The following is a 70,760-nucleotide window of genomic DNA, read 5'->3' on the forward strand; positions in this document are numbered from 1 at the left end:
GCGCTCTGTTAGTGATTCCCCACTCCCTCACAGAGCGCTCTGTCAGTGAATACCCACTCCCTCACAGAGCGCACTGTCAGTGATTACCTGCTCCCTCACAGAGCGCTCTGTCAGTGAATACCCGCTCCCTCACAGTGCGCACTGTCAGTGAATACCTGCTCCCTCAGAGAGCGGTCTGTCAGTGAATACCTGCTCCCTCAGAGAGCGGTCTGTCAGTGAATACCTGCTCCCTCACAGAGCGCTCTGTCAGTGAATACCTGCTCCCTCACAGAGCGCTCTGTCAGTGAATACCTGCTCCCTCACAGAGCGCTCTGTCAGTGAATACCTGCTCCCTCACAGAGCGCTCTGTCAGTGAATACCTGCTCCCTCACAGAGCGCTCTGTCAGTGAATACCTGCTCCCTCACAGAGCGCTCTGTCAGTGAATACCTGCTCCCTCACAGAGCGCTCTGTCAGTGAATACCTGCTCCCTCACAGAGCGCTCTGTCAGTGAATACCTGCTCCCTCACAGAGCGCTCTGTCAGTGAATACCTGCTCCCTCACAGAGCGCTCTGTCAGTGAATACCTGCTCCCTCACAGAGCGCTCTGTCAGTGAATACCTGCTCCCTCACAGAGCGCTCTGTCAGTGAATACCTGCTCCCTCACAGAGCGCTCTGTCAGTGAATACCTGCTCCCTCACAGAGCGCTCTGTCAGTGAATACCTGCTCCCTCACAGAGCGCTCTGTCAGTGAATACCCGCTCCCTCACAGAGCGCTCTGTCAGTGATTCCCCACTCCCTCACAGTGCGCGCTATCAGTGATTCCCCGCTCCCTCACAGAGCGCTCTGTCAGTGAATACCTGCTCCCTCACAGAGCGCTCTGTCAGTGAATACCTGCTCCCTCACAGAGCGCTCTGTCAGTGAATACCCCGCTCCCTCACAGCGCGCTCTGTCAGTGAATACCTGCTCCCTCACAGAGCGCTCTGTCAGTGATTCCCCACTCCCTCACAGAGCGCTCTGTCAGTGAATACCTGCTCCCTCACAGAGCGCTCTGTCAGTGAATACCCGCTCCCTCACAGCGCGCTCTGTCAGTGATTCCCATCTCCCTCACAGAGCGCTCTGTCAGTGATTCCCCACTCCCTCACAGAGCGCTCTGTCAGTGAATACCTGCTCCCTCACAGAGCGCTCTGTCAGTGATTCCCCACTCCCTCACAGAGCGCTCTGTCAGTGAATACCTGCTCCCTCACATAGCGCTCTGTCAGTGATTCCCCACTCCCTCACAGAGCGCTCTGTCAGTGAATACCTGCTCCCTCACAGAGCGCACTGTCAGTGAATACCCACTCCCTCACAGAGCGCTCTGTCAGTGAATACCTGCTCCCTCACAGAGCGCACTGTCAGTGATTCCCCGCTCCCTCACAGAGCGCTCTGTCAGTGAATACCTGCTCCCTCACAGAGCGCTCTGTCAGTGATTCCCCACTCCCTCACAGAGCGCACTGTCAGTGATTCCCCACTCCCTCACAGAGCGCTCTGTCAGTGAATACCCACTCCCTCACAGAGCGCTCTGTCAGTGAATACCTGCTCCCTCACAGAGCGCTCTGTCAGTGATTCCCCACTCCCTCACAGAGCGCACTGTCAGTGATTCCCCACTCCCTCACAGAGCGCTCTGTCAGTGAATACCCACTCCCTCACAGAGCGCTCTGTCAGTGAATACCTGCTCCCTCACAGAGCGCACTGTCAGTGATTCCCCGCTCCCTCACAGAGCGCTCTGTCAGTGAATACCTGCTCCCTCACAGAGCGCTCTGTCAGTGATTCCCCACTCCCTCACAGAGCGCACTGTCAGTGATTCCCCGCTCCCTCACAGAGCGCACTGTCAGTGATTCCCCACTCCCTCACAGAGCGCTCTGTCAGTGAATACCTGCTCCCTCACAGAGCACTCTGTCAGTGATTCCCCGCTCCCTCACAGAGCGCACTGTCAGTGAATACCTGCTCCCTCACAGAGCGCTCTGTCAGTGAATACCTGCTCCCTCACAGAGCGCTCTGTCAGTGAATACCTGCTCCCTCACAGAGCGCTCTGTCAGTGAATACCTGCTCCCTCACAGAGCGCTCTGTCAGTGATTCCCCGCTCCCTCACAGAGCGCTCTGTCAGTGAATACCTGCTCCCTCACAGAGCGCTCTGTCAGTGAATACCTGCTCCCTCACAGAGCGCTCTGTCAGTGAATACCCGCTCCCTCACAGAGCGCTCTGTCAGTGAATACCCTGCTCCCTCACAGAGCGCTCTGTCAGTGAATACCTGCTCCCTCACAGAGCGCTCTGTCAGTGAATACCTGCTCCCTCACAGAGCGCTCTGTCAGTGAATACCTGCTCCCTCACAGAGCGCTCTGTCAGTGAATACCTGCTCCCTCACAGAGCGCTCTGTCAGTGATTCCCAGCTCCCTCACAGAGCGCTCTGTCAGTGATTCCCAGCTCCCTCACAGAGCGCTCTGTCAGTGATTCCCCACTCCCTCACAGAGCGCACTGTCAGTGATTCCCCACTCCCTCACAGAGCGCTCTGTCAGTGATTCCCACTCCCTCACAGAGCGCACTGTCAGTGATTTCCCGCTCCCTCACAGAGCGCTCTGTCAGTGATTCCCCAGCTCCCTCACAGAGCGCACTGTCAGTGATTCCCCTGCTCCCTCACAGAGCGCTCTGTCAGTGATTCCCCGCTCCCTCACAGAGCGCTCTGTCAGTGAATACCCGCTCCCTCACAGAGCGCTCTGTCAGTGATACCCCGCTCCCTCACAGAGCGCACTGTCAGTGAATACCTGCTCCCTCACAGAGCGCTCTGTCAGTGAATACCTGCTCCCTCACAGAGCGCACTGGCAGTGATTCCCTGCTCCCTCACAGAGCGCTCTGTCAGTGAATACCTGCTCCCTCACAGAGCGCTCTGTCAGTGAATACCCGCTCCCTCACAGAGCGCTCTGTCAGTGATTCCCCACTCCCTCACAGAGCGCTCTGTCAGTGATTCCCCGCTCCCTCACAGAGCGCTCTGTCAGTGATTCCCCACTCCCTCACAGAGCGCTCTGTCAGTGATTCCCCACTCCCTCGCAGAGCGCACTGTCAGTGATTCCCCACTCCCTCACAGAGCGCTCTGTCAGTGATTCCCCGCTCCCTCACAGAGCGCACTGTCAGTGATTCCCCGCTCCCTCACAGAGCGCTCTGTCAGTGATACCCCGCTCCCTCACAGAGCGCACTGTCAGTGAATACCTGCTCCCTCACAGAGCGCTCTGTCAGTGAATACCTGCTCCCTCACAGAGCGCACTGTCAGTGATTCCCTGCTCCCTCACAGAGCGCTCTGTCAGTGAATACCTGCTCCCTCACAGAGCGCTCTGTCAGTGAATACCCGCTCCCTCACAGAGCGCTCTGTCAGTGAATACCAGCTCCCTCACAGAGCGCTCTGGCATTGAATACCCGCTCCCTCACAGAGCGCTCTGTCAGTGAATACCTGCTCCCTCACAGTGCGCACTGTCAGTGATTCCCCACTCCCTCACAGAGCGCTCTGTCAGTGAATACCCGCTCCCTCACAGAGCGCTCTGTCAGTGAATACCTGCTCCCTCACAGAGCGCTCTGTCAGTGAATACCTGCTCCCTCACAGAGCGCTCTGTCAGTGAATACCTGCTCCCTCACAGAGCGCTCTGTCAGTGAATACCTGCTCCCTCACAGAGCGCACTGTCAGTGATTCCCCGCTCCCTCACAGAGCGCACTGTCAGTGATTCCCCACTCCCTCACAGAGCGCACTGTCAGTGATTCCCCACTCCCTCACAGAGCGCACGGTCAGTGATTTCCCCGCTGCCTCACGGAGCGCACGGTCAGTGATTCCCCGCTCCCTCACAGAGCGCTCTGTCAGTGAATACCTGCTCCCTCACAGAGCGCTCTGTCAGTGAATACCTGCTCCCTCACAGAGCGCTCTGTCAGTGAATACCTGCTCCCTCACAGAGCGCTCTGTCAGTGAATACCTGCTCCCTCACAGAGCGCTCTGTCAGTGAATACCTGCTCCCTCACAGAGCGCTCTGTCAGTGAATACCCGCTCCCTCACAGAGCGCTCTGTCAGTGAATACCTGCTCCCTCACAGAGCGCTCTGTCAGTGATTCCCCACTCCCTCACAGAGCGCACTGTCAGTGATTCCCCACTCCCTCACAGAGCGCACTGTCAGTGATTCCCCACTCCCTCACAGAGCGCACTGTCAGTGAATACCTGCTCCCTCACAGAGCGCTCTGTCAGTGATTCCCCACTCCCTCACAGAGCGCACTGTCAGTGAATACCTGCTCCCTCACAGAGCGCACTGTCAGTGATTCCCCACTCCCTCACAGAGCGCACTGTCAGTGAATACCTGCTCCCTCACAGAGCGCTCTGTCAGTGATTCCCCACTCCCTCACAGAGCGCACCGTCAGTGAATACCTGCTCCCTCACAGAGCGCTCTGTCAGTGATTCCCCACTCCCTCACAGAGCGCACTGTCAGTGATTCCCCACTCCCTCACAGAGTGCACTGTCAGTGATTCCCCGCTCCCTCACAGAGCGCACTGTCAGTGATTCCCCACTCCCTCACAGAGCGCACTGTCAGTGAATACCTGCTCCCTCACTGAGCGCACTGTCAGTGCATACCTGCTCCCTCACAGAGCGCTCTGTCAGTGAATACCTGCTCCCTCACAGAGCGCTCTGTCAGTGAATACCTGCTCCCTCACAGAGCGCTCTGTCAGTGAATACCCGCTCCCTCACTGAGCGCACTGTCAGTGATTCCCCACTCCCTCACAGAGCGCACTGTCAGTGAATACCTGCTCCCTCACAGAGCGCTCTGTCAGTGATTCCCCGCTGCCTCACGGAGCGCACGGTCAGTGATTCCCCACACCCTCACAGAGCACCCTGTCAGTGAATACCTGCTCCCTCACAGAGCGCTCTGTCAGTGAATACCTGCTCCCTCACAGAGCGCTCTGTCAGTGAATACCTGCTCCCTCACAGAGCGCTCTGTCAGTGAATACCTGCTCCCTCACAGAGCGCTCTGTCAGTGAATACCTGCTCCCTCACAGAGCGCTCTGTCAGTGAATACCCGCTCCCTCACAGAGCGCTCTGTCAGTGAATACCCGCTCCCTCACAGAGCGCTCTGTCAGTGAATACCAGCTCCCTCACAGAGCGCTCTGGCAGTGAATACCCGCTCCCTCACAGAGCGCTCTGTCAGTGAATACCTGCTCCCTCACAGAGCGCACTGTCAGTGATTCCCCACTCCCTCACAGAGCGCTCTGTCAGTGAATACCCGCTCCCTCACAGAGCGCTCTGTCAGTGAATACCTGCTCCCTCACAGAGCGCTCTGTCAGTGAATACCTGCTCCCTCACAGAGCGCTCTGTCAGTGAATACCCGCTCCCTCACAGAGCGCTCTGTCAGTGAATACCTGCTCCCTCACAGAGCGCTCTGTCAGTGAATACCTGCTCCCTCACAGAGCGCTCTGTCAGTGATTCCCCGCTCCCTCACAGAGCGCTCTGTCAGTGAATACCTGCTCCCTCCCAGAGCGCACTGTCAGTGAATACCTGCTCCCTCACAGAGCGCTCTGTCAGTGAATACCTGCTCCCTCACAGAGCGCACGGTCAGTGATTCCCCGCTGCCTCACAGAGCGCACGGTCAGTGATTCCCCGCTCCCTCACAGAGCGCACTGTCAGTGATTCCCCACTCCCTCACAGAGCGCACTGTCAGTGATTCCCCGCTGCCTCACGGAGCGCACGGTCAGTGATTCCCCACTCCCTCACAGAGCGCTCTGTTAGTGATTCCCCACTCCCTCACAGAGCGCTCTGTCAGTGAATACCCACTCCCTCACAGAGCGCTCTGTCAGTGAATACCCACTCCCTCACAGAGCGCTCTGTCAGTGATTCCCCACTCCCTCACAGAGCGCTCTGTCAGTGATTCCCCGCTCCCTCACAGAGCGCTCTGTCAGTGATTCCCCACTCCCTCACAGAGCGCTCTGTCAGTGAATACCCACTCCCTCACAGAGCGCACTGTCAGTGATTCCCCACTCCCTCACAGAGCGCTCTGTCAGTGAATACCCACTCCCTCACAGAGCGCACTGTCAGTGATTCCCCGCTCCCTCACAGAGCGCTCTGTCAGTGAATACCTGCTCCCTCACAGAGCGCTCTGTCAGTGAATACCTGCTCCCTCACAGAGCGCTCTGTCAGTGAATACCTGCTCCCTCACAGAGCGCTCTGTCAGTGAATACCTGCTCCCTCACAGAGCGCTCTGTCAGTGATTCCCCGCTCCCTCACAGAGCGCTCTGTCAGTGAATACCTGCTCCCTCACAGAGCGCTCTGTCAGTGAATACCTGCTCCCTCACAGAGCGCTCTGTCAGTGAATACCTGCTCCCTCACAGAGCGCTCTGTCAGTGAATACCTGCTCCCTCACAGAGCGCTCTGTCAGTGAATACCCCGCTCCCTCACAGAGCGCACTGTCAGTGAATACCCGCTCCCTCACAGCGCGCTCTGTCAGTGATTCCCCTCTCCCTCACAGAGCGCTCTGTCAGTGAATACCCGCTCCCTCACAGAGCGCTCTGTCAGTGATTCCCATCTCCCTCACAGAGCGCTCTGTCAGTGATTCCCCACTCCCTCACAGAGCGCTCTGTCAGTGAATACCTGCTCCCTCACAGAGCGCACTGTCAGTGAATACCCGCTCCCTCACAGAGCGCTCTGTTAGTGATTCCCCACTACCTCACAGAGCGCTCTGTCAGTGATTCCCCACTCCCTCACAGAGCGCACTGTCAGTGATTCCCTGCTCCCTCACAGAGCGCACTGTCAGTGATTCCCCACTCCCTCACAGAGCGCTCTGTCAGTGAATACCCACTCCCTCACAGAGCGCTCTGTCAGTGATTCCCCGCTCCCTCACTGAGCGCACTGTCAGTGAATACCTGCTCCCTCACAGAGCGCACTGTCAGTGAATACCTGCTCCCTCACAGAGCGCACTGTCAGTGATTCCCCGCTCCCTCACAGAGCGCTCTGTCAGTGATTCCCCACTCCCTCACAGAGCGCTCTGTCAGTGAATACCTGCTCCCTCACAGAGCGCTCTGTCAGTGAATACCTGCTCCCTCACAGAGCGCTCTGTCAGTGAATACCCGCTCCCTCACAGAGCGCACTGTCAGTGAATACCTGCTCCCTCACAGAGCGCTCTGTCAGTGAATACCCGCTCCCTCACAGTGCGCACTGTCAGTGAATACCTGCTCCCTCAGAGAGCGGTCTGTCAGTGAATACCTGCTCCCTCAGAGAGCGCTCTGTCAGTGAATACCTGCTCCCTCACAGAGCGCTCTGTCAGTGAATACCTGCTCCCTCACAGAGCGCTCTGTCAGTGAATACCTGCTCCCTCACAGAGCGCTCTGTCAGTGAATACCTGCTCCCTCACAGAGCGCTCTGTCAGTGAATACCTGCTCCCTCACAGAGCGCTCTGTCAGTGAATACCTGCTCCCTCACAGAGCGCTCTGTCAGTGAATACCTGCTCCCTCACAGAGCGCTCTGTCAGTGAATACCTGCTCCCTCACAGAGCGCTCTGTCAGTGAATACCTGCTCCCTCACAGAGCGCTCTGTCAGTGAATACCTGCTCCCTCACAGAGCGCTCTGTCAGTGAATACCTGCTCCCTCACAGAGCGCTCTGTCAGTGAATACCTGCTCCCTCACAGAGCGCTCTGTCAGTGAATACCTGCTCCCTCACAGAGCGCTCTGTCAGTGAATACCTGCTCCCTCACAGAGCGCTCTGTCAGTGAATACCTGCTCCCTCACAGAGCGCTCTGTCAGTGAATACCCGCTCCCTCACAGAGCGCTCTGTCAGTGATTCCCCGCTCCCTCACAGAGCGCTCTGTCAGTGATTCCCCGCTCCCTCACAGAGCGCTCTGTCAGTGATTCCCTGCTCCCTCACAGAGCGCTCTGTCAGTGAATACCTGCTCCCTCACAGAGCGCTCTGTCAGTGAATACCCGCTCCCTCACAGAGCGCACTGTCAGTGATTCCCTGCTCCCTCACAGAGCGCTCTGTCAGTGATTCCCCGCTCCCTCACAGAGCGCACTGTCAGTGAATACCTGCTCCCTCACAGAGCGCTCTGTCAGTGAATACCTGCTCCCTCTAAGAGCGCTCTGTCAGTGATTCCCCACTCCCTCACAGAGCGCTCTGTCAGTGAATACCTGCTCCCTCACAGAGCGCTCTGTCAGTGAATACCTGCTCCCTCACAGAGCGCTCTGTCAGTGAATACCTGCTCCCTCACAGAGCGCTCTGTCAGTGAATACCTGCTCCCTCACAGAGCGCTCTGTCAGTGAATACCTGCTCCCTCACAGAGCGCTCTGTCAGTGAATACCTGCTCCCTCACAGAGCGCTCTGTCAGTGAATACCTGCTCCCTCACAGAGCGCTCTGTCAGTGAATACCCGCTCCCTCACAGAGCGCACTGTCAGTGATTCCCCGCTCCCTCACAGAGCGCTCTGTCAGTGAATACCTGCTCCCTCACAGAGCGCTCTGTCAGTGAATACCCCGCTCCCTCACAGCGCGCACTGTCAGTGAATACCTGCTCCCTCACAGAGCGCACTGTCAGTGAATACCTGCTCCCTCACAGAGCGCACTGTCAGTGATTCCCCACTCCCTCACAGAGCGCTCTGTCAGTGAATACCTGCTCCCTCACAGAGCACTCTGTCAGTGATTCCCCGCTCCCTCACAGAGCGCTCTGTCAGTGAATACCTGCTCCCTCACAGAGCGCTCTGTCAGTGAATACCCGCTCCCTCACAGAGCGCTCTGTCAGTGAATACCTGCTCCCTCACAGAGCGCTCTGTCAGTGAATACCTGCTCCCTCACAGAGCGCTCTGTCAGTGAATACCCGCTCCCTCACAGAGCGCTCTGTCACTGAATACCCTGCTCCCTCACAGAGCGCTCTGTCAGTGAATACCTGCTCCCTCACAGAGCGCTCTGTCAGTGAATACCTGCTCCCTCACAGCGCGCACTGTCAGTGAATACCTGCTCCCTCACTGAGCGCTCTGTCAGTGATTCCCCTCTCCCTCACAGAGCGCTCTGTCAGTGAATACCTGCTCCCTCACAGAGCGCTCTGTCAGTGAATACCTGCTCCCTCACAGAGCGCTCTGTCAGTGAATACCTGCTCCCTCACAGAGCGCTCTGTCAGTGAATACCTGCTCCCTCACAGAGCGCTCTGTCAGTGAATACCTGCTCCCTCACAGAGCGCTCTGTCAGTGAATACCTGCTCCCTCACAGAGCGCTCTGTCAGTGATTCCCCGCTCCCTCACAGAGCGCTCTGTCAGTGATTCCCCACTCCCTCACAGAGCGCACTGTCAGTGATTCCCCACTCCCTCACAGAGCGCACTGTCAGTGATTCCCCACTCCCTCACAGAGCGCACTGTCAGTGATTCCCCACTCCCTCACAGAGCGCACTGTCAGTGATTCCCCACTCCCTCACAGAGCGCTCTGTCAGTGATTCCCCACTCCCTCGCAGAGCGCACTGTCAGTGATTCCCCACTCCCTCACAGAGCGCTCTGTCAGTGATTCCCCGCTCCCTCACAGAGCGCACTGTCAGTGATTCCCCGCTCCCTCACAGAGCGCTCTGTCAGTGATTCCCCGCTCCCTCACAGAGCGCACTGTCAGTGATTCCCCACTCCCTCACAGAGCGCTCTGTCAGTGATTCCCCGCTCCCTCACAGAGCGCTCTGTCAGTGAATACCTGCTCCCTCACAGAGCGCACTGTCAGTGAATACCTGCTCCCTCACAGAGCGCTCTGTCAGTGAATACCTGCTCCCTCACAGAGCGCTCTGTCAGTGAATACCTGCTCCCTCACAGAGCGCTCTGTCAGTGAATACCTGCTCCCTCACAGAGCGCTCTGTCAGTGAATACCTGCTCCCTCACAGAGCGCTCTGTCAGTGATTCCCCACTCCCTCACAGAGCGCTCTGTCAGTGATTCCCCGCTCCCTCACCGAGCGCTCTGTCAGTGAATACCTGCTCCCTCACAGAGCGCTCTGTCAGTGATTCCCCACTCCCTCACAGAGCGCTCTGTCAGTGATTCCCCGCTCCCTCACAGAGCGCTCTGTCAGTGAATACCCGCTCCCTCACAGAGCGCTCTGTCAGTGAATACCAGCTCCCTCACAGAGCGCTCTGGCAGTGAATACCCGCTCCCTCACAGAGCGCTCTGTCAGTGAATACCTGCTCCCTCACAGTGCGCACTGTCAGTGATTCCCCACTCCCTCACAGTGCGCACTGTCAGTGATTCCCCACTCCCTCACAGAGCGCTCTGTCAGTGAATACCCGCTCCCTCACAGAGCGCTCTGTCAGTGAATACCTGCTCCCTCACAGAGCGCTCTGTCAGTGAATACCTGCTCCCTCACAGAGCGCTCTGTCAGTGAATACCTGCTCCCTCACAGAGCGCTCTGTCAGTGAATACCTGCTCCCTCACAGAGCGCTCTGTCAGTGAATACCTGCTCCCTCACAGAGCGCTCTGTCAGTGAATACCTGCTCCCTCACAGAGCGCCCTGTCAGTGAACACCTGCTCCCTCACAGAGCGCACTGTCAGTGATTCCCCACTCCCTCACAGAGCGCACTGTCAGTGATTCCCCACTCCCTCACAGAGCGCACGGTCAGTGATTTCCCCGCTGCCTCACGGAGCGCACGGTCAGTGATTCCCCGCTCCCTCACAGAGCGCTCTGTCAGTGAATACCTGCTCCCTCACAGAGCGCTCTGTCAGTGAATACCTGCTCCCTCACAGAGCGCTCTGTCAGTGAATACCTGCTCCCTCACAGAGCGCTCTGTCAGTGAATACCTGCTCCCTCACAGAGCGCTCTGTCAGTGAATACCCGCTCCCTCACAGAGCGCTCTGTCAGTGAATACCCGCTCCCTCACAGAGCGCTCTGTCAGTGATTCCCCGCTCCCTCACAGAGCGCTCTGTCAGTGATTCCCCACTCCCTCACAGAGCGCTCTGTCAGTGAATACCTGCTCCCTCACAGAGCGCACTGTCAGTGAATACCTGCTCCCTCACAGAGCGCTCTGTCAGTGATTCCCCACTCCCTCACAGAGCGCACTGTCAGTGATTCCCCACTCCCTCACAGAGCGCACTGTCAGTGAATACCTGCTCCCTCACAGAGCGCTCTGTCAGTGATTCCCCACTCCCTCACAGAGCGCACTGTCAGTGATTCCCCGCTCCCTCACAGAGCGCACTGTCAGTGATTCCCCACTCCCTCACAGAGCGCACTGTCAGTGAATACCTGCTCCCTCACAGAGCGCACTGTCAGTGATTCCCCTCTCCCTCACTGAGCGCACTGTCAGTGAATACCTGCTCCCTCACTGAGCGCACTGTCAGTGAATACCTGCTCCCTCACAGAGCGCTCTGTCAGTGAATACCTGCTCCCTCACAGAGCGCTCTGTCAGTGAATACCCGCTCCCTCACTGAGCGCACTGTCAGTGATTCCCCACTCCCTCACTGAGCGCACTGTCAGTGATTCCCCACTCCCTCACAGAGCGCACTGTCAGTGAATACCTGCTCCCTCACAGAGCGCTCTGTCAGTGAATACCCGCTCCCTCACAGAGCGCTCTGTCAGTGATTCCCCGCTGCCTCACGGAGCGCACGGTCAGTGATTCCCCGCTCCTTCCCAGCGTGCACGGTCAGTGATTCCCCGCTGCCTCACGGAGCGCACGGTCAGTGAATACCCGCTGCCTCACGGAGCGCACGGTCAGTGATTTCCCCGCTGCCTCACGGAGCGCACGGTCAGTGATTTCCCCGCTGCCTCACGGAGCGCACGGTCAGTGATTTCCCCGCTGCCTCACGGAGCGCACGGTCAGTGATTCCCCGCTCCCTCACAGAGCGCACTGTCAGTGATTCCCCGCTGCCTCACGGAGCGCACGGTCAGTGATTCCCCGCTGCCTCACGGAGCGCACGGTCAGTGATTCCCCGCTGCCTCACGGAGCGCACGGTCAGTGATTCCCCGCTGCCTCACGGAGCGCACGGTCAGTGATTTCCCCGCTGCCTCACGGAGCGCACGGTCAGTGATTCCCCGCTCCTTCCCAGCGTTCACTGTCAGTGATTCCCCGGTGCCTCACGGAGCGCACGGTCAGTGATTCCCCGGTGCCTCACGGAGCGCACGGTCAGTGATTCCCCGCTGCCTCACGGAGCGCACTGTCAGTGATTCCCCGCTCCCTCACAGAGCGCACTGTCAGTGATTCCCCGCTGCCTCACGGAGCGCACTGTCAGTGATTCCCCGCTCCCTCACTGAGCGCACTGTCAGTGATTCCCCGCTGCCTCACGGAGCGCACTGTCAGTGATTCCCCGCTGCCTCACGGAGCGCACGGTCAGTGATTCCCCGCTGCCTCACGGAGCGCACGGTCAGTGATTCCCCGCTGCCTCACGGAGCGCACGGTCAGTGATTCCCCGCTGCCTCACGGAGCGCACGGTCAGTGATTCCCCGCTGCCTCACGGAGCGCACGGTCAGTGATTCCCCGCTGCCTCACGGAGCGCACGGTCAGTGATTCCCCGCTGCCTCACGGAGCGCACGGTCAGTGATTCCCCGCTGCCTCACGGAGCGCACGGTCAGTGATTCCCCGCTGCCTCACGGAGCGCACGGTCAGTGATTCCCCGCTGCCTCACGGAGCGCACGGTCAGTGATTCCCCCGCTGCCTCACGGAGCGCACGGTCAGTGATTCCCCCGCTGCCTCACGGAGCGCACGGTCAGTGATTCCCCGCTGCCTCACGGAGCGCACGGTCAGTGATTTCCCGCTCCCTGACGGAGCGCACGGTCAGTGATTCCCCGCTGCCTCACGGAGCGCACGGTCAGTGATTCCCCGCTGCCTCACGGAGCGCACGGTCAGTGATTCCCCGCTGCCTCACGGAGCGCACGGTCAGTGATTCCCCGCTCCTTCCCAGCGTGCACGGTCAGTGATTCCCCGCTGCCTCACGGAGCGCACGGTCAGTGATTCCCCGCTGCCTCACGGAGCGCACGGTCAGTGATTCCCCGCTGCCTCACGGAGCGCACGGTCAGTGATTCCCCGCTGCCTCACGGAGCGCACGGTCAGTGATTCCCCGCTCCTTCCCAGCGCGCACGGTCAGTGATTCCCCGCTGCCTCACGGAGCGCACGGTCAGTGATTCCCCGCTGCCTCACGGAGCGCACGGTCAGTGATTCCCCGCTGCCTCACGGAGCGCACGGTCAGTGATTCCCCGCTGCCTCACGGAGCGCACGGTCAGTGATTCCCCGCTGCCTCACGGAGCGCACGGTCAGTGATTCCCCGCTGCCTCACGGAGCGCACGGTCAGTGATTCCCCGCTGCCTCACGGAGCGCACGGTCAGTGATTCCCCGCTCCTTCCCAGCGCGCACTGTCATTGATTTCCCCGCTGCCTCACGGAGCGCACGGTCAGTGATTCCCCGCTGCCTCACGGAGCGCACGGTCAGTGATTTCCCGCTCCCTCACAGAGCGCACGGTCAGTGATTCCCCGCTGCCTCACGGAGCGCACGGTCAGTGATTTCCCCGCTGCCTCACGGAGCGCACGGTCAGTGATTCCCCGCTGCCTCACGGAGCGCACGGTCAGTGATTCCCCGCTGCCTCACGGAGCGCACGGTCAGTGATTCCCCGCTGCCTCACGGAGCGCACGGTCAGTGATTCCCCGCTGCCTCACGGAGCGCACGGTCAGTGATTCCCCGCTACCTCACGGAGCGCACGGTCAGTGATTCCCCGCTGCCTCACGGAGCGCACGGTCAGTGATTCCCCGCTGCCTCACGGAGCGCACGGTCAGTGATTCCCCGCTGCCTCACGGAGCGCACGGTCAGTGATTCCCCGCTGCCTCACGGAGCGCACGGTCAGTGATTCCCCGCTGCCTCACGGAGCGCACGGTCAGTGATTCCCCGCTGCCTCACGGAGCGCACGGTCAGTGATTCCCCGCTGCCTCACGGAGCGCACGGTCAGTGATTCCCCGCTCCTCCCCAGCGTGCACTGTCAGTGATTCCCCGCTGCCTCACGGAGCGCACGGTCAGTGATTCCCCGCTGCCTCACGGAGCGCACGGTCAGTGATTCCCCGCTGCCTCACGGAGCGCACGGTCAGTGATTCCCCGCTGCCTCACGGAGCGCACGGTCAGTGATTCCCCGCTGCCTCACGGAGCGCACGGTCAGTGATTCCCCGCTGCCTCACGGAGCGCACGGTCAGTGATTCCCCGCTGCCTCACGGAGCGAACGGTCAGTGATTCCCCGCTGCCTCACGGAGCGCACGGTCAGTGATTCCCCGCTGCCTCACGGAGCGCACGGTCAGTGATTCCCCGCTCCTTCCCAGCGCGCACTGTCAGTGATTCCCCGCTGCCTCACGGAGCGCACGGTCAGTGATTCCCCGCTGCCTCACGGAGCGCACGGTCAGTGATTCCCCGCTGCCTCACGGAGCGCACTGTCAGTGATTCCCCGCTGCCTCACGGAGCGCACGGTCAGTGATTCCCCGCTCCCTCACGGAGCGCACGGTCAGTGATTCCCCGCTGCCTCACGGAGCGCACGGTCAGTGATTCCCCGCTGCCTCACGGAGCGCACGGTCAGTGATTCCCCGCTGCCTCACGGAGCGCACGGTCAGTGATTCCCCGCTCCTCCCCAGCGTGCACTGTCAGTGATTCCCCGCTGCCTCACGGAGCGCACGGTCAGTGATTCCCCGCTCCTTCCCAGCGCGCACTGTCAGTGATTCCCCGCTGCCTCACGGAGCGCACGGTCAGTGATTCCCCGCTGCCTCACGGAGCGCACGGTCAGTGATTCCCCGCTGCCTCACGGAGCGCACTGTCAGTGATTCCCCGCTGCCTCACGGAGCGCACGGTCAGTGATTCCCCGCTCCCTCACGGAGCGCACGGTCAGTGATTTCCCGCTCCCTCACAGAGCGCACTGTCAGTCATTCCCCGCTCCCTCACGGAGCGCACGGTCAGTGATTCCCCGCTGAGTCACGGAGCGCACGGTCAGTGATTTCCCCGCTGCCTCACGGAGCGCACGGTCAGTGATTTCCCCGCTGCCTCACGGAGCGCACGGTCAGTGATTCCCCGCTGCCTCACGGAGCGCACGGTCAGTGATTCCCCGCTGCCTCACGGAGCGCACGGTCAGTGATTCCCCGCTGCCTCACGGAGCGCACGGTCAGTGATTCCCCGCTGCCTCACGGAGCGCACGGTCAGTGATTCCCCGCTGCCTCACGGAGCGCACGGTCAGTGATTCCCCGCTGCCTCACGGAGCGCACGGTCAGTGATTCCCCGCTGCCTCACGGAGCGCACGGTCAGTGATTCCCCGCTGCCTCACGGAGCGCACGGTCAGTGATTCCCCGCTCCTTCCCGGCGCGCACGGTCAGTGATTCCCCGCTGCCTCACGGAGCGCACGGTCAGTGATTCCCCGTTGCCTCACGGAGCGCACGGTCAGTGATTCCCCGTTGCCTCACGGAGCGCACGGTCAGTGATTCCCCGCTGCCTCACGGAGCGCACGGTCAGTGATTCCCCGCTCCTTCCCAGCGCGCACGGTCAGTGATTCCCCGCTGCCTCACGGAGCGCACGGTCAGTGATTTCCCGCTCCCTCACAGAGCGCACGGTCAGTGATTCCCCGCTCCTTCCCAGCGCGCACTGTCAGTGATTCCCCGCTGCCTCACGGAGCGCACTGTCAGTGATTCCCCGCTGCCTCACGGAGCGCACTGTCAGTGATTCCCCGCTGCCTCACGGAGCGCACTGTCAGTGATTCCCCGCTGCCTCACGGAGCGCACTGTCAGTGATTCCCCGCTGCCTCACGGAGCGCACGGTCAGTGATTCCCCGCTGCCTCACGGAGCGCACGGTCAGTGATTCCCCGCTCCCTCACGGAGCGCACGGTCAGTGATTCCCCGCTCCCTCACGGAGCGCACGGTCAGTGATTCCCCGCTACCTCACGGAGCGCACGGTCAGTGATTCCCCGCTCCCTCACGGAGCGCACGGTCAGTGATTCCCCGCTGCCTCACGGAGCGCACGGTCAGTGATTCCCCGCTGCCTCACGGAGCGCACGGTCAGTGATTCCCCGCTGCCTCACGGAGCGCACGGTCAGTGATTCCCCGCTGCCTCACGGAGCGCACGGTCAGTGATTCCCCGCTGCCTCACGGAGCGCACGGTCAGTGATTCCCCGCTGCCTCACGGAGCGCACGGTCAGTGATTCCCCGCTGCCTCACGGAGCGCACGGTCAGTGATTCCCCGCTGCCTCACGGAGCGCACGGTCAGTGATTCCCCGCTGCCTCACGGAGCGCACGGTCAGTGATTCCCCGCTGCCTCACGGAGCGCACGGTCAGTGATTCCCCGCTGCCTCACGGAGCGCACGGTCAGTGATTCCCCGCTGCCTCACGGAGCGCACGGTCAGTGATTCCCCGCTGCCTCACGGAGCGCACTGTCAGTGATTCCCCGCTGCCTCACGGAGCGCACTGTCAGTGATTCCCCGCTCCTTCCCAGCGTTCACTGTCAGTGATTGCCCGCTGCCTCACGGAGCGCACGGTCAGTGATTCCCCGCTGCCTCACGGAGCGCACGGTCAGTGATTCCCCGCTGCCTCACGGAGCGCACGGTCAGTGATTCCCCGCTGCCTCACGGAGCGCACGGTCAGTGATTCCCCGCTGCCTCACGGAGCGCACGGTCAGTGATTCCCCGCTGCCTCACGGAGCGCACGGTCAGTGATTCCCCGCTGCCTCACGGAGCGCACGGTCAGTGATTCCCCGCTGCCTCACGGAGCGCACGGTCAGTGATTCCCCGCTGCCTCACGGAGCGCACGGTCAGTGATTCCCCGCTGCCTCACGGAGCGCACGGTCAGTGATTCCCCGCTGCCTCACGGAGCGCACGGTCAGTGATTCCCCGCTCCTTCCCAGCGTGCACTGTCAGTGATTCCCCGCTGCCTCACGGAGCGCACGGTCAGTGATTCCCCGCTCCCTCACGGAGCGCACGGTCAGTGATTCCCCGCTCCCTCACAAAGCGCAATGTCAGTGATTTCCCCGCTGCCTCACGGAGCGCACGGTCAGTGATTTCCCCGCTGCCTCACGGAGCACACGGTCAGTGATTCCCCGCTCCTTCCCAGCGTGCACTGTCAGTGATTCCCCGCTGCCTCACGGAGCGCACGGTCAGTGATTCCCCGCTGCCTCACGGAGCGCACGGTCAGTGATTCCCCGCTGCCTCACGGAGCGCACGGTCAGTGATTCCCCGCTGCCTCACGGAGCGCACGGTCAGTGATTCCCCGCTGCCTCACGGAGCGCACGGTCAGTGATTCCCCGCTGCCTCACGGAGCGCACGGTCAGTGATTCCCCGCTGCCTCACGGAGCGCACGGTCAGTGATTCCCCGCTGCCTCACGGAGCGCACGGTCAGTGATTCCCCGCTGCCTCACGGAGCGCACGGTCAGTGATTCCCCGCTGCCTCACGGAGCGCACGGTCAGTGATTCCCCGCTGCCTCACGGAGCGCACGGTCAGTGATTCCCCGCTGCCTCACGGAGCGCACGGTCAGTGATTCCCTGCTGCCTCACGGAGCGCACGGTCAGTGATTCCCCGCTGCCTCACGGAGCGCACGGTCAGTGATTTCCCCGCTGCCTCACGGAGCGCACGGTCAGTGATTCCCCGCTCCTTCCCAGCGTGCACTGTCAGTGATTCCCCGCTGCCTCACGGAGCGCACTGTCAGTGATTCCCCGCTGCCTCACGGAGCGCACGGTCAGTGATTCCCCGCTGCCTTACGGAGCGCACGGTCAGTGATTCCCCGCTGCCTTACGGAGCGCACGGTCAGTGATTCCCCGCTGCCTCACGGAGCGCACGGTCAGTGATTCCCCGCTGCCTCACGGAGCGCACGGTCAGTGATTTCCCCGCTGCCTCACGGAGCGCACGGTCAGTGATTTCCCCGCTGCCTCACGGAGCGCACGGTCAGTGATTTCCCCGCTGCCTCACGGAGCGCACGGTCAGTGATTCCCCGCTCCTTCCCAGCGTGCACTGTCAGTGATTCCCCGCTGCCACACGGAGCGCACTGTCAGTGATTCCCCGCTCCTTCCTAGCGTGCACTGTCAGTGATTCCCCGCTGCCTCACAGAGCGCACGGTCAGTGATTTCCCCTCTGCCTCACGGAGCGCACGGTCAGTGATTCCCCGCTCCTTCCCAGCGTGCACTGTCAGTGATTCCCCGCTGCCTCACGGAGCGCACGGTCAGTGATTCCCCGCTGCCTCACGGAGCGCACGGTCAGTGATTCCCCGCTGCCTCACGGAGCGCACGGTCAGTGATTCCCCGCTGCCTCACGGAGCGCACGGTCAGTGATTCCCCGCTGCCTCACGGAGCGCACGGTCAGTGATTCCCCGCTGCCTCACGGAGCGCACGGTCAGTGATTCCCCGCTGCCTCACGGAGCGCACGGTCAGTGATTCCCCGCTGCCTCACGGAGCGCACGGTCAGTGATTCCCTGCTGCCTCACGGAGCGCACGGTCAGTGATTCCCCGCTCCTTCACAGCGCGCACTGTCAGTGATTCCCCGCTGCCTCACGGAGCGCACGGTCAGTGATTTCCCCGCTGCCTCACGGAGCGCACTGTCAGTGATTCCCCGCTGCCTCACGGAGCGCACTGTCAGTGATTCCCCGCTGCCTCACGGAGCGCACTGTCAGTGATTCCCCGCTGCCTCACGGAGCGCACTGTCAGTGATTCCCCGCTGCCTCACGGAGCGCACGGTCAGTGATTCCCCGCTGCCTCACGGAGCGCACGGTCAGTGATTCCCCGCTGCCTCACGGAGCGCACGGTCAGTGATTCCCCGCTGCCTCACGGAGCGCACGGTCAGTGATTCCCCGCTGCCTCACGGAGCGCACGGTCAGTGATTCCCCGCTCCTTCCCAGCGTGCACTGTCAGTGATTCCCCGCTGCCTCACGGAGCGCACGGTCAGTGATTCCCCGCTGCCTCACGGAGCGCACGGTCAGTGATTCCCCGCTCCTTCCCAGCGCGCACTGTCAGTGATTCCCCGCTGCCTCACGGAGCGCACGGTCAGTGATTCCCCGCTGCCTCACGGAGCGCACGGTCAGTGATTCCCCGCTGCCTCACGGAGCGCACGGTCAGTGATTCCCCGCTGCCTCACGGAGCGCACGGTCAGTGATTCCCCGCTGCCTCACGGAGCGCACGGTCAGTGATTCCCCGCTGCCTCACGGAGCGCACGGTCAGTGATTCCCCGCTGCCTCACGGAGCGCACGGTCAGTGATTCCCCGCTGCCTCACGGAGCGCACGGTCAGTGATTCCCCGCTGCCTCACGGAGCGCACGGTCAGTGATTCCCCGCTGCCTCACGGAGCGCACGGTCAGTGATTCCCCGCTGCCTCACGGAGCGCACGGTCAGTGATTCCCCGCTGCCTCACGGAGCGCACGGTCAGTGATTCCCCGCTGCCTCACGGAGCGCACGGTCAGTGATTCCCCGCTGCCTCACGGAGCGCACGGTCAGTGATTCCCCGCTGCCTCACGGAGCGCACGGTCAGTGATTCCCCGCTGCCTCACGGAGCGCACGGTCAGTGATTCCCCGCTGCCTCACGGAGCGCACGGTCAGTGATTCCCCGCTCCCTCACGGAGCGCACTGTCAGTGATTCCCCGCTGCCTCACGGTGCGCACGGTCAGTGATTCCCCGCTGCCTCACGGAGCGCACGGTCAGTGATTCCCCGCTGCCTCACGGAGCGCACGGTCAGTGATTCCCCGCTGCCTCACGGAGCGCACGGTCAGTGATTCCCCGCTGCCTCACGGAGCGCACGGTCAGTGATTCCCCGCTGCCTCACGGAGCGCACGGTCAGTGATTCCCCGCTCCTTCCCAGCGCGCACTGTCAGTGATTCCCCGCTGCCTCACGGAGCGCACGGTCAGTGATTCCCCGCTGCCTCACGGAGCGCACGGTCAGTGATTCCCCGCTGCCTCACGGAGCGCACGGTCAGTGATTCCCCGCTGCCTCACGGAGCGCACGGTCAGTGATTCCCCGCTGCCTCACGGAGCGCACGGTCAGTGATTCCCCGCTGCCTCACGGAGCGCACGGTCAGTGATTCCCCGCTGCCTCACGGAGCGCACGGTCAGTGATTCCCCGCTGCCTCACGGAGCGCACGGTCAGTGATTCCCCGCTGCCTCACGGAGCGCACGGTCAGTGATTCCCCGCTCCTTCCCAGCGCGCACTGTCAGTGATTCCCCGCTGCCTCACGGAGCGCACGGTCAGTGATTCCCCGCTGCCTCACGGAGCGCACGGTCAGTGATTCCCCGCTGCCTCACGGAGCGCACGGTCAGTGATTCCCCGCTGCCTCACGGAGCGCACGGTCAGTGATTCCCCGCTGCCTCACGGAGCGCACGGTCAGTGATTCCCCGCTGCCTCACGGAGCGCACGGTCAGTGATTCCCCGCTGCCTCACGGAGCGCACGGTCAGTGATTCCCCGCTGCCTCACGGAGCGCACGGTCAGTGATTCCCCGCTGCCTCACGGAGCGCACGGTCAGTGATTCCCCGCTGCCTCACGGAGCGCACGGTCAGTGATTCCCCGCTGCCTCACGGAGCGCACGGTCAGTGATTTCCCGCTCCCTCACAGAGCGCACGGTCAGTGATTTCCCGCTCCCTCACGGAGCACACTGTCAGTGATTCCCCGCTCCCTCACGGAGCACACTGTCAGTGATTCCCCGCTCCCTCACAAAGCGCAATGTCAGTGATTCCCCGCTGCCTCACGGAGCGCACGGTCAGTGATTTCCCCGCTGCCTCACGGAGCACACGGTCAGTGATTCCCCGCTCCTTCCCAGCGTGCACTGTCAGTGATTCCCCGCTGCCTCACGGAGCGCACGGTCAGTGATTCCCCGCTGCCTCACGGAGCCCACGGTCAGTGATTCCCCGCTGCCTCACGGAGCGCACGGTCAGTGATTCCCCGCTGCCTCACGGAGCGCACGGTCAGTGATTCCCCGCTGCCTCACGGAGCGCACGGTCAGTGATTCCCCGCTGCCTCACGGAGCGCACGGTCAGTGATTCCCCGCTGCCTCACGGAGCGCACGGTCAGTGATTCCCCGCTGCCTCACGGAGCGCACGGTCAGTGATTCCCCGCTGCCTCACGGAGCGCACGGTCAGTGATTTCCCCGCTGCCTCACGGAGCGCACGGTCAGTGATTTCCCCGCTGCCTCACGGTGCGCACGGTCAGTGATTCCCCGCTCCTTCCCGGCGTGCACTGTCAGTGATTCCCCGCTGCCACACGGAGCGCACTGTCAGTGATTCCCCGCTGCCTCCGAGCGGCACTGTCAGTGATTCCCCGCTGCCTCACGGAGCGCACGGTCAGTGATTTCCCCGCTGCCTCACGGAGCGCACGGTCAGTGATTCCCCGCTCCTTCCAGCGTGCACTGTCAGTGATTCCCCGCTGCCTCACGGAGCGCACGGTCAGTGATTCCCCGCTGCCTCACGGAGCGCACGGTCAGTGATTCCCCGCTGCCTCACGGAGCGCACGGTCAGTGATTCCCCGCTGCCTCACGGAGCGCACGGTCAGTGATTCCCCGCTGCCTCACGGAGCGCACGGTCAGTGATTCCCCGCTGCCTCACGGAGCGCACGGTCAGTGATTCCCCGCTGCCTCACGGAGCGCACGGTCAGTGATTCCCTGCTGCCTCACGGAGCGCACGGTCAGTGATTCCCCGCTGCCTCACGGAGCGCACGGTCAGTGATTCCCCGCTCCTTCCCAGCGCGCACTGTCAGTGATTCCCCGCTGCCTCACAGAGCGCACGGTCAGTGATTTCCCCGCTGCCTCACGGAGCGCACGGTCAGTGATTCCCCGCTCCTTCCCAGCGTGCACTGTCAGTGATTCCCCGCTGCCTCACGGAGCGCACGGTCAGTGATTCCCCGCTGCCTCACGGAGCGCACGGTCAGTGATTCCCCGCTGCCTCACGGAGCGCACGGTCAGTGATTCCCCGCTGCCTCACGGAGCGCACGGTCAGTGATTCCCCGCTGCCTCACGGAGCGCACGGTCAGTGATTCCCCGCTGCCTCACGGAGCGCACGGTCAGTGATTCCCCGCTGCCTCACGGAGCGCACGGTCAGTGATTCCCCGCTGCCTCACGGAGCGCACGGTCAGTGATTCCCCGCTGCCTCACGGAGCGCACGGTCAGTGATTCCCCGCTGCCTCACGGAGCGCACGGTCAGTGATTCCCCGCTGCCTCACGGAGCGCACGGTCAGTGATTCCCCGCTGCCTCACGGAGCGCACGGTCAGTGATTCCCCGCTGCCTCACGGAGCGCACGGTCAGTGATTCCCCGCTGCCTCACGGAGCGCACGGTCAGTGATTCCCCGCTCCTTCCCAGCGCGCACTGTCAGTGATTCCCCGCTGCCTCACGGAGCGCACGGTCAGTGATTCCCCGCTGCCTCACGGAGCGCACTGTCAGTGATTCCCCGCTGCCTCACGGAGCGCACTGTCAGTGATTCCCCGCTGCCTCACGGAGCGCACTGTCAGTGATTCCCCGCTGCCTCACGGAGCGCACGGTCAGTGATTCCCCGCTGCCTCACGGAGCGCACGGTCAGTGATTCCCCGCTGCCTCACGGAGCGCACGGTCAGTGATTCCCCGCTGCCTCACGGAGCGCACGGTCAGTGATTTCCCCGCTGCCTCACGGAGCGCGCGGTCAGTGATTCCCCGCTCCTTCCCAGCGTGCACTGTCAGTGATTCCCCGCTGCCTCACGGAGCGCACGGTCAGTGATTCCCCGCTCCTTCCCAGCGTGCACTGTCAGTGATTCCCCGCTGCCTCACGGAGCGCACGGTCAGTGATTCCCCGCTCCTTCCCAGCGTGCACTGTCAGTGATTCCCCGCTGCCTCACGGAGCGCACGGTCAGTGAATTCCCCGCTGCCTCACGGAGCGCACGGTCAGTGATTCCCCGCTGCCTCACGGAGCGCACGGTCAGTGATTCCCCGCTGCCTCACGGAGCGCACGGTCAGTGATTCCCCGCTGCCTCACGGAGCGCACGGTCAGTGATTCCCCGCTGCCTCACGGAGCGCACGGTCAGTGATTCCCCGCTGCCTCACGGAGCGCACGGTCAGTGATTCCCCGCTGCCTCACGGAGCGCACGGTCAGTGATTCCCCGCTGCCTCACGGAGCGCACGGTCAGTGATTCCCCGCTGCCTCACGGAGCGCACGGTCAGTGATTCCCCGCTGCCTCACGGAGCGCACGGTCAGTGATTCCCCGCTGCCTCACGGAGCGCACGGTCAGTGATTTCCCCGCTGCCTCACGGAGCGCACGGTCAGTGATTCCCCGCTGCCTCACGGAGCGCACGGTCAGTGATTCCCCGCTGCCTCACGGAGCGCACGGTCAGTGATTCCCCGCTGCCTCACGGAGCGCACGGTCAGTGATTCCCCGCTGCCTCACGGAGCGCACGGTCAGTGATTCCCCGCTGCCTCACGGAGCGCACGGTCAGTGATTCCCCGCTGCCTCACGGAGCGCACGGTCAGTGATTCCCCGCTGCCTCACGGAGCGCACGGTCAGTGATTCCCCGCTGCCTCACGGAGCGCACGGTCAGTGATTCCCCGCTGCCTCACGGAGCGCACGGTCAGTGATTCCCCGCTGCCTCACGGAGCGCACGGTCAGTGATTCCCCGCTGCCTCACGGAGCGCACGGTCAGTGATTCCCCGCTGCCTCACGGAGCGCACGGTCAGTGATTCCCCGCTGCCTCACGGAGCGCACGGTCAGTGATTCCCCGCTGCCTCACGGAGCGCACGGTCAGTGATTCCCCGCTGCCTCACGGAGCGCACGGTCAGTGATTCCCCGCTGCCTCACGGAGCGCACGGTCAGTGATTCCCCGCTGCCTCACGGAGCGCACGGTCAGTGATTCCCCGCTGCCTCACGGAGCGCACGGTCAGTGATTCCCCGCTGCCTCACGGAGCGCACGGTCAGTGATTCCCCGCTGCCTCACGGAGCGCACGGTCAGTGATTCCCCGCTGCCTCACGGAGCGCACGGTCAGTGATTCCCCGCTGCCTCACGGAGCGCACGGTCAGTGATTCCCCGCTGCCTCACGGAGCGCACGGTCAGTGATTCCCCGCTGCCTCACGGAGCGCACGGTCAGTGATTCCCCGCTGCCTCACGGAGCGCACGGTCAGTGATTCCCCGCTGCCTCACGGAGCGCACGGTCAGTGATTCCCCGCTGCCTCACGGAGCGCACGGTCAGTGATTCCCCGCTGCCTCACGGAGCGCACGGTCAGTGATTCCCCGCTGCCTCACGGAGCGCACGGTCAGTGATTCCCCGCTGCCTCACGGAGCGCACGGTCAGTGATTCCCCGCTGCCTCACGGAGCGCACGGTCAGTGATTCCCCGCTGCCTCACGGAGCGCACGGTCAGTGATTCCCCGCTGCCTCACGGAGCGCACGGTCAGTGATTCCCCGCTGCCTCACGGAGCGCACGGTCAGTGATTCCCCGCTGCCTCACGGAGCGCACGGTCAGTGATTCCCCGCTGCCTCACGGAGCGCACGGTCAGTGATTCCCCGCTGCCTCACGGAGCGCACGGTCAGTGATTCCCCGCTGCCTCACGGAGCGCACGGTCAGTGATTCCCCGCTGCCTCACGGAGCGCACGGTCAGTGATTCCCCGCTGCCTCACGGAGCGCACGGTCAGTGATTCCCCGCTGCCTCACGGAGCGCACGGTCAGTGATTCCCCGCTGCCTCACGGAGCGCACGGTCAGTGATTCCCCGCTGCCTCACGGAGCGCACGGTCAGTGATTCCCCGCTGCCTCACGGAGCGCACGGTCAGTGATTCCCCGCTGCCTCACGGAGCGCACGGTCAGTGATTCCCCGCTGCCTCACGGAGCGCACGGTCAGTGATTCCCCGCTGCCTCACGGAGCGCACGGTCAGTGATTCCCCGCTGCCTCACGGAGCGCACGGTCAGTGATTCCCCGCTGCCTCACGGAGCGCACGGTCAGTGATTCCCCGCTGCCTCACGGAGCGCACGGTCAGTGATTCCCCGCTGCCTCACGGAGCGCACGGTCAGTGATTCCCCGCTGCCTCACGGAGCGCACGGTCAGTGATTCCCCGCTGCCTCACGGAGCGCACGGTCAGTGATTCCCCGCTGCCTCACGGAGCGCACGGTCAGTGATTCCCCGCTGCCTCACGGAGCGCACGGTCAGTGATTCCCCGCTGCCTCACGGAGCGCACGGTCAGTGATTCCCCGCTGCCTCACGGAGCGCACGGTCAGTGATTCCCCGCTGCCTCACGGAGCGCACGGTCAGTGATTCCCCGCTGCCTCACGGAGCGCACGGTCAGTGATTCCCCGCTGCCTCACGGAGCGCACGGTCAGTGATTCCCCGCTGCCTCACGGAGCGCACGGTCAGTGATTCCCCGCTGCCTCACGGAGCGCACGGTCAGTGATTCCCCGCTGCCTCACGGAGCGCACGGTCAGTGATTCCCCGCTGCCTCACGGAGCGCACGGTCAGTGATTCCCCGCTGCCTCACGGAGCGCACGGTCAGTGATTCCCCGCTGCCTCACGGAGCGCACGGTCAGTGATTCCCCGCTGCCTCACGGAGCGCACGGTCAGTGATTCCCCGCTGCCTCACGGAGCGCACGGTCAGTGATTCCCCGCTGCCTCACGGAGCGCACGGTCAGTGATTCCCCGCTGCCTCACGGAGCGCACGGTCAGTGATTCCCCGCTGCCTCACGGAGCGCACGGTCAGTGATTCCCCGCTGCCTCACGGAGCGCACGGTCAGTGATTCCCCGCTGCCTCACGGAGCGCACGGTCAGTGATTCCCCGCTGCCTCACGGAGCGCACGGTCAGTGATTCCCCGCTGCCTCACGGAGCGCACGGTCAGTGATTCCCCGCTGCCTCACGGAGCGCACGGTCAGTGATTCCCCGCTGCCTCACGGAGCGCACGGTCAGTGATTCCCCGCTGCCTCACGGAGCGCACGGTCAGTGATTCCCCGCTGCCTCACGGAGCGCACGGTCAGTGATTCCCCGCTGCCTCACGGAGCGCACGGTCAGTGATTCCCCGCTGCCTCACGGAGCGCACGGTCAGTGATTCCCCGCTGCCTCACGGAGCGCACGGTCAGTGATTCCCCGCTGCCTCACGGAGCGCACGGTCAGTGATTCCCCGCTGCCTCACGGAGCGCACGGTCAGTGATTCCCCGCTGCCTCACGGAGCGCACGGTCAGTGATTCCCCGCTGCCTCACGGAGCGCACGGTCAGTGATTCCCCGCTGCCTCACGGAGCGCACGGTCAGTGATTCCCCGCTGCCTCACGGAGCGCACGGTCAGTGATTCCCCGCTGCCTCACGGAGCGCACGGTCAGTGATTCCCCGCTGCCTCACGGAGCGCACGGTCAGTGATTCCCCGCTGCCTCACGGAGCGCACGGTCAGTGATTCCCCGCTGCCTCACGGAGCGCACGGTCAGTGATTCCCCGCTGCCTCACGGAGCGCACGGTCAGTGATTCCCCGCTGCCTCACGGAGCGCACGGTCAGTGATTCCCCGCTGCCTCACGGAGCGCACGGTCAGTGATTCCCCGCTGCCTCACGGAGCGCACGGTCAGTGATTCCCCGCTGCCTCACGGAGCGCACGGTCAGTGATTCCCCGCTGCCTCACGGAGCGCACGGTCAGTGATTCCCCGCTGCCTCACGGAGCGCACGGTCAGTGATTCCCCGCTGCCTCACGGAGCGCGCGGTCAGTGATTCCCCGCTGCCTCACGGAGCGCACTGTCAGTGATTCCCCGCTGCCTCACGGAGCGCACTGTCAGTGATTCCCCGCTGCCTCACGGAGCGCACGGTCAGTGATTCCCCGCTGCCTCACGGAGCGCACGGTCAGTGATTTCCCCGCTGCCTCACGGAGCGCACGGTCAGTGATTCCCCGCTCCCTCACGGAGCGCACGGTCAGTGATTCCCCGCTGCCTCACGGAGCGCACGGTCAGTGATTCCCCGCTGCCTCACGGAGCGCACGGTCAGTGATTCCCCGCTGCCTCACGGAGCGCACGGTCAGTGATTCCCCGCTGCCTCACGGAGCGCACGGTCAGTGATTCCCCGCTGCCTCACGGAGCGCACGGTCAGTGATTCCCCGCTGCCTCACGGAGCGCACGGTCAGTGATTCCCCGCTGCCTCACGGAGCGCACGGTCAGTGATTCCCCGCTGCCTCACGGAGCGCACGGTCAGTGATTCCCCGCTGCCTCACGGAGCGCACGGTCAGTGATTCCCCGCTGCCTCACGGAGCGCACGGTCAGTGATTCCCCGCTGCCTCACGGAGCGCACGGTCAGTGATTCCCCGCTGCCTCACGGAGCGCACGGTCAGTGATTCCCCGCTGCCTCACGGAGCGCACGGTCAGTGATTCCCCGCTGCCTCACGGAGCGCACGGTCAGTGATTCCCCGCTGCCTCACGGAGCGCACGGTCAGTGATTCCCCGCTGCCTCACGGAGCGCACGGTCAGTGATTCCCCGCTGCCTCACGGAGCGCACGGTCAGTGATTCCCCGCTGCCTCACGGAGCGCACGGTCAGTGATTCCCCGCTGCCTCACGGAGCGCACTGTCAGTGATTCCCCGCTGCCTCACGGAGCGCACGGTCAGTGATTCCCCGCTGCCTCACGGAGCGCACGGTCAGTGATTCCCCGCTGCCTCACGGAGCGCACGGTCAGTGATTCCCCGCTGCCTCACGGAGCGCACGGTCAGTGATTCCCCCGCTGCCTCACGGAGCGCACGGTCAGTGATTCCCCGCTGCCTCACGGAGCGCACGGTCAGTGATTCCCCGCTGCCTCACGGAGCGCACGGTCAGTGATTCCCCGCTGCCTCACGGAGCGCACGGTCAGTGATTCCCCGCTGCCTCACGGAGCGCACGGTCAGTGATTCCCCGCTGCCTCACGGAGCGCACGGTCAGTGATTCCCCGCTGCCTCACGGAGCGCACGGTCAGTGATTCCCCGCTGCCTCACGGAGCGCACGGTCAGTGATTCCCCGCTGCCTCACGGAGCGCACGGTCAGTGATTCCCCGCTGCCTCACGGAGCGCACGGTCAGTGATTCCCCGCTGCCTCACGGAGCGCACGGTCAGTGATTCCCCGCTGCCTCACGGAGCGCACGGTCAGTGATTCCCCGCTGCCTCACGGAGCGCACGGTCAGTGATTCCCCGCTGCCTCACGGAGCGCACGGTCAGTGATTCCCCGCTGCCTCACGGAGCGCACTGTCAGTGATTCCCCGCTGCCTCACGGAGCGCACGGTCAGTGATTCCCCGCTGCCTCACGGAGCGCACGGTCAGTGATTCCCCGCTGCCTCACGGAGCGCACGGTCAGTGATTCCCCGCTGCCTCACGGAGCGCACGGTCAGTGATTCCCCGCTGCCTCACGGAGCGCACGGTCAGTGATTCCCCGCTGCCTCACGGAGCGCACGGTCAGTGATTCCCCGCTGCCTCACGGAGCGCACGGTCAGTGATTCCCCGCTGCCTCACGGAGCGCACGGTCAGTGATTCCCCGCTGCCTCACGGAGCGCACGGTCAGTGATTCCCCGCTGCCTCACGGAGCGCACGGTCAGTGATTCCCCGCTGCCTCACGGAGCGCACGGTCAGTGATTCCCCGCTGCCTCACGGAGCGCACGGTCAGTGATTCCCCGCTGCCTCACGGAGCGCACGGTCAGTGATTCCCCGCTGCCTCACGGAGCGCACGGTCAGTGATTCCCCGCTGCCTCACGGAGCGCACGGTCAGTGATTCCCCGCTGCCTCACGGAGCGCACGGTCAGTGATTCCCCGCTGCCTCACGGAGCGCACGGTCAGTGATTCCCCGCTGCCTCACGGAGCGCACGGTCAGTGATTCCCCGCTCCTCACGGAGCGCACTGTCAGTGATTCCCCGCTGCCTCACGGAGCGCACGGTCAGTGATTCCCCGCTGCCTCACGGAGCGCACGGTCAGTGATTCCCCGCTGCCTTCACGGAGCGCACTGTCAGTGATTCCCCGCTGCCTCACGGAGCGCACGGTCAGTGATTCCCCGCTCCCTCACGGAGCGCACTGTCAGTGATTCCCCGCTGCCTCACGGAGCGCACGGTCAGTGATTCCCCGCTGCCTCACGGAGCGCACGGTCAGTGATTCCCCGCTGCCTCACGGAGCGCACGGTCAGTGATTCCCCGCTGCCTCACGGAGCGCACGGTCAGTGATTCCCCGCTGCCTCACGGAGCGCACGGTCAGTGATTCCCCGCTGCCTCACGGAGCGCACGGTCAGTGATTCCCCGCTGCCTCACGGAGCGCACGGTCAGTGATTCCCCGCTCCTTCCCAGCGTGCACTGTCAGTGATTCCCCGCTGCCTCACGGAGCGCACGGTCAGTGATTCCCCGCTGCCTCACGGAGCGCACGGTCAGTGATTCCCCGCTCCTTCCCAGCGTGCACGGTCAGTGATTCCCCGCTGCCTCACGGAGCGCACGGTCAGTGATTCCCCGCTGCCTCACGGAGCGCACGGTCAGTGATTCCCCGCTGCCTCACGGAGCGCACGGTCAGTGATTCCCCGCTGCCTCACGGAGCGCACGGTCAGTGATTCCCCGCTGCCTCACGGAGCGCACGGTCAGTGATTCCCCGCTGCCTCACGGAGCGCACGGTCAGCGATTCCCCGCTCCTCCCAGCGTGCACTGTCAGTGATTCCCCGCTGCCTCACGGAGCGCACGGTCAGTGATTCCCCGCTGCCTCACGGAGCGCACGGTCAGTGATTCCCCGCTGCCTCACGGAGCGCACGGTCAGTGATTCCCCGCTGCCTCACGGAGCGCACGGTCAGTGATTCCCCGCTGCCTCACGGAGCGCACGGTCAGTGATTCCCCGCTGCCTCACGGAGCGCACGGTCAGTGATTCCCCGCTGCCTCACGGAGCGCACGGTCAGTGATTCCCCGCTGCTCACGGAGCGCACGGTCAGTGATTTCCCCGCTGCCTCACGGAGCGCACGGTCAGTGATTCCCCGCTGCCTCACGGAGCGCACGGTCAGTGATTCCCCGCTGCCACACGGAGCGCACTGTCAGTGATTCCCCGCTCCTTCCTAGCGTGCACTGTCAGTGATTCCCCGCTGCCTCACGGAGCGCACGGTCAGTGATTCCCCGCTGCCTCACGGAGCGCACGGTCAGTGATTCCCCGCTGCCTCACGGAGCGCACGGTCAGTGATTCCCCGCTGCCTCACGGAGCGCACGGTCAGTGATTCCCCGCTGCCTCACGGAGCGCACGGTCAGTGATTCCCCGCTGCCTCACGGAGCGCACGGTCAGTGATTCCCCGCTGCCTCACGGAGCGCACGGTCAGTGATTCCCCGCTGCCTCACGGAGCGCACGGTCAGTGATTCCCCGCTGCCTCACGGAGCGCACGGTCAGTGATTCCCCGCTGCCTCACGGAGCGCACGGTCAGTGATTCCCCGCTGCCTCACGGAGCGCACGGTCAGTGATTCCCCGCTGCCTCACGGAGCGCACGGTCAGTGATTCCCCGCTGCCTCACGGAGCGCACGGTCAGTGATTCCCCGCTGCCTCACGGAGCGCACGGTCAGTGATTCCCCGCTGCCTCACGGAGCGCACGGTCAGTGATTCCCCGCTGCCTCACGGAGCGCACGGTCAGTGATTCCCCGCTGCCTCACGGAGCGCACGGTCAGTGATTCCCCGCTGCCTCACGGAGCGCACGGTCAGTGATTCCCCGCTGCCTCACGGAGCGCACGGTCAGTGATTCCCCGCTGCCTCACGGAGCGCACGGTCAGTGATTCCCCGCTGCCTCACGGAGCGCACGGTCAGTGATTCCCCGCTGCCTCACGGAGCGCACGGTCAGTGATTCCCCGCTGCCTCACGGAGCGCACGGTCAGTGATTCCCCGCTGCCTCACGGAGCGCACGGTCAGTGATTCCCCGCTGCCTCACGGAGCGCACGGTCAGTGATTCCCCGCTGCCTCACGGAGCGCACGGTCAGTGATTCCCCGCTGCCTCACGGAGCGCACGGTCAGTGATTCCCCGCTGCCTCACGGAGCGCACGGTCAGTGATTCCCCGCTGCCTCACGGAGCGCACGGTCAGTGATTCCCCGCTGCCTCACGGAGCGCACGGTCAGTGATTCCCCGCTGCCTCACGGAGCGCACGGTCAGTGATTCCCCGCTGCCTCACGGAGCGCACGGTCAGTGATTCCCCGCTGCCTCACGGAGCGCACGGTCAGTGATTCCCCGCTGCCTCACGGAGCGCACGGTCAGTGATTCCCCGCTGCCTCACGGAGCGCACGGTCAGTGATTCCCCGCTGCCTCACGGAGCGCACGGTCAGTGATTCCCCGCTGCCTCACGGAGCGCACGGTCAGTGATTCCCCGCTGCCTTCACGGAGCGCACGGTCAGTGATTCCCCGCTGCCTCACGGAGCGCACGGTCAGTGATTCCCCGCTGCCTCACGGAGCGCACGGTCAGTGATTCCCCGCTGCCTCACGGAGCGCACGGTCAGTGATTTCCCCGCTGCCTCACGGAGCGCACGGTCAGTGATTTCCCCGCTGCCTCACGGAGCGCACGGTCAGTGATTCCCCGCTGCCTCACGGAGCGCACGGTCAGTGATTCCCCGCTGCCTCACGGAGCGCACGGTCAGTGATTCCCCGCTGCCTCACGGAGCGCACGGTCAGTGATTCCCCGCTCCCTCACGGAGCGCACAGTCAGTGATTCCCCGCTCCCTCACGGAGCGCACAGTCAGTGATTCCCCGCTCCTTCACGGCGCGCACTGTCAGTGATTCCCCGCTGCCTCACGGAGCGCACAGTCAGTGATTCCCCGCTGCCTCACGGAGCGCACAGTCAGTGATTCCCCGCTGCCTCACGGAGCGCACGGTCAGTGATTCCCCGCTGCCTCAAGGAGCGCACTGTCAGTGATTCCCCGCCTGCCTCACGCGCGCACGTTCAGTGATTCCCCGCTGCCTCACGGAGCGCACGGTCAGTGATTCCCCGCTGCCTCACGGAGCGCACGGTCAGTGATTCCCCGCTGCTCACGGAGCAGCACGGTCAGTGATTTCCCCGCTCCCTCACGGAGCGCACGGTCAGTGATTCCCCGCTGCCTCACGGAGCGCACTGTCAGTGATTCCCCGCTGCCTCACGGAGCGCACGGTCAGTGATTTCCCCGCTGCCTCACGAGCGCACTGTCAGTGATTCCCCGCTGCCTCACGGAGCGCACGGTCATGATTCCCCGCTGCCTCACCGGTGCACTGTCAGTGATTCCCCGCTGCCGCACAGAGCGCACTGTCAGTGATTCCCCGCTGCCTCACGGAGCGCACGGTCAGTGATTCCCCGCTGCCTTCCCAGAGCGGCACGGTCAGTGATTTCCCCGCTGCCTCACGGAGCGCACGGTCAGTAATTCCCCGCTGCCTCACGGAGCGCACGGTCAGTGATTCCCCGCCGACTCGCGGAGCGCACGGTCAGTGATTTCCCCGCTGCCTCACGGAGCGCACGGTCAGTGATTCCCCGCTGCCTCACGGAGCGCACGGTCAGTGATTCCCCGCTGCCTCACGGAGCGCACGGTCAGTGATTCCCCGCTGCCTCACGGAGCGCACTGTCAGTGATTCCCCGCTGCCTCACGGAGCGCACGGTCAGTGATTCCCCGCTGCCTCACGGAGCGCACGGTCAGTGATTCCCCGCTGCCTCACGGAGCGCACGGTCAGTGATTCCCCGCTGCCTCACGGAGCGCACGGTCAGTGATTCCCGCTGCCTCACGGAGCGCACGGTCAGTGATTCCCCGCTGCCTCACGGAGCGCACGGTCAGTGATTCCCCGCTGCCTCACGGAGCGCACGGTCAGTGATTCCCCGCTGCCTCACGGAGCGCACGGTCAGTGATTCCCCGCTGCCTCACGGAGCGCACGGTCAGTGATTCCCCGCTGCCTCACGGAGCGCACGGTCAGTGATTCCCCGCTGCCTCACGGAGCGCACGGTCAGTGATTCCCCGCTGCCTCACGGAGCGCACGGTCAGTGATTCCCCGCTGCCTCACGGAGCGCACGGTCAGTGATTCCCCGCTGCCTCACGGAGCGCACGGTCAGTGATTCCCCGCTGCCTCACGGAGCGCACGGTCAGTGATTCCCCCGCTGCCTCACGGAGCGCACGGTCAGTGATTCCCCGCTGCCTCACGGAGCGCACGGTCAGTGATTCCCCGCTGCCTCACGGAGCGCACGGTCAGTGATTCCCCGCTGCCTCACGGAGCGCACGGTCAGTGATTCCCCGCTGCCTCACGGAGCGCCGTCAGTGATTCTCCGCTCTCCCGGAGCGCACGTCAGTGATTCCCCGCTGCCTCACGGAGCGCACGGTCAGTGATTCCCCGCTGCCTCACGGAGCGCACGGTCAGTGATTCCCCGCTGCCTCACGGAGCGCACGGTCAGTGATTCCCCGCTGCCTCACGGAGCGCACGGTCAGTGATTCCCCGCTGCCTCACGGAGCGCACGGTCAGTGATTTCCCCGCTGCCTCACGGAGCGCACGGTCAGTGATTCCCCGCTGCCTCACGGAGCGCACGGTCAGTGATTCCCCGCTGCCTCACGGAGCGCACGGTCAGTGATTCCCCGCTGCCTCACGGAGCGCACGGTCAGTGATTCCCCGCTGCCTCACGGAGCGCACGGTCAGTGATTCCCCGCTGCCTCACGGAGCGCACGGTCAGTGATTCCCCGCTGCCTCACGGAGCGCACGGTCAGTGATTCCCCGCTCCTCACGGAGCGCACTGTCAGTGATTCCCCGCTGCCTCACGGAGCGCACGGTCAGTGATTCCCCGCTGCCTCACGGAGCGCACGGTCAGTGATTCCCCGCTGCCTCACGGAGCGCACGGTCAGTGATTCCCCGCTGCCTCACGGAGCGCACGGTCAGTGATTCCCCGCTGCCTCACGGAGCGCACGGTCAGTGATTCCCCGCTGCCTCACGGAGCGCACGGTCAGTGATTCCCCGCTGCCTCACGGAGCGCACGGTCAGTGATTCCCCGCTGCCTCACGGAGCGCACGGTCAGTGATTCCCCGCTGCCTCACGGAGCGCACGGTCAGTGATTCCCCGCTGCCTCACGGAGCGCACGGTCAGTGATTCCCCGCTGCCTCCCGGAGCGCACGGTCAGTGATTCCCCGCTGCCTCACGGAGCGCACGGTCAGTGATTCCCCGCTGCCTCACGGAGCGCACGGTCAGTGATTCCCCGCTGCCTCACGGAGCGCACGGTCAGTGATTCCCCGCTGCCTCACGGAGCGCACGGTCAGTGATTCCCCGCTGCCTCACGGAGCGCACGGTCAGTGATTCCCCGCTGCCTCACGGAGCGCACGGTCAGTGATTCCCCGCTGCCTCACGGAGCGCACGGTCAGTGATTCCCCGCTGCCTCACGGAGCGCACGGTCAGTGATTCCCCGCTGCCTCACGGAGCGCACGGTCAGTGATTCCCCGCTGCCTCACGGAGCGCACGGTCAGTGATTCCCCGCTGCCTCACGGAGCGCACGGTCAGTGATTCCCCCGCTGCCTCACGGAGCGCACGGTCAGTGATTCCCCGCTGCCTCACGGAGCGCACGGTCAGTGATTCCCCGCTGCCTCACGGAGCGCACGGTCAGTGATTCCCCGCTGCCTCACGGAGCGCACGGTCAGTGATTCCCCGCTGCCTCACGGAGCGCACGGTCAGTGATTCCCCGCTGCCTCACGGAGCGCACGGTCAGTGATTCCCCGCTGCCTCACGGAGCGCACGGTCAGTGATTCCCCGCTGCCTCACGGAGCGCACGGTCAGTGATTCCCCGCTGCCTCACGGAGCGCACGGTCAGTGATTCCCCGCTGCCTCACGGAGCGCACTGTCAGTGATTCCCCGCTGCCTCACGGAGCGACTGTCAGTGATTCCCCGCTGCCTCACGGAGCGCACTGTCAGTGATTCCCCGCTGCCTCACGGAGCGCACGGTCAGTGATTCCCCGCTGCCTCACGGAGCGCACGGTCAGTGATTCCCCGCTGCCTCACGGAGCGCACGGTCAGTGATTCCCCGCTGCCTCACGGAGCGCACGGTCAGTGATTCCCCGCTGCCTCACGGAGCGCACGGTCAGTGATTCCCCGCTGCCTCACGGAGCGCACGGTCAGTGATTCCCCGCTGCCTCACGGAGCGCACGGTCAGTGATTCCCCGCTGCCTCACGGAGCGCACGGTCAGTGATTCCCCGCTGCCTCACGGAGCGCACGGTCAGTGATTCCCCGCTGCCTCACGGAGCGCACGGTCAGTGATTCCCCGCTGCCTCACGGAGCGCACGGTCAGTGATTCCCCGCTGCCTCACGGAGCGCACGGTCAGTGATTCCCCGCTGCCTCACGGAGCGCACGGTCAGTGATTCCCCGCTGCCTCACGGAGCGCACGGTCAGTGATTCCCCGCTGCCTCACGGAGCGCACGGTCAGTGATTCCCCGCTGCCTCACGGAGCGCACGGTCAGTGATTCCCCGCTGCCTCACGGAGCGCACGGTCAGTGATTCCCCGCTGCCTCACGGAGCGCACGGTCAGTGATTCCCCGCTGCCTCACGGAGCGCACGGTCAGTGATTCCCCGCTGCCTCACGGAGCGCACGGTCAGTGATTCCCCGCTGCCTCACGGAGCGCACGGTCAGTGATTCCCCGCTGCCTCACGGAGCGCACGGTCAGTGATTCCCCGCTGCCTCACGGAGCGCACGGTCAGTGATTCCCCGCTGCCTCACGGAGCGCACGGTCAGTGATTCCCCGCTGCCTCACGGAGCGCACGGTCAGTGATTCCCCGCTGCCTCACGGAGCGCACGGTCAGTGATTCCCCGCTGCCTCACGGAGCGCACGGTCAGTGATTCCCCGCTGCCTCACGGAGCGCACGGTCAGTGATTCCCCGCTGCCTCACGGAGCGCACGGTCAGTGATTCCCCGCTGCCTCACGGAGCGCACGGTCAGTGATTCCCCGCTGCCTCACGGAGCGCACGGTCAGTGATTCCCCGCTGCCTCACGGAGCGCACGGTCAGTGATTCCCCGCTGCCTCACGGAGCGCACGGTCAGTGATTCCCCGCTGCCTCACGGAGCGCACGGTCAGTGATTCCCCGCTGCCTCACGGAGCGCACGGTCAGTGATTCCCCGCTGCCTCACGGAGCGCACGGTCAGTGATTCCCCGCTGCCTCACGGAGCGCACGGTCAGTGATTCCCCGCTGCCTCACGGAGCGCACGGTCAGTGATTCCCCGCTGCCTCACGGAGCGCACGGTCAGTGATTCCCCGCTGCCTCACGGAGCGCACGGTCAGTGATTCCCCGCTGCCTCACGGAGCGCAACGGTCAGTGATTCCCCGCTGCCTCACGGAGCGCACGGTCAGTGATTCCCCGCTGCCTCACGGAGCGCACGGTCAGTGATCCCCGCTGCCTCACGGAGCGCACGGTCAGTGATTCCCCGCTGCCTCACGGAGCGCACGGTCAGTGATTTCCCCGCTGCCTCACGGAGCGCACGGTCAGTGATTTCCCCGCTGCCTCACGGAGCGCACGGTCAGTGATTTCCCCGCTGCCTCACGGAGCGCACGGTCAGTGATTCCCCGCTCCTTCCCACCGTGCACGGTCAGTGATTCCCCGCTGCCTCACGGAGCGCACGGTCAGTGATTCCCCGCTCCCTCACGGAGCGCACGGTCAGTGATTCCCCGCTCCCTCACGGAGCGCACGGTCAGTGATTCCCCGCTGCCTCACGGAGCGCACGGTCAGTGATTCCCCGCTGCCTCACGGAGCGCACGGTCAGTGATTTCCCCGCTCCTTCCCAGCGTGCACTGTCAGTGATTCCCCGCTGCCTCACGGAGCGCACTGTCAGTGATTCCCCGCTGCCTCACGGAGCGCACGGTCAGTGATTCCCCGCTGCCTCACGGAGCGCACGGTCAGTGATTCCCCGCTGCCTCACGGAGCGCACGGTCAGTGATTCCCCGCTGCCTCACGGAGCGCACGGTCAGTGATTCCCCGCTGCCTCACGGAGCGCACGGTCAGTGATTCCCCGCTGCCTCACGGAGCGCACGGTCAGTGATTCCCCGCTGCCTCACGGAGCGCACGGTCAGTGATTCCCCGCTGCCTCACGGAGCGCACGGTCAGTGATTCCCCGCTGCCTCACGGAGCGCACGGTCAGTGATTCCCCGCTGCCTCACGGAGCGCACGGTCAGTGATTCCCCGCTGCCTCACGGAGCGCACGGTCAGTGATTCCCGCTGCCTCACGGAGCGCACGGTCAGTGATTCCCCGCTGCCTCACGGAGCGCACGGTCAGTGATTTCCCCGCTGCCTCACGGAGCGCACGGTCAGTGATTCCCCGCTGCCTCACGGAGCGCACGGTCAGTGATTTCCCCGCTGCCTCACGGAGCGCCCGGTCAGTGATTTCCCCGCTGCCTCACGGAGCGCACGGTCAGTGATTCCCCGCTCCTTCACGAGCGCACGGTCAGTGATTCACCGCTGCCTCACGGAGCGCACGGTCAGTGATTCCCCGCTGCCTCACGGAGCGCACGGTCAGTGATTCCCCGCTGCCTCACGGAGCGCACGGTCAGTGATTCCCCGCTGCCTCACGGAGCGCACGGTCAGTGATTCCCCGCTGCCTCACGGAGCGCACGGTCAGTGATTCCCCGCTGCCTCCACGGAGCGCACGGTCAGTGATTCCCCGCTGCCTCACGGAGCGCACGGTCAGTGATTCCCCGCTGCCTCACGGAGCGCACGGTCAGTGATTCCCCGCTGCCTCACGGAGCGCACGGTCAGTGATTCCCCGCTGCCTCACGGAGCGCACGGTCAGTGATTCCCCGCTGCCTCACGGAGCGCACGGTCAGTGATTCCCCGCTGCCTCACGGAGGCACTGTCAGTGATTCCCCGCTGCCTCACGAGCGGCACGGTCAGTGATTTCCCCGCTGCCTCACGGAGCGCACGGTCAGTGATTCCCCGCTGCCTCCGAGCGTGCACGGTCAGTGATTCCCCGCTGCCTCACGGAGCGCACGGTCAGTGATTCCCCGCTGCCTCACGGAGCGCACGGTCAGTGATTCCCCGCTGCCTCACGGAGCGCACGGTCAGTGATTCCCCGCTGCCTCACGGAGCGCACGGTCAGTGATTCCCCGCTGCCTCACGGAGCGCCACGGTCAGTGATTCCCCGCTGCCTCACGGAGCGCACGGTCAGTGATTCCCCGCTGCCTCACGGAGCGCACGGTCAGTGATTCCCCGCTGCCTCACGGAGCGCACGGTCAGTGATTTCCCCGCTGCCTCACGGAGCGCCCGGTCAGTGATTCCCCGCTGCCTCACGGAGCGCACGGTCAGTGATTTCCCCGCTGCCTCACGGAGCGCACGGTCAGTGATTTCCCGCTGCCTCACGGAGCGCACGGTCAGTGATTCCCCGCTGCCTCACGGAGCGCACGGTCAGTGATTCCCCGCTGCCTCACGGAGCGCACGGTCAGTGATTCCCCGCTGCCTCACGGAGCGCACGGTCAGTGATTTCCCCGCTGCCTCACGGAGCGCACGGTCAGTGATTCCCCGCTGCCTCACGGAGCGCACGGTCAGTGATTCCCCGCTGCCTCACGGAGCGCACGGTCAGTGATTCCCCGCTGCCTCACGGAGCGCACGGTCAGTGATTTCCCCGCTGCCTCACGGAGCGCACGGTCAGTGATTCCCCGCTGCCTCACGGAGCGCACGGTCAGTGATTCCCCGCTGCCTCACGGAGCGCACGGTCAGTGATTCCCCGCTGCCTCACGGAGCGCACGGTCAGTGATTCCCCGCTGCCTCACGGAGCGCCACGGTCAGTGATTCCCCGCTGCCTCACGGAGCGCACGGTCAGTGATTCCCCGCTGCCTCACGGAGCGCACGGTCAGTGATTCCCCGCTGCCTCACGGAGCGCACGGTCAGTGATTCCCCGCTGCCTCACGGAGCGCACGGTCAGTGATTCCCCGCTGCCTCACGGAGCGCACGGTCAGTGATTCCCCGCTGCCTCACGGAGCGCACGGTCAGTGATTCCCCGCTGCCTCACGGAGCGCACGGTCAGTGATTCCCCGCTGCCTCACGGAGCGCACGGTCAGTGATTCCCCGCTGCCTCACGGAGCGCACGGTCAGTGATTCCCCGCTCCTCACGGAGCGCACGGTCAGTGTTTCCCCGCTGCCTCCCGGAGCGCACTGTCAGTGATTCCCCGCTGCCTCACGGAGCGCACGGTCAGTGATTCCCCGCTGCCTCACGGAGCGCACGGTCAGTGATTCCCCGCTGCCTCACGGAGCCACGGTCAGTGATTCCCCGCTGCCTCACGGAGCGCACGGTCAGTGATTCCCCGCTGCCTCACGGAGCGCACGGGCAGTGATTCCCCGCTGCCTCACGGAGCGCACGGTCAGTGATTTCCCCGCTGCCTCACGGAGCGCACGGTCAGTGATTCCCCGCTGCCTCACGGAGCGCACGGTCAGTGATTCCCCGCTGCCTCACGGAGCGCACGGTCAGTGATTCCCCGCTGCCTCACGGAGCGCACGGTCAGTGATTCCCCGCTGCCTCACGGAGCGCACGGTCAGTGATTCCCCGCTGCCTCACGGAGCGCACGGTCAGTGATTCCCCGCTGCCTCACGGAGCGCACGGTCAGTGATTCCCCGCTGCCTCACGGAGCGCACGGTCAGTGATTCCCCGCTGCCTCACGGAGCGAACTGTCAGTGATTCCCCGCTGCCTCACGGAGCGCACTGTCAGTGATTCCCCGCTGCCTCACGGAGCGCACGGTCAGTGATTCCCCGCTGCCTCACGGAGCGCACGGTTCAGTGATTCCCCGCTGCCTCACGGAGCGCACGGTCAGTGATTCCCCGCTGCCTCACGGAGCGCACGGTCAGTGATTCCCCGCTGCCTCACGGGAGCGGCACTGTCAGTGATTCCCCGCTGCCTCACGGAGCGCACTGTCAGTGATTCCCCGCTGCCCTCACGGAGCGCACGGTCATGATTCCCCGCTGCCTCACGGAGCGCACGGTCAGTGATTCCCGCTGCCTCACGGAGCGCACGGTCAGTGATTCCCCGCTGCCTCACGGAGCGCCCGGTCAGTGATTTCCCCGCTGCCTCACGGAGCGCCCGGTCAGTGATTTCCCCGCTGCCTCACGGAGCGCACGGTCAGTGATTTCCCCGCTCCTTCCCGGCGTGCACTGTCAGTGATTTCCCCGCTGCCTCACGGAGCGCACGGTCAGTGATTCCCCGCTGCCTCACCGAGCGCACGGTCAGTGATTCCCGCTGCCTCACGAGCGCACTGTCAGTGATTCCCCGCTGCCTCACGGAGCGCACTGTCAGTGATTCCCCGCTGCCTCACGGAGCGCACGGTCAGTGATTCCCCGCTGCCTCACGGAGCGCACGGTCAGTGAGTTCCCGCTGCCTCCACGGAGCGCCCTGTCAGTGATTCCCCGCTGCCTCACGGAGCGCACTGTCAGTGGATCCCCGCTCCTCACGGAGCGCACGGTCAGTGATTCCCCGCTGCCTCACGGAGCGCCTGGTCAGTGATTTCCCCGCTGCCTCACGGAGCGCCCGGTCAGTGATTCCCCGCTGCCTCACGGAGCGCACGGTCAGTGATTCCCCGCTGCCTCACGGAGCGCACGGTCAGTGATTCCCCGCTGCCTCACGGAGCGCACGGTCAGTGATTCCCCGCTGCCTCACGGAGCGCACGGTCAGTGATTCCCCGCTGCCTCACGGAGCGCACGGTCAGTGATTCCCCGCTGCCTCACGGAGCGCACGGTCAGTGATTCCCCGCTGCCTCACGGAGCGCACGGTCAGTGATTCCCCGCTGCCTCACGGAGCGCACGGTCAGTGATTCCCCGCTGCCTCACGGAGCGCACGGTCAGTGATTCCCCGCTGCCTCACGGAGCGCACGGTCAGTGATTCCCCGCTGCCTCACGGAGCGCACGGTCAGTGATTCCCCGCTGCCTCACAGCGCGCACGGTCAGTGATTCCCCGCTGCCTCACGGAGCGCACGGTCAGTGATTCCCCGCTGCCTCACGGAGCGCACGGTCAGTGATTCCCCGCTGCCTCACGGAGCGCACGGTCAGTGATTCCCCGCTGCCTCACGGAGCGCACGGTCAGTGATTCCCCGCTGCCTCACGGAGCGCACGGTCAGTGATTCCCCGCTGCCTCACGGAGCGCACGGTCAGTGATTCCCCGCTGCCTCACGGAGCGCACGGTCAGTGATTCCCCGCTGCCTCACGGAGCGCACGGTCAGTGATTCCCCGCTGCCTCACGGAGCGCACGGTCAGTGATTCCCCGCTGCCTCACGGAGCGCACGGTCAGTGATTCCCCGCTGCCTCACGGAGCGCACGGTCAGTGATTCCCCGCTGCCTCACGGAGCGCACGGTCAGTGATTCCCCGCTGCCTCACGGAGCGCACGGTCAGTGATTCCCCGCTGCCTCACGGAGCGCACGGTCAGTGATTCCCCGCTGCCTCACGGAGCGCACGGTCAGTGATTCCCCGCTGCCTCACGGAGCGCACGGTCAGTGATTCCCCGCTGCCTCACGGAGCGCACGGTCAGTGATTCCCCGCTGCCTCACGGAGCGCACGGTCAGTGATTCCCCGCTGCCTCACGGAGCGCACGGTCAGTGATTCCCCGCTGCCTCACGGAGCGCACGGTCAGTGATTCCCCGCTGCCTCACGGAGCGCACGGTCAGTGATTCCCCGCTGCCTCACGGAGCGCACGGTCAGTGATTCCCCGCTGCCTCACGGAGCGCACGGTCAGTGATTCCCCGCTGCCTCACGGAGCGCACGGTCAGTGATTCCCCGCTGCCTCACGGAGCGCACGGTCAGTGATTCCCCGCTGCCTCACGGAGCGCACGGTCAGTGATTCCCCGCTGCCTCACGGAGCGCACGGTCAGTGATTCCCCGCTGCCTCACGGAGCGCACGGTCAGTGATTCCCCGCTGCCTCACGGAGCGCACGGTCAGTGATTCCCCGCTGCCTCACGGAGCGCACGGTCAGTGATTCCCCGCTGCCTCACGGAGCGCACGGTCAGTGATTCCCCGCTGCCTCACGGAGCGCACGGTCAGTGATTCCCCGCTGCCTCACGGAGCGCACGGTCAGTGATTCCCCGCTGCCTCACGGAGCGCACGGTCAGTGATTCCCCGCTGCCTCACGGAGCGCACGGTCAGTGATTCCCCGCTGCCTCACGGAGCGCACGGTCAGTGATTCCCCGCTGCCTCACGGAGCGCACGGTCAGTGATTCCCCGCTGCCTCACGGAGCGCACGGTCAGTGATTCCCCGCTGCCTCACGGAGCGCACGGTCAGTGATTCCCCGCTGCCTCACGGAGCGCACGGTCAGTGATTCCCCGCTGCCTCACGGAGCGCACGGTCAGTGATTCCCCGCTGCCTCACGGAGCGCACGGTCAGTGATTCCCCGCTGCCTCACGGAGCGCACGGTCAGTGATTCCCCGCTGCCTCACGGAGCGCACGGTCAGTGATTCCCCGCTGCCTCACGGAGCGCACGGTCAGTGATTCCCCGCTGCCTCACGGAGCGCACGGTCAGTGATTCCCCGCTGCCTCACGGAGCGCACGGTCAGTGATTCCCCGCTGCCTCACGGAGCGCACGGTCAGTGATTCCCCGCTGCCTCACGGAGCGCACGGTCAGTGATTCCCCGCTGCCTCACGGAGCGCACGGTCAGTGATTCCCCGCTGCCTCACGGAGCGCACGGTCAGTGATTCCCCGCTGCCTCACGGAGCGCACGGTCAGTGATTCCCCGCTGCCTCACGGAGCGCACGGTCAGTGATTCCCCGCTGCCTCACGGAGCGCACGGTCAGTGATTCCCCGCTGCCTCACGGAGCGCACGGTCAGTGATTCCCCGCTGCCTCACGGAGCGCACGGTCAGTGATTCCCCGCTGCCTCACGGAGCGCACGGTCAGTGATTCCCCGCTGCCTCACGGAGCGCACGGTCAGTGATTCCCCGCTGCCTCACGGAGCGCACGGTCAGTGATTCCCCGCTGCCTCACGGAGCGCACGGTCAGTGATTCCCCGCTGCCTCACGGAGCGCACGGTCAGTGATTCCCCGCTGCCTCACGGAGCGCACGGTCAGTGATTCCCCGCTGCCTCACGGAGCGCACGGTCAGTGATTCCCCGCTGCCTCACGGAGCGCACGGTCAGTGATTCCCCGCTGCCTCACGGAGCGCACGGTCAGTGATTCCCCGCTGCCTCACGGAGCGCACGGTCAGTGATTCCCCGCTGCCTCACGGAGCGCACGGTCAGTGATTCCCCGCTGCCTCACGGAGCGCACGGTCAGTGATTCCCCGCTGCCTCACGGAGCGCACGGTCAGTGATTCCCCGCTGCCTCACGGAGCGCACGGTCAGTGATTCCCCGCTGCCTCACGGAGCGCACGGTCAGTGATTCCCCGCTGCCTCACGGAGCGCACGGTCAGTGATTCCCCGCTGCCTCACGGAGCGCACGGTCAGTGATTCCCCGCTGCCTCACGGAGCGCACGGTCAGTGATTCCCCGCTGCCTCACGGAGCGCACGGTCAGTGATTCCCCGCTGCCTCACGGAGCGCACGTCAGTGATTCCCCGCTGCCTCACGGAGCGCACGGTCAGTGATTCCCCGCTGCCTCACGGAGCGCACGGTCAGTGATTCCCCGCTGCCTCACGGAGCGCACGGTCAGTGATTCCCCGCTGCCTCACGGAGCGCACGGTCAGTGATTCCCCGCTGCCTCACGGAGCGCACGGTCAGTGATTCCCCGCTGCCTCACGGAGCGCACGGTCAGTGATTCCCCGCTGCCTCACGGAGCGCACGGTCAGTGATTCCCCGCTGCCTCACGGAGCGCACGGTCAGTGATTCCCCGCTGCCTCACGGAGCGCACGGTCAGTGATTCCCCGCTGCCTCACGGAGCGCACGGTCAGTGATTCCCCGCTGCCTCACGGAGCGCACGGTCAGTGATTCCCCGCTGCCTCACGGAGCGCACGGTCAGTGATTCCCCGCTGCCTCACGGAGCGCACGGTCAGTGATTCCCCGCTGCCTCACGGAGCGCACGGTCAGTGATTCCCCGCTGCCTCACGGAGCGCACGGTCAGTGATTCCCCGCTGCCTCACGGAGCGCACGGTCAGTGATTCCCCGCTGCCTCACGGAGCGCACGGTCAGTGATTCCCCGCTGCCTCACGGAGCGCACGGTCAGTGATTCCCCGCTGCCTCACGGAGCGCACGGTCAGTGATTCCCCGCTGCCTCACGGAGCGCACGGTCAGTGATTCCCCGCTGCCTCACGGAGCGCACGGTCAGTGATTCCCCGCTGCCTCACGGAGCGCACGGTCAGTGATTCCCCGCTGCCTCACGGAGCGCACGGTCAGTGATTCCCCGCTGCCTCACGGAGCGCACGGTCAGTGATTCCCCGCTGCCTCACGGAGCGCACGGTCAGTGATTCCCCGCTGCCTCACGGAGCGCACGGTCAGTGATTCCCCGCTGCCTCACGGAGCGCACGGTCAGTGATTCCCCGCTGCCTCACGGAGCGCACGGTCAGTGATTCCCCGCTGCCTCACGGAGCGCACGGTCAGTGATTCCCCGCTGCCTCACGGAGCGCACGGTCAGTGATTCCCCGCTGCCTCACGGAGCGCACGGTCAGTGATTCCCCGCTGCCTCACGGAGCGCACGGTCAGTGATTCCCCGCTGCCTCACGGAGCGCACGGTCAGTGATTCCCCGCTGCCTCACGGAGCGCACGGTCAGTGATTCCCCGCTGCCTCACGGAGCGCACGGTCAGTGATTCCCCGCTGCCTCACGGAGCGCACGGTCAGTGATTCCCCGCTGCCTCACGGAGCGCACGGTCAGTGATTCCCCGCTGCCTCACGGAGCGCACGGTCAGTGATTCCCCGCTGCCTCACGGAGCGCACGGTCAGTGATTCCCCGCTGCCTCACGGAGCGCACGGTCAGTGATTCCCCGCTGCCTCACGGAGCGCACGGTCAGTGATTCCCCGCTGCCTCACGGAGCGCACGGTCAGTGATTCCCCGCTGCCTCACGGAGCGCACGGTCAGTGATTCCCCGCTGCCTCACGGAGCGCACGGTCAGTGATTCCCCGCTGCCTCACGGAGCGCACGGTCAGTGATTCCCCGCTGCCTCACGGAGCGCACGGTCAGTGATTCCCCGCTGCCTCACGGAGCGCACGTCAGTGATTCCCCGCTGCCTCACGGAGCGCACGGTCAGTGATTCCCCGCTGCCTCACGGAGCGCACGGTCAGTGATTCCCCGCTGCCTCACGGAGCGCACGGTCAGTGATTCCCCGCTGCCTCACGGAGCGCACGGTCAGTGATTCCCCGCTGCCTCACGGAGCGCACGGTCAGTGATTCCCCGCTGCCTCACGGAGCGCACGGTCAGTGATTCCCCGCTGCCTCACGGAGCGCACGGTCAGTGATTCCCCGCTGCCTCACGGAGCGCACGGTCAGTGATTCCCCGCTGCCTCACGGAGCGCACGGTCAGTGATTCCCCGCTGCCTCACGGAGCGCACGGTCAGTGATTCCCCGCTGCCTCACGGAGCGCACGGTCAGTGATTCCCCGCTGCCTCACGGAGCGCACGGTCAGTGATTCCCCGCTGCCTCACGGAGCGCACGGTCAGTGATTCCCCGCTGCCTCACGGAGCGCACGGTCAGTGATTCCCCGCTGCCTCACGGAGCGCACGGTCAGTGATTCCCCGCTGCCTCACGGAGCGCACGGTCAGTGATTCCCCGCTGCCTCACGGAGCGCACGGTCAGTGATTCCCCGCTGCCTCACGGAGCGCACGGTCAGTGATTCCCCGCTGCCTCACGGAGCGCACGGTCAGTGATTCCCCGCTGCCTCACGGAGCGCACGGTCAGTGATTCCCCGCTGCCTCACGGAGCGCACGGTCAGTGATTCCCCGCTGCCTCACGGAGCGCACGGTCAGTGATTCCCCGCTGCCTCACGGAGCGCACGGTCAGTGATTCCCCGCTGCCTCACGGAGCGCACGGTCAGTGATTCCCCGCTGCCTCACGGAGCGCACGGTCAGTGATTCCCCGCTGCCTCACGGAGCGCACGGTCAGTGATTCCCCGCTGCCTCACGGAGCGCACGGTCAGTGATTCCCCGCTGCCTCACGGAGCGCACGGTCAGTGATTCCCCGCTGCCTCACGGAGCGCACGGTCAGTGATTCCCCGCTGCCTCACGGAGCGCACGGTCAGTGATTCCCCGCTGCCTCACGGAGCGCACGGTCAGTGATTCCCCGCTGCCTCACGGAGCGCACGGTCAGTGATTCCCCGCTGCCTCACGGAGCGCACGGTCAGTGATTCCCCGCTGCCTCACGGAGCGCACGGTCAGTGATTCCCCGCTGCCTCACGGAGCGCACGGTCAGTGATTCCCCGCTGCCTCACGGAGCGCACGGTCAGTGATTCCCCGCTGCCTCACGGAGCGCACGGTCAGTGATTCCCCGCTGCCTCACGGAGCGCACGGTCAGTGATTCCCCGCTGCCTCACGGAGCGCACGGTCAGTGATTCCCCGCTGCCTCACGGAGCGCACGGTCAGTGATTCCCCGCTGCCTCACGGAGCGCACGGTCAGTGATTCCCCGCTGCCTCACGGAGCGCACGGTCAGTGATTCCCCGCTGCCTCACGGAGCGCACGGTCAGTGATTCCCCGCTGCCTCACGGAGCGCACGGTCAGTGATTCCCCGCTGCCTCACGGAGCGCACGGTCAGTGATTCCCCGCTGCCTCACGGAGCGCACGGTCAGTGATTCCCCGCTGCCTCACGGAGCGCACGGTCAGTGATTCCCCGCTGCCTCACGGAGCGCACGGTCAGTGATTCCCCGCTGCCTCACGGAGCGCACGGTCAGTGATTCCCCGCTGCCTCACGGAGCGCACGGTCAGTGATTCCCCGCTGCCTCACGGAGCGCACGGTCAGTGATTCCCCGCTGCCTCACGGAGCGCACGGTCAGTGATTCCCCGCTGCCTCACGGAGCGCACGGTCAGTGATTCCCCGCTGCCTCACGGAGCGCACGGTCAGTGATTCCCCGCTGCCTCACGGAGCGCACGGTCAGTGATTCCCCGCTGCCTCACGGAGCGCACGGTCAGTGATTCCCCGCTGCCTCACGGAGCGCACGGTCAGTGATTCCCCGCTGCCTCACGGAGCGCACGGTCAGTGATTCCCCGCTGCCTCACGGAGCGCACGGTCAGTGATTCCCCGCTGCCTCACGGAGCGCACGGTCAGTGATTCCCCGCTGCCTCACGGAGCGCACGGTCAGTGATTCCCCGCTGCCTCACGGAGCGCACGGTCAGTGATTCCCCGCTGAGTCACGGAGCGCACGGTCAGTGATTCCCCGCTGCCTCACGGAGCGCACGGTCAGTGATTTCCCGCTCCCTCACGGAGCGCACGGTCAGTGATTCCCCGCTGCCTCACGGAGCGCACTGTCAGTGATTCCCCGCTGCCTCACGGAGCGCACGGTCAGTGATTCCCCGCTGCCTCACGGAGCGCACGGTCAGTGATTCCCCGCTGCCTCACGGAGCGCACGGTCAGTGATTCCCCGCTGCCTCACGGAGCGCACGGTCAGTGATTCCCCGCTGCCTCACGGAGCGCACGGTCAGTGATTCCCCGCTGCCTCACGGAGCGCACGGTCAGTGATTCCCCGCTGCCTCACGGAGCGCACGGTCAGTGATTCCCCGCTGCCTCACGGAGCGCACGGTCAGTGATTCCCCGCTGCCTCACGGAGCGCACGGTCAGTGATTCCCCGCTGCCTCACGGAGCGCACGGTCAGTGATTCCCCGCTGCCTCACGGAGCGCACGGTCAGTGATTCCCCGCTGCCTCACGGAGCGCACGGTCAGTGATTCCCCGCTGCCTCACGGAGCGCACGGTCAGTGATTCCCCGCTGCCTCACGGAGCGCACGGTCAGTGATTCCCCGCTGCCTCACGGAGCGCACGGTCAGTGATTCCCCGCTGCCTCACGGAGCGCACGGTCAGTGATTCCCCGCTGCCTCACGGAGCGCACGGTCAGTGATTCCCCGCTGCCTCACGGAGCGCACGGTCAGTGATTCCCCGCTGCCTCACGGAGCGCACGGTCAGTGATTCCCCGCTGCCTCACGGAGCGCACGGTCAGTGATTCCCCGCTGCCTCACGGAGCGCACGGTCAGTGATTCCCCGCTGCCTCACGGAGCGCACGGTCAGTGATTCCCCGCTGCCTCACGGAGCGCACGGTCAGTGATTCCCCGCTGCCTCACGGAGCGCACGGTCAGTGATTCCCCGCTGCCTCACGGAGCGCACGGTCAGTGATTCCCCGCTGCCTCACGGAGCGCACGGTCAGTGATTCCCCGCTGCCTCACGGAGCGCACGGTCAGTGATTCCCCGCTGCCTCACGGAGCGCACGGTCAGTGATTCCCCGCTGCCTCACGGAGCGCACGGTCAGTGATTCCCCGCTGCCTCACGGAGCGCACGGTCAGTGATTCCCCGCTGCCTCACGGAGCGCACGGTCAGTGATTCCCCGCTGCCTCACGGAGCGCACGGTCAGTGATTCCCCGCTGCCTCACGGAGCGCACGGTCAGTGATTCCCCGCTGCCTCACGGAGCGCACGGTCAGTGATTCCCCGCTGCCTCACGGAGCGCACGGTCAGTGATTCCCCGCTGCCTCACGGAGCGCACGGTCAGTGATTCCCCGCTGCCTCACGGAGCGCACGGTCAGTGATTCCCCGCTGCCTCACGGAGCGCACGGTCAGTGATTCCCCGCTGCCTCACGGAGCGCACGGTCAGTGATTCCCCGCTGCCTCACGGAGCGCACGGTCAGTGATTCCCCGCTGCCTCACGGAGCGCACGGTCAGTGATTCCCCGCTGCCTCACGGAGCGCACGGTCAGTGATTCCCCGCTGCCTCACGGAGCGCACGGTCAGTGATTCCCCGCTGCCTCACGGAGCGCACGGTCAGTGATTCCCCGCTGCCTCACGGAGCGCACGGTCAGTGATTCCCCGCTGCCTCACGGAGCGCACGGTCAGTGATTCCCCGCTGCCTCACGGAGCGCACGGTCAGTGATTCCCCGCTGCCTCACGGAGCGCACGGTCAGTGATTCCCCGCTGCCTCACGGAGCGCACGGTCAGTGATTCCCCGCTGCCTCACGGAGCGCACGGTCAGTGATTCCCCGCTGCCTCACGGAGCGCACGGTCAGTGATTCCCCGCTGCCTCACGGAGCGCACGGTCAGTGATTCCCCGCTGCCTCACGGAGCGCACGGTCAGTGATTCCCCGCTGCCTCACGGAGCGCACGGTCAGTGATTCCCCGCTGCCTCACGGAGCGCACGGTCAGTGATTCCCCGCTGCCTCACGGAGCGCACGGTCAGTGATTCCCCGCTGCCTCACGGAGCGCACTGTCAGTGATTCCCCGCTGCCTCACGGAGCGCACGGTCAGTGATTCCCCGCTGCCTCACGGAGCGCACGGTCAGTGATTCCCCGCTGCCTCACGGAGCGCACGGTCAGTGATTCCCCGCTGCCTCACGGAGCGCACGGTCAGTGATTCCCCGCTGCCTCACGGAGCGCACGGTCAGTGATTCCCCGCTGCCTCACGGAGCGCACGGTCAGTGATTCCCCGCTGCCTCACGGAGCGCACGGTCAGTGATTCCCCGCTGCCTCACGGAGCGCACGGTCAGTGATTCCCCGCTGCCTCACGGAGCGCACGGTCAGTGATTCCCCGCTGCCTCACGGAGCGCACGGTCAGTGATTCCCCGCTGCCTCACGGAGCGCACGGTCAGTGATTCCCCGCTGCCTCACGGAGCGCACGGTCAGTGATTCCCCGCTGCCTCACGGAGCGCACGGTCAGTGATTCCCCGCTGCCTCACGGAGCGCACGGTCAGTGATTCCCCGCTGCCTCACGGAGCGCACGGTCAGTGATTCCCCGCTGCCTCACGGAGCGCACGGTCAGTGATTCCCCGCTGCCTCACGGAGCGCACGGTCAGTGATTCCCCGCTGCCTCACGGAGCGCACGGTCAGTGATTCCCCGCTGCCTCACGGAGCGCACGGTCAGTGATTCCCCGCTGCCTCACGGAGCGCACGGTCAGTGATTCCCCGCTGCCTCACGGAGCGCACGGTCAGTGATTCCCCGCTGCCTCACAGAGCGCACTGTCAGTGATTCCCCGCTGCCTCACGGAGCGCACGGTCAGTGATTCCCCGCTCCTCACAGAGCGCACTGTCAGTGATTCCCCGCTGCCTCACGGAGCGCACGGTCAGTGATTCCCCGCTGCCTCACGGAGCGCACGGTCAGTGATTCCCCGCTGCCTCACGGAGCGCACGGTCAGTGATTCCCCGCTGCCTCACGGAGCGCACGGTCAGTGATTCCCCGCTCCTCCCAGCGCGCACTGTCAGTGATTCCCCGCTGCCTCACGGAGCGCACGGTCAGTAATTCCCCGCTGCCTCACGGAGCGCACGGTCAGTGATTCCCCGCCGTCTCGCGGAGCGCACGGTCAGTGATTTCCCCGCTGCCTCACGGAGCGCACGGTCAGTGATTCCCCGCTGCCTCACGGAGCGCACGGTCAGTGATTCCCCGCTGCCTCACGGAGCGCACGGTCAGTGATTCCCCGCTGCCTCACGGAGCGCACGGTCAGTGATTCCCCGCTGCCTCACGGAGCGCACGGTCAGTGATTCCCCGCTGCCTCACGGAGCGCACGGTCAGTGATTCCCCGCTGCCTCACGGAGCGCACGGTCAGTGATTCCCCGCTGCCTCACGGAGCGCACGGTCAGTGATTCCCCGCTGCCTCACGGAGCGCACGGTCAGTGATTCCCCGCTGCCTCACGGAGCGCACGGTCAGTGATTCCCCGCTGCCTCACGGAGCGCACGGTCAGTGATTCCCCGCTGCCTCACGGAGCGCACGGTCAGTGATTCCCCGCTGCCTCACGGAGCGCACGGTCAGTGATTCCCCGCTGCCTCACGGAGCGCACGGTCAGTGATTCCCCGCTGCCTCACGGAGCGCACGGTCAGTGATTCCCCGCTGCCTCACGGAGCGCACGGTCAGTGATTCCCCGCTGCCTCACGGAGCGCACGGTCAGTGATTCCCCGCTGCCTCACGGAGCGCACGGTCAGTGATTCCCCGCTGCCTCACGGAGCGCACGGTCAGTGATTCCCCGCTGCCTCACGGAGCGCACGGTCAGTGATTCCCCGCTGCCTCACGGAGCGCACGGTCAGTGATTCCCCGCTGCCTCACGGAGCGCACGGTCAGTGATTCCCCGCTGCCTCACGGAGCGCACGGTCAGTGATTCCCCGCTGCCTCACGGAGCGCACGGTCAGTGATTCCCCGCTGCCTCACGGAGCGCACGGTCAGTGATTCCCCGCTGCCTCACGGAGCGCACGGTCAGTGATTCCCCGCTGCCTCACGGAGCGCACGGTCAGTGATTCCCCGCTGCCTCACGGAGCGCACGGTCAGTGATTCCCCGCTGCCTCACGGAGCGCACGGTCAGTGATTCCCCGCTGCCTCACGGAGCGCACGGTCAGTGATTCCCCGCTGCCTCACGGAGCGCACGGTCAGTGATTCCCCGCTGCCTCACGGAGCGCACGGTCAGTGATTCCCCGCTGCCTCACGGAGCGCACGGTCAGTGATTCCCCGCTGCCTCACGGAGCGCACGGTCAGTGATTCCCCGCTGCCTCACGGAGCGCACGGTCAGTGATTCCCCGCTGCCTCACGGAGCGCACGGTCAGTGATTCCCCGCTGCCTCACGGAGCGCACGGTCAGTGATTCCCCGCTGCCTCACGGAGCGCACGGTCAGTGATTCCCCGCTGCCTCACGGAGCGCACGGTCAGTGATTCCCCGCTGCCTCACGGAGCGCACGGTCAGTGATTCCCCGCTGCCTCACGGAGCGCACGGTCAGTGATTCCCCGCTGCCTCACGGAGCGCACGGTCAGTGATTCCCCGCTGCCTCACGGAGCGCACGGTCAGTGATTCCCCGCTGCCTCACGGAGCGCACGGTCAGTGATTCCCCGCTGCCTCACGGAGCGCACGGTCAGTGATTCCCCGCTGCCTCACGGAGCGCACGGTCAGTGATTCCCCGCTGCCTCACGGAGCGCACGGTCAGTGATTCCCCGCTGCCTCACGGAGCGCACGGTCAGTGATTCCCCGCTGCCTCACGGAGCGCACGGTCAGTGATTCCCCGCTGCCTCACGGAGCGCACGGTCAGTGATTCCCCGCTGCCTCACGGAGCGCACGGTCAGTGATTCCCCGCTGCCTCACGGAGCGCACGGTCAGTGATTCCCCGCTGCCTCACGGAGCGCACGGTCAGTGATTCCCCGCTGCCTCACGGAGCGCACGGTCAGTGATTCCCCGCTGCCTCACGGAGCGCACGGTCAGTGATTCCCCGCTGCCTCACGGAGCGCACGGTCAGTGATTCCCCGCTGCCTCACGGAGCGCACGGTCAGTGATTCCCCGCTGCCTCACGGAGCGCACGGTCAGTGATTCCCCGCTGCCTCACGGAGCGCACGGTCAGTGATTCCCCGCTGCCTCACGGAGCGCACGGTCAGTGATTCCCCGCTGCCTCACGGAGCGCACGGTCAGTGATTCCCCGCTGCCTCACGGAGCGCACGGTCAGTGATTCCCCGCTGCCTCACGGAGCGCACGGTCAGTGATTCCCCGCTGCCTCACGGAGCGCACGGTCAGTGATTCCCCGCTGCCTCACGGAGCGCACGGTCAGTGATTCCCCGCTGCCTCACGGAGCGCACGGTCAGTGATTCCCCGCTGCCTCACGGAGCGCACGGTCAGTGATTCCCCGCTGCCTCACGGAGCGCACGGTCAGTGATTCCCCGCTGCCTCACGGAGCGCACGGTCAGTGATTCCCCGCTGCCTCACGGAGCGCACGGTCAGTGATTCCCCGCTGCCTCACGGAGCGCACGGTCAGTGATTCCCCGCTGCCTCACGGAGCGCACGGTCAGTGATTCCCCGCTGCCTCACGGAGCGCACGGTCAGTGATTCCCCGCTGCCTCACGGAGCGCACGGTCAGTGATTCCCCGCTGCCTCACGGAGCGCACGGTCAGTGATTCCCCGCTGCCTCACGGAGCGCACGGTCAGTGATTCCCCGCTGCCTCACGGAGCGCACGGTCAGTGATTCCCCGCTGCCTCACGGAGCGCACGGTCAGTGATTCCCCGCTGCCTCACGGAGCGCACGGTCAGTGATTCCCCGCTGCCTCACGGAGCGCACGGTCAGTGATTCCCCGCTGCCTCACGGAGCGCACGGTCAGTGATTCCCCGCTGCCTCACGGAGCGCACGGTCAGTGATTCCCCGCTGCCTCACGGAGCGCACGGTCAGTGATTCCCCGCTGCCTCACGGAGCGCACGGTCAGTGATTCCCCGCTGCCTCACGGAGCGCACGGTCAGTGATTCCCCGCTGCCTCACGGAGCGCACGGTCAGTGATTCCCCGCTGCCTCACGGAGCGCACGGTCAGTGATTCCCCGCTGCCTCACGGAGCGCACGGTCAGTGATTCCCCGCTGCCTCACGGAGCGCACGGTCAGTGATTCCCCGCTGCCTCACGGAGCGCACGGTCAGTGATTCCCCGCTGCCTCACGGAGCGCACGGTCAGTGATTCCCCGCTGCCTCACGGAGCGCACGGTCAGTGATTCCCCGCTGCCTCACGGAGCGCACGGTCAGTGATTCCCCGCTGCCTCACGGAGCGCACGGTCAGTGATTCCCCGCTGCCTCACGGAGCGCACGGTCAGTGATTCCCCGCTGCCTCACGGAGCGCACGGTCAGTGATTCCCCGCTGCCTCACGGAGCGCACGGTCAGTGATTCCCCGCTGCCTCACGGAGCGCACGGTCAGTGATTCCCCGCTGCCTCACGGAGCGCACGGTCAGTGATTCCCCGCTGCCTCACGGAGCGCACGGTCAGTGATTCCCCGCTGCCTCACGGAGCGCACGGTCAGTGATTCCCCGCTGCCTCACGGAGCGCACGGTCAGTGATTCCCCGCTGCCTCACGGAGCGCACGGTCAGTGATTCCCCGCTGCCTCACGGAGCGCACGGTCAGTGATTCCCCGCTGCCTCACGGAGCGCACGGTCAGTGATTCCCCGCTGCCTCACGGAGCGCACGGTCAGTGATTCCCCGCTGCCTCACGGAGCGCACGGTCAGTGATTCCCCGCTGCCTCACGGAGCGCACGGTCAGTGATTCCCCGCTGCCTCACGGAGCGCACGGTCAGTGATTCCCCGCTGCCTCACGGAGCGCACGGTCAGTGATTCCCCGCTGCCTCACGGAGCGCACGGTCAGTGATTCCCCGCTGCCTCACGGAGCGCACGGTCAGTGATTCCCCGCTGCCTCACGGAGCGCACGGTCAGTGATTCCCCGCTGCCTCACGGAGCGCACGGTCAGTGATTCCCCGCTGCCTCACGGAGCGCACGGTCAGTGATTCCCCGCTGCCTCACGGAGCGCACGGTCAGTGATTCCCCGCTGCCTCACGGAGCGCACGGTCAGTGATTCCCCGCTGCCTCACGGAGCGCACGGTCAGTGATTCCCCGCTGCCTCACGGAGCGCACGGTCAGTGATTCCCCGCTGCCTCACGGAGCGCACGGTCAGTGATTCCCCGCTGCCTCACGGAGCGCACGGTCAGTGATTCCCCGCTGCCTCACGGAGCGCACGGTCAGTGATTCCCCGCTGCCTCACGGAGCGCACGGTCAGTGATTCCCCGCTGCCTCACGGAGCGCACGGTCAGTGATTCCCCGCTGCCTCACGGAGCGCACGGTCAGTGATTCCCCGCTGCCTCACGGAGCGCACGGTCAGTGATTCCCCGCTGCCTCACGGAGCGCACGGTCAGTGATTCCCCGCTGCCTCACGGAGCGCACGGTCAGTGATTCCCCGCTGCCTCACGGAGCGCACGGTCAGTGATTCCCCGCTGCCTCACGGAGCGCACGGTCAGTGATTCCCCGCTGCCTCACGGAGCGCACGGTCAGTGATTCCCCGCTGCCTCACGGAGCGCACGGTCAGTGATTCCCCGCTGCCTCACGGAGCGCACGGTCAGTGATTCCCCGCTGCCTCACGGAGCGCACGGTCAGTGATTCCCCGCTGCCTCACGGAGCGCACGGTCAGTGATTCCCCGCTGCCTCACGGAGCGCACGGTCAGTGATTCCCCGCTGCCTCACGGAGCGCACGGTCAGTGATTCCCCGCTGCCTCACGGAGCGCACGGTCAGTGATTCCCCGCTGCCTCACGGAGCGCACGGTCAGTGATTCCCCGCTGCCTCACGGAGCGCACGGTCAGTGATTCCCCGCTGCCTCACGGAGCGCACGGTCAGTGATTCCCCGCTGCCTCACGGAGCGCACGGTCAGTGATTCCCCGCTGCCTCACGGAGCGCACGGTCAGTGATTCCCCGCTGCCTCACGGAGCGCACGGTCAGTGATTTCCCCGCTGCCTCACGGAGCGCACGGTCAGTGATTCCCCGCTGCCTCACGGAGCGCACGGTCAGTGATTCCCCGCTGCCTCACGGAGCGCACGGTCAGTGATTCCCCGCTGCCTCACGGAGCGCACGGTCAGTGATTCCCCGCTGCCTCACGGAGCGCACTGTCAGTGATTCCCCGCTGCCTCACGGAGCGCACGGTCAGTGATTCCCCGCTGCCTCACGGAGCGCACGGTCAGTGATTCCCCGCTGCCTCACAGCGCGCACGGTCAGTGATTCCCCGCTGCCTCACGGAGCGCACGGTCAGTGATTCCCCGCTGCCTCACGGAGCGCACGGTCAGTGATTCCCCGCTGCCTCACGGAGCGCACGGTCAGTGATTCCCCGCTGCCTCACGGAGCGCACGGTCAGTGATTCCCCGCTGCCTCACGGAGCGCACGGTCAGTGATTCCCCGCTGCCTCACGGAGCGCACGGTCAGTGATTCCCCGCTGCCTCACGGAGCGCACGGTCAGTGATTCCCCGCTGCCTCACGGAGCGCACGGTCAGTGATTCCCCGCTGCCTCACGGAGCGCACGGTCAGTGATTCCCCGCTGCCTCACGGAGCGCACGGTCAGTGATTCCCCGCTGCCTCACGGAGCGCACGGTCAGTGATTCCCCGCTGCCTCACGGAGCGCACGGTCAGTGATTCCCCGCTGCCTCACGGAGCGCACGGTCAGTGATTCCCCGCTGCCTCACGGAGCGCACGGTCAGTGATTCCCCGCTGCCTCACGGAGCGCACGGTCAGTGATTCCCCGCTGCCTCACGGAGCGCACGGTCAGTGATTCCCCGCTGCCTCACGGAGCGCACGGTCAGTGATTCCCCGCTGCCTCACGGAGCGCACGGTCAGTGATTCCCCGCTGCCTCACGGAGCGCACGGTCAGTGATTCCCCGCTGCCTCACGGAGCGCACGGTCAGTGATTCCCCGCTGCCTCACGGAGCGCACGGTCAGTGATTCCCCGCTGCCTCACGGAGCGCACGGTCAGTGATTCCCCGCTGCCTCACGGAGCGCACGGTCAGTGATTCCCCGCTGCCTCACGGAGCGCACGGTCAGTGATTCCCCGCTGCCTCACGGAGCGCACGGTCAGTGATTCCCCGCTGCCTCACGGAGCGCACGGTCAGTGATTCCCCGCTGCCTCACGGAGCGCACGGTCAGTGATTCCCCGCTGCCTCACGGAGCGCACGGTCAGTGATTCCCCGCTGCCTCACGGAGCGCACGGTCAGTGATTCCCCGCTGCCTCACGGAGCGCACGGTCAGTGATTCCCCGCTGCCTCACGGAGCGCACGGTCAGTGATTCCCCGCTGCCTCACGGAGCGCACGGTCAGTGATTCCCCGCTGCCTCACGGAGCGCACGGTCAGTGATTCCCCGCTGCCTCACGGAGCGCACGGTCAGTGATTCCCCGCTGCCTCACGGAGCGCACGGTCAGTGATTCCCCGCTGCCTCACGGAGCGCACGGTCAGTGATTCCCCGCTGCCTCACGGAGCGCACGGTCAGTGATTCCCCGCTGCCTCACGGAGCGCACGGTCAGTGATTCCCCGCTGCCTCACGGAGCGCACGGTCAGTGATTCCCCGCTGCCTCACGGAGCGCACGGTCAGTGATTCCCCGCTGCCTCACGGAGCGCACGGTCAGTGATTCCCCGCTGCCTCACGGAGCGCACGGTCAGTGATTCCCCGCTGCCTCACGGAGCGCACGGTCAGTGATTCCCCGCTGCCTCACGGAGCGCACGGTCAGTGATTCCCCGCTGCCTCACGGAGCGCACGGTCAGTGATTCCCCGCTGCCTCACGGAGCGCACGGTCAGTGATTCCCCGCTGCCTCACGGAGCGCACGGTCAGTGATTCCCCGCTGCCTCACGGAGCGCACGGTCAGTGATTCCCCGCTGCCTCACGGAGCGCACGGTCAGTGATTCCCCGCTGCCTCACGGAGCGCACGGTCAGTGATTCCCCGCTGCCTCACGGAGCGCACGGTCAGTGATTCCCCGCTGCCTCACGGAGCGCACGGTCAGTGATTCCCCGCTGCCTCACGGAGCGCACGGTCAGTGATTCCCCGCTGCCTCACGGAGCGCACGGTCAGTGATTCCCCGCTGCCTCACGGAGCGCACGGTCAGTGATTCCCCGCTGCCTCACGGAGCGCACGGTCAGTGATTCCCCGCTGCCTCACGGAGCGCACGGTCAGTGATTCCCCGCTGCCTCACGGAGCGCACGGTCAGTGATTCCCCGCTGCCTCACGGAGCGCACGGTCAGTGATTCCCCGCTGCCTCACGGAGCGCACGGTCAGTGATTCCCCGCTGCCTCACGGAGCGCACGGTCAGTGATTCCCCGCTGCCTCACGGAGCGCACGGTCAGTGATTCCCCGCTGCCTCACGGAGCGCACGGTCAGTGATTCCCCGCTGCCTCACGGAGCGCACGGTCAGTGATTCCCCGCTGCCTCACGGAGCGCACGGTCAGTGATTCCCCGCTGCCTCACGGAGCGCACGGTCAGTGATTCCCCGCTCCCTCACACAGCGCAATGTCAGTGATTCCCCGCTGCCTCACGGAGCGCACGGTCAGTGATTCCCCGCTGCCTCACGGAGCGCACGGTCAGTGATTCCCCGCTGCCTCACGGAGCGCACTGTCAGTGATTCCCCGCTGCCTCACGGAGCGCACGGTCAGTGATTCCCCGCTGCCTCACGGAGCGCACGGTCAGTGATTCCCCGCTGCCTCACGGAGCGCACGGTCAGTGATTCCCCGCTGCCTCACGGAGCGCACGGTCAGTGATTCCCCGCTGCCTCACGGAGCGCACGGTCAGTGATTCCCCGCTGCCTCACGGAGCGCACGGTCAGTGATTCCCCGCTGCCTCACGGAGCGCACGGTCAGTGATTCCCCGCTGCCTCACGGAGCGCACGGTCAGTGATTCCCCGCTGCCTCACGGAGCGCACGGTCAGTGATTCCCCGCTGCCTCACGGAGCGCACGGTCAGTGATTCCCCGCTGCCTCACGGAGCGCACGGTCAGTGATTCCCCGCTGCCTCACGGAGCGCACGGTCAGTGATTCCCCGCTGCCTCACGGAGCGCACGGTCAGTGATTCCCCGCTGCCTCACGGAGCGCACGGTCAGTGATTCCCCGCTGCCTCACGGAGCGCACGGTCAGTGATTCCCCGCTGCCTCACGGAGCGCACGGTCAGTGATTCCCCGCTGCCTCACGGAGCGCACGGTCAGTGATTCCCCGCTGCCTCACGGAGCGCACGGTCAGTGATTTCCCGCTCCCTCACGGAGCGCACTGTCAGTGATTCCCCGCTGCCTCACGGAGCGCACGGTCAGTGATTCCCCGCTGCCTCACGGAGCGCACTGTCAGTGATTCCCCGCTGCCTCACGGAGCGCACGGTCAGTGATTCCCCGCTGCCTCACGGAGCGCACGGTCAGTGATTCCCCGCTGCCTCACGGAGCGCACGGTCAGTGATTCCCCGCTGCCTCACGGAGCGCACGGTCAGTGATTCCCCGCTGCCTCACGGAGCGCACGGTCAGTGATTCCCCGCTGCCTCACGGCGCACTGTCAGTGATTCCCCGCTGCCTCACGGAGCGCACGGTCAGTGATTCCCCGCTGCCTCACGGAGCGCACGGTCAGTGATTCCCCGCTGCCTCACGGAGCGCACGGTCAGTGATTCCCCGCTGCCTCACGGAGCGCACGGTCAGTGATTCCCCGCTGCCTCACGGAGCGCACGGTCAGTGATTCCCCGCTGCCTCACGGAGCGCACGGTCAGTGATTCCCCGCTGCCTCACGGAGCGCACGGTCAGTGATTCCCCGCTGCCTCACGGAGCGCACGGTCAGTGATTCCCCGCTGCCTCACGGAGCGCACGGTCAGTGATTCCCCGCTGCCTCACGGAGCGCACGGTCAGTGATTCCCCGCTGCCTCACGGAGCGCACGGTCAGTGATTCCCCGCTGCCTCACGGAGCGCACGGTCAGTGATTCCCCGCTGCCTCACGGAGCGCACGGTCAGTGATTCCCCGCTGCCTCACGGAGCGCACGGTCAGTGATTCCCCGCTGCCTCACGGAGCGCACGGTCAGTGATTCCCCGCTGCCTCACGGAGCGCACGGTCAGTGATTCCCCTCCTGCCTCACGGAGCGCACTGTCAGTGATTCCCCGCTGCCTCACGGAGCGCACGGTCAGTGATTCCCCGCTGCCTCACGGAGCGCACGGTCAGTGATTCCCCGCTGCCTCACAGAGCGCACTGTCAGTGATTCCCCGCTGCCTCACGGAGCGCACGGTCAGTGATTCCCCGCTGCCTCACGGAGCGCACTGTCAGTGATTCCCCGCTGCCTCACGGAGCGCCATGTCAGTGATTTCCCGCTGCCTCACAGAGCGCACTGTCAGTGATTCCCCGCTGCCTCACGGAGCGCACTGTCAGTGATTCCCCGCTGCCTCACGGAGCGCACTGTCAGTGATTTCCCGCTGCCTCACGGAGCGCACTGTCAGTGATTCCCCGCTGCCTCACGGAGCGCACTGTCAGTGATTCCCGCTGCCTCACGGAGCGCACTGTCCCGTGATTCCCCCGCTGCCTCACGGAGCGCACTGTCGGTGATTCCCCGCTGCTCACGGAGCGCACTGTCAGTGATTCCCCGCTGCCTCACGGAGCGCACTGTCAGGTGATTCCCCGCTGCCTCACGGAGCGCACGGTCAGTGATTCCCCGCTGCCTCACGGAGCGCACGGTCCTTGATTTCCCCGCTGCCTCACGGAGCGCACTGTCAGTGATTCCCGCTCCCTCACGGAGCGCACTGTCAGTGATTCCCCGCTCCCTCACGGAGCGCACTGTCAGTGATTCCCCGCTCCCTCACGGAGCGCACTGTCAGTGATTCCCCGCTGCCTCACAGAGCGCACTGTCAGTGATTCCCCGCTGCCTCACAGAGCGCACTGTCAGTGATATCCCGCTGCCCTCACGGAGCGCACTGTCAGTGATTCCCCGCTGCCTCACGGAGCGCACTGTCAGTGATTCCCCGCTGCCTCACGGAGCGCACTGTCAGTGATTCCCCGCTGCCTCACGGAGCGCACTGTCAGTGATTCCCGCTGCCTCACGGAGCGCACTGTCAGTGATTCCCCGCTGCCTCACGGAGCGCACTGTCAGTGATTCCCCGCTGCCTCACGGAGCGCACTGTCAGTGATTCCCCCGCTGCCTCACGGAGCGCACTGTCAGTGATTCCCCGCTGCCTCACGGAGCGCACTGTCAGTGATTCCCCGCTGCTCACGGAGCGCACTGTCAGTGATTTCCCCGCTGCCTCACGGAGCGCATGGTCAGTGATTCCCCGCTGCCTCACGGAGCGCACGGTCAGTGATTCCCCGCTGCCTCACGGAGCGCACGGTCAGTGATTCCCCGCTGCCTCACGGAGCGCACTGTCAGTGATTCCCCGCTGCCTCACGGAGCGCACGGTCAGTGATTCCCCGCTGCCTCACGGAGCGCACGGTCAGTGATTCCCCGCTGCCTCACGGAGCGCACGGTCAGTGATTCCCCGCTGCCTCACGGAGCGCACGGTCAGTGATTCCCCGCTGCCTCACGGAGCGCACTGTCAGTGATTTCCCCGCTGCCTCACAGAGCGCACTGTCAATTATATCCCGCTGCCTCACAGAGCGCACTGTCAGTGATTCCCCGCTGCCTCACAGAGCGCACTGTCAGTTATTCCCGCTGCCTCACAGAGCGCACTGTCAGTGATTCCCCGCTGCCTCACGAGCGCACTGTCAGTGATTCCCCGCTGCCTCACAGAGCGCACTGTCAGTGATTCCCCGCTGCCTCACAGAGCGCACTGTCAGTGATTCCCCGCTGCCTCACAGAGCGCACTGTCAGTGATTCCCCGCTGCCTCACAGAGCGCACTGTCAGTGATTCCCCGCTGCCTCACAGAGCGCACTGTCAGTGATATCCCGCTGCCTCACAGAGCGCACTGTCAAGTGATTCCCCGCTGCCTCACAGAGCGCACTGTCAGTGATTCCCCGCTGCCTCACAGAGCGCACTGTCAGTGATTCCACGCTGCTTCACAGAGCGCACTGTCAGTGATTCCCCCCTGCCTCACGGAGCGCACTGTCAGTGATTCCCCGCTGCCTCACGGAGCGCTCTGTCAGTGATTTCCCCGCTGCCTCACGGAGCGCACTGTCAGTGATTCCCCGCTGCCTCACGGAGCGCACTGTCAGTGATTCCCCGCTGCCTCACGGAGCGCACTGTCAGTGATTCCCCGCTGCCTCACGGAGCGCACTGTCAGTGATTCCCCGCTGCCTCACGGAGCGCACTGTCAGTGATTCCCCGCTGCCTCACGGAGCGCACTGTCAGTGATTCCCCGCTGCCTCACGGAGCGCACTGTCAGTGATTCCCCGCTGCCTCACGGAGCGCACTGTCAGTGATTCCCCGCTGCCTCACGGAGCGCACTGTCAGTGATTCCCCGCTGCCTCACGGAGCGCACTGTCAGTGATTCCCGCTGCCTCACGGAGCGCACTGTCAGTGATTCCCGCTGCCTCACGGAGCGCACTGTCAGTGATTCCCCGCTGCCTCACGGAGCGCACTGTCAGTGATTCCCCGCTGCCTCACTGAGCGCACTGTCAGTGATTCCCCTGCCTCACAGAGCGCACTGTCATTGATATCCCCGCTGCCTCACAGAGCGCACTGTCAGTGATTCCCGCTGCCTCACAGAGCGCACTGTCAATTATATCCCGCTGCCTCACAGAGCGCACTGTCAATATATTCCCGCTGCCTCACAGAGCGCACTGTCAATTATATCCCCGCTGCCTCACAGAGCGCACTGTCAATTATATCCCGCTGCCTCACAGAGCGCACTGTCAAGTGATTCCCGCTGCCTCACAGAGCGCACTGTCACTGATTCCCCGCTGCCTCACAGAGAACACTGTCAGTTATATCCCGCTGCCTCACAGAGCGCACTGTCAGTGATTCCCGCTGCCTCACAGAGCGCACTGTCAGTGATTCCCCGCTGCCTCACAGAGCGCACTGTCATTATATCCCGCTGCCTCACAGAGGCACTGTCAGTGATATCCCGCTGCCTCACAGAGCGCACTGGCAATTATATCCCGCTGCCTCACTGTGCGCACTGTCAGTGATTCCCCGCTGCCTCACGGAGCGCACTGTCAGTGATTCCCCGCTGCCTCACGGAGCGCACTGTCAGTGATTCCCCGCTGCCTCACGGAGCGCACTGTGAGTGATTCCCCGCTGCCTCACAGAGCGCACTGTCAGTGATTCCCCGCTGCCTCACAGGAGCGCACTGTCAGTGATTCCCGCTGCCTCACGGAGCGCACTGTCAGTGATTCCCCGCTGCCTCACGGAGCGCACTGTCAGTGATTCCCCGCTGCCTCACGGAGCGCACTGTCAGTGATTCCCCGCTGCCTCACGGAGCGCACTGTCAGTGATTCCCCGCTGCCTCACGGAGCGCACTGTCAGTGATTCCCCGCTGCCTCACGGAGCGCACTGTCAGTGATTCCCCGCTGCCTCACGGAGCGCACTGTCAGTGATTCCCCGCTGCCTCACGGAGCGCACTGTCAGTGATTCCCCGCTGCCTCACGGAGCGCACTGTCAGTGATTCCCCGCTGCCTCACGGAGCGCACTGTCAGTGATTCCCCGCTGCCTCACGAGCGCACTGTCAGTGATTCCCCGCTGCCTCACGGAGCGCACTGTCAGTGATTCCCCGCTGCCTCACGGAGCGCACTGTCAGTGATTCCCCGCTGCCTCACGGAGCGCACTGTCAGTGATTCCCGCTGCCTCACGGAGCGCACTGTCAGTGATTCCCGCTGCCTCACGAGCGCACTGTCAGTGATTCCCCGCTGCCTCACGGAGCGCACTGTCAATTATATCCCGCTGCCTCACAGAGCGCACTGTCAGTGATTCCCCGCTGCCTCACGGAGCGCACTGTCAGTGATTCCCCGCTGCCTCACGGAGCGCACTGTCAATTATATCCCGCTGCCTCACAGAGTGCACTGTCAGTGATTCCCCGCTGCCTCACGGAGCGCACTGTCAATGATTCCCCGCTGCCTCACGGAGCGCACTGTCAGTGATATCCCGCTGCCTCACGGAGCGCACTGTCAGTGATTCCCGCTGCCTCACGGAGCGCACGGTCAGTGATTCCCCCGCTGCCTCACGGAGCGCACTGTCAGTGATTCCCCGCTGCCTCACGGAGCGCACGGCAGTGATTCCCCGCTGCCTCACGGAGCGCACTGTCAGTGATTCCCCGCTGCCTCACGGAGCGCACTGTCAGTGATTCCCGCTGCCTCACGGAGCGCACTGTCAGTGATTCCCCGCTGCCTCACGGAGCCGCACTGTCAGTGATTCCCCGCTGCCTCACGGAGCGCACTGTCAGTGATTCCCCGCTGCCTCACGGAGCGCACGGTCAGTTGATTCCCCGCTGCCTCACGGAGCGCACTGTCAGTGATTCCCCGCTGCCTCACGGAGCGCACTGTCAGTGATTTCCCCGCTGCCTCACGGAGCGCACTGTCAGTGATTCCCCGCTGCCTCACGGAGCGCACTGTCAGTGATTCCCCCGCTGCCTCACGGAGCGCACTGTCAGTGATTCCCCGCTGCCTCACGGAGCGCACTGTCAGTGATTCCCCGCTGCCTCACGGAGCGCACTGTCAGTGATTCCCCGCTGCCTCACGGAGCGCACTGTCAGTGATTCCCCGCTGCCTCACGGAGCGCACTGTCAGTGATTCCCCGCTGCCTCACGGAGCGCACTGTCAGTGATTCCCCGCTGCCTCACGGAGCGCACTGTCAGTGATTCCCCGCTGCCTCACGGAGCGCACTGTCAGTGATTCCCCGCTGCCTCACGAGCGCACTGTCAGTGATTCCCCGCTGCCTCACGGAGCGCACTGTCAGTGATTCCCCGCTGCCTCACAGGAGCGCACTGTCAGTGATTTCCCGCTGCTTCACAGAGTGCACTGTCAATTAAATCCCGCTGCCTCACGGAGCGCACTGTCAGTGATTCCCCGCTGCCTCACAGAGCGCACTGTCAGTGATTCCCCGCTGCCTCACGAGCGCACTGTCATTATTCCCGCTGCCTCACAGAGCGCACTGTCAATTATACCCCGCTGCCTCACGAACGCACTGTCAGTGATTCCCCGCTGCCTCACGGAGCGCACTGTCAGTGATTCCCCGCTGCCTCACGGAGCGCACTGTCAGTGATTTCCCCGCTGCCTCACGGAGCGCACTGTCAGTGATTCCCCGCTGCCTCACGGAGCGCACTGTCAGTGATTCCCCGCTGCCTCACGGAGCGCACTGTCAGTGATTCCCCGCTGCCTCACGGAGCGCACTGTCAGTGATTCCCCGCTGCCTCACGGAGCGCACTGTCAGTGATTCCCCGCTGCCTCACGGAGCGCACTGTCAGTGATTCCCCGCTGCCTCACGGAGCGCACTGTCAGTGATTCCCCGCTGCCTCACGGAGCGCACTGTCAGTGATTCCCCGCTGCCTCACGGAGCGCACTGTCAGTGATTCCCCGCTGCCTCACAGGAGCGCACTGTCAGTGATTCCCCGCTGCCTCACGGAGCGCACTGTCAGTGATTCCCCGCTGCCCTCACAGAGCGCACTGTCAGTGATTCCCCGCTGCCTCACGGAGCGCACTGTCAGTGATTCCCCGCTGCCTCACGGAGCGCACTGTCAGTGATCCCCGCTGCCTCACGGAGCGCACTGTCAGTGATTCCCCGCTGCCTCACGGAGCGCACTGTCAGTGATTCCCCGCTGCCTCACGGAGCGCACTGTCAGTGATTCCCCGCTGCCTCACGGAGCGCACTGTCAGTGATTCCCCGCTGCCTCACGGAGCGCACTGTCAGTGATTCCCCGCTGCCTCACGGAGCGCACTGTCAGTGATTCCCCGCTGCCTCACGGAGCGCACTGTCAGTGATTCCCCGCTGCCTCACGGAGCGCACTGTCAGTGATTCCCCGCTGCCTCACGGAGCGCACTGTCAGTGATTCCCCGCTGCCTCACGGAGCGCACTGTCAGTGATTCCCCGCTGCCTCACGGAGCGCACTGTCAGTGATTCCCCGCTGCCTCACGGAGCGCACTGTCAGTGATTCCCCGCTGCCTCACGGAGCGCACTGTCGGTGATTCCCCGCTGCCTCACGGAGCGCACTGTCCGGTGATTCCCCGCTGCCTCACGGAGCGCACTGTCGGTGATTCCCCGCTGCCTCACGGAGCGCACTGTCGGTGATTCCCCGCTGCCTCACGGAGCGCACTGTCAGTGATTCCCCGCTGCCTCACGAGCGCACTGTCGGTGATTCCCGCTGCCTCACGGAGCGCACTGTCGGTGATTCCCCGCTGCCTCACGGAGCGCACTGTCAGTGATTCCCCGCTGCCTCACGGAGCGCACTGTCAGGTGATTCCCCGCTGCCTCACAGGAGCGCACTGTCAGGTGATTCCCCGCTGCCTCACGGAGCGCACTGTCGGTGATTCCCCGCTGCCTCACGGAGCGCACTGTCAGTGATTCCCCGCTGCCTCACAGAGCGCACTGTCAGTGATTCCCGCTGCCTCACGGAGCGCACTGTCAGTGATTCCCCGCTGCCTCACGGAGCGCACTGTCGGTGATTCCCCGCTGCCTCACGGAGCGCACTGTCGGTGATTCCCCGCTGCCTCACGGAGCGCACTGTCGGTGATTCCCCGCTGCCTCACGGAGCGCACTGTCGGTGATTCCCCGCTGCCTCACGGAGCGCACTGTCGGTGATTCCCCGCTGCCTCACGGAGCGCACTGTCGGTGATTCCCCGCTGCCTCACGGAGCGCACTGTCGGTGATTCCCCGCTGCCTCACGGAGCGCACTGTCGGTGATTCCCCGCTGCCTCACGGAGCGCACTGTCGGTGATTCCCCCGCTGCCTCACGGAGCGCACTGTCGGTGATTCCCCGCTGCCTCACGGAGCGCACTGTCGGTGATTCCCCGCTGCCTCACGGAGCGCACTGTCGGTGATTCCCCGCTGCCTCACGGAGCGCACTGTCGGTGATTCCCCGCTGCCTCACGGAGCGCACTGTCGGTGATTCCCCGCTGCCTCACGGAGCGCACTGTCGGTGATTCCCCGCTGCCTCACGGAGCGCACTGTCGGTGATTCCCCGCTGCCTCACGGAGCGCACTGTCGGTGATTCCCCGCTGCCTCACGGAGCGCACTGTCGGTGATTCCCCGCTGCCTCACGGAGCGCACTGTCGGTGATTCCCCGCTGCCTCACGGAGCGCACTGTCGGTGATTCCCCGCTGCCTCACGGAGCGCACTGTCGGTGATTCCCCGCTGCCTCACGGAGCGCACTGTCGGTGATTCCCCGCTGCCTCACGGAGCGCACTGTCGGTGATTCCCCGCTGCCTCACGGAGCGCACTGTCGGTGATTCCCCGCTGCCTCACGGAGCGCACTGTCGGTGATTCCCCGCTGCCTCACGGAGCGCACTGTCGGTGATTCCCCGCTGCCTCACGGAGCGCACTGTCGGTGATTCCCCGCTGCCTCACGGAGCGCACTGTCGGTGATTCCCCCGCTGCCTCACGGAGCGCACTGTCGGTGATTCCCCGCTGCCTCACGGAGCGCACTGTCGGTGATTCCCCGCTGCCTCACGGAGCGCACTGTCGGTGATTCCCCGCTGCCTCACGGAGCGCACTGTCGGTGATTCCCCGCTGCCTCACGGAGCGCACTGTCGGTGATTCCCCGCTGCCTCACGGAGCGCACTGTCGGTGATTCCCCGCTGCCTCACGGAGCGCACTGTCGGTGATTCCCCGCTGCCTCACGGAGCGCACTGTCGGTGATTCCCCGCTGCCTCACGGAGCGCACTGTCGGTGATTCCCCGCTGCCTCACGGAGCGCACTGTCGGTGATTCCCCGCTGCCTCACGGAGCGCACTGTCGGTGATTCCCCGCTGCCTCACGGAGCGCACTGTCGGTGATTCCCCGCTGCCTCACGGAGCGCACTGTCGGTGATTCCCCGCTGCCTCACGGAGCGCACTGTCGGTGATTCCCCGCTGCCTCACGGAGCGCACTGTCGGTGATTCCCCGCTGCCTCACGGAGCGCACTGTCGGTGATTCCCCGCTGCCTCACGGAGCGCACTGTCAGTGATTCCCCGCTGCCTCACGGAGCGCACTGTCAGTGATTCCCCGCTGCCTCACGGAGCGCACTGTCAGTGATTCCCCGCTGCCTCACGGAGCGCACTGTCGGTGATTCCCCGCTGCCTCACGGAGCGCACTGTCAGTGATTCCCCGCTGCCTCACGGAGCGCACTGTCAGTGATTCCCCGCTGCCTCACGGAGCGCACTGTCAGTGATTCCCCGCTGCCTCACGGAGCGCACTGTCAGTGATTCCCCGCTGCCTCACGGAGCGCACTGTCAGTGATTCCCCGCTGCCTCACGGAGCGCTCTGTCAGTGATTCCCCGCTGCCTCACGGAGCGCACTGTCAGTGATTCCCCGCTGCCTCACGGAGCGCACTGTCAGTGATTCCCGCTGCCTCACAGAGCGCACTGTCAGTGATTCCCCGCTGCCTCACAGAGCGCACTGTCAGTGATTCCCCGCTGCCTCACAGAGCGCACTGTCAGTGATTCCCCGCTGCCTCACAGAGCGCACTGTCAGTGATTCCCCGCTGCCTCACAGAGCGCACTGTCAGTGATTCCCCGCTGCCTCACGGAGCGCACTGTCAGTGATTCCCCGCTGCCTCACCGAGCGCACTGTCAGTGATTCCCCGCTGCCTCACAGAGCGCACTGTCAATTATATCCCGCTGCCTCACAGAGCGCACTGTCAGTGATTCCCCGCTGCCTCACAGAGCGCACTGTCAGTGATTCCCGCTGCCTCACAGAGCGCACTGTCAGTGATTCCCCGCTGCCTCACAGAGCGCACTGTCAGTGATTCCCCGCTGCCTCACAGAGCGCACTGTCAGTGATATCCCGCTGCCTCACGGAGCGCACTGTCAGTGATTCCCGCTGCCTCACAGGAGCGCACTGTCAGTGATTCCCCGCTGCCTCACGGAGCGCACTGTCAGTGATTCCCCGCTGCCTCACGGAGCGCACTGTCAGTGATTCCCCGCTGCCTCACAGAGCGCACTGTCAGTGATTCCCCACTCCCTCACGGAGCGCACTGTCAGTGATTCCCCGCTGCCTCACAGAGCGCACTGTCAGTGATTCCCGCTGCCTCACAGAGCGCACTGTCAGTGATTCCCGCTGCCTCACAGAGCGCACTGTCAGTGATTCCCCGCTGCCTCACGAGCGCACTGTCAGTGATTCCCCCGCTGCCTCACGGAGCGCACTGTCAGTGATTCCCCGCTGCCTCACTGAGCGCACTGTCAGTGATTCCCCGCTGCCTCACAGAGCGCACTGTCATTGATTTCCCGCTGCCTCACAGAGCGCACTGTCAATTATATCCCGCTGCCTCACAGAGCGCACTGTCAATTATATCCCGCTGCCTCACAGAGCGCACTGTCAATTAAATCCCGCTGCCTCACAGAGCGCACTGTCAGTGATTCCCCGCTGCCTCACGGAGCGCACTGTCAGTGATTCCCCGCTGCCTCACGGAGCGCACTGTCAGTGATTCCCCGCTGCCTCACGGAGCGCACTGTCAGTGATTCCCCGCTGCCTCACGGAGCGCACTGTCAGTGATTCCCCGCTGCCTCACGGAGCGCACTGTCAGTGATTCCCCGCTGCCTCACGGAGCGCACTGTCAGTGATTCCCCGCTGCCTCACGGAGCGCACTGTCAGTGATTCCCCGCTGCCTCACGGAGCGCACTGTCAGTGATTCCCCGCTGCCTCACGGAGCGCACTGTCAGTGATTCCCCGCTGCCTCACGGAGCGCACTGTCAGTGATTCCCCGCTGCCTCACGGAGCGCACTGTCAGTGATTCCCCGCTGCCTCACGGAGCGCACTGTCAGTGATTCCCCGCTGCCTCACGGAGCGCACTGTCAGTGATTCCCCGCTGCCTCACGGAGCGCACTGTCAGTGATTCCCCGCTGCCTCACGGAGCGCACTGTCAGTGATTCCCCGCTGCCTCACGAGCGCACTGTCAGTGATTCCCCGCTGCCTCACGGAGCGCACTGTCAGTGATTCCCCGCTGCCTCACGGAGCGCACTGTCAGTGATTCCCCGCTGCCTCACGGAGCGCACTGTCAGTGATTCCCCGCTGCCTCACGGAGCGCACTGTCAGTGATTCCCCTCTCCCTCACGGAGCGCACTGTCAGTGATTCCCCGCTCCCTCACGGAGCGCACTGTCAGTGATTCCCCGCTCCCTCACGGAGCGCACTGTCAGTGATTCCCCGCTGCCTCACAGAGCGCACTGTCAGTGATTCCCCGCTGCCTCACAGAGCGCACTGTCAGTGATTCCCCGCTGCCTCACGGAGCGCACTGTCAGTGATTCCCCGCTGCCTCACGGAGCGCACTGTCAGTGATTCCCCGCTGCCTCACGGAGCGCACTGTCAGTGATTCCCCGCTGCCTCACAGAGCGCACTGTCAGTGATTCCCCGCTGCCTCACAGAGCGCACTGTCAGTGGTTCCCCGCTGCCTCACAGAGCGCACTGTCAGTGATTCCCCGCTGCCTCACAGAGCGCACTGTCAGTGATTCCCCGCTGCCTCACGGAGCGCACTGTCAGTGATTCCCCGCTGCCTCACGGAGCGCACTGTCAGTGATTCCCCGCTGCCTCACGGAGCGCACTGTCAGTGATTCCCCGCTGCCTCACGGAGCGCACTGTCAGTGATTCCCCGCTGCCTCACGGAGCGCACTGTCAGTGATTCCCCACTGCCTCACAGAGCGCACTGTCAGTGATTCCCACTGCCTAACGGAGCGCACTGTCAGTGATTCCCCGCTGCCTCACGGAGCGCACTGTCAGTGATTCCCCGCTGCCTCACGGAGCGCACTGTCAGTGATTCCCCGCTGCCTCACGGAGCGCACTGTCAGTGATTCCCCGCTGCCTCACGGAGCGCACTGTCAGTGATTCCCCGCTGCCTCACGGAGCGCACTGTCAGTGATTCCCCGCTGCCTCACGGAGCGCACTGTCAGTGATTCCCCGCTGCCTCACGGAGCGCACTGTCAGTGATTCCCCGCTGCCTCACGGAGCGCACTGTCAGTGATTCCCCGCTGCCTCACGGAGCGCACTGTCAGTGATTCCCCGCTGCCTCACGGAGCGCACTGTCAGTGATTCCCCGCTGCCTCACGGAGCGCACTGTCAGTGATTCCCCGCTGCCTCACGGAGCGCACTGTCAGTGATTCCCCGCTGCCTCACGGAGCGCACTGTCAGTGATTCCCCGCTGCCTCACGGAGCGCACTGTCAGTGATTCCCCGCTGCCTCACGGAGCGCACTGTCAGTGATTCCCGCTGCCTCACGGAGCGCACTGTCAGTGATTCCCCGCTGCCTCACGGAGCGCACTGTCAGTGATTCCCCGCTGCCTCACGGAGCGCACTGTCAGTGATTCCCCGCTGCCTCACGGAGCGCACTGTCAGTGATTCCCCGCTGCCTCACGGAGCGCACTGTCAGTGATTCCCCGCTGCCTCACGGAGCGCACTGTCAGTGATTCCCCGCTGCCTCACGGAGCGCACTGTCAGTGATTCCCCGCTGCCTCACGGAGCGCACTGTCAGTGATTTCCCCGCTGCCTCACGGAGCGCACTGTCAGTGATTCCCCGCTGCCTCACGGAGCGCACTGTCAGTGATTCCCCGCTGCCTCACGGAGCGCACTGTCAGTGATTCCCCCGCTGCCTCACGGAGCGCACTGTCAGTGATTCCCCGCTGCCTCACGGAGC

The sequence above is a fragment of the Carcharodon carcharias genome, chromosome 32 (genome assembly GCF_017639515.1).
Source record: "Carcharodon carcharias isolate sCarCar2 chromosome 32, sCarCar2.pri, whole genome shotgun sequence".
NCBI lineage: Eukaryota > Metazoa > Chordata > Chondrichthyes > Lamniformes > Lamnidae > Carcharodon > Carcharodon carcharias.